At 40.5% G+C, this 72,089-nt stretch overlaps 2 protein-coding genes, 1 long non-coding RNA gene, 1 other non-coding gene and 1 pseudogene across 5 annotated transcripts; 2 read left to right on the top strand and 3 right to left on the bottom strand.

The window, feature by feature from the left end:
• Positions 1-6,899: 6,899 nt before the first annotated feature.
• On the top strand, positions 6,900-7,016 carry LOC141635486 (U2 spliceosomal RNA; annotated as a pseudogene).
• Positions 7,017-14,111: 7,095 nt separating this feature from the next.
• On the bottom strand, positions 14,112-14,441 carry LOC141630434 (putative mitochondrial protein AtMg00120). Its single transcript, XM_074443256.1, has one exon. The coding sequence runs from the start codon at positions 14,439-14,441 to the stop codon at positions 14,112-14,114; it is 330 nt and encodes a 109-aa protein (XP_074299357.1).
• A 17,704-nt stretch (positions 14,442-32,145) lies between these two features.
• On the bottom strand, positions 32,146-32,252 carry LOC141635835 (small nucleolar RNA R71). The gene has a single exon (XR_012540493.1). It is a non-coding gene; the product is annotated as a small nucleolar RNA R71 (small nucleolar RNA).
• Positions 32,253-33,288: 1,036 nt separating this feature from the next.
• On the top strand, positions 33,289-34,395 carry LOC141630433 (uncharacterized). Its single transcript, XM_074443255.1, has one exon. The coding sequence runs from the start codon at positions 33,289-33,291 to the stop codon at positions 34,393-34,395; it is 1,107 nt and encodes a 368-aa protein (XP_074299356.1).
• Positions 34,396-39,939: 5,544 nt separating this feature from the next.
• LOC141626359 (uncharacterized) lies at positions 39,940-42,029 on the bottom strand. Of its 2 annotated transcripts, none has more exons than XR_012535950.1 (6): positions 41,873-42,029; positions 41,557-41,625; positions 41,372-41,455; positions 41,138-41,212; positions 40,401-40,482; positions 39,940-40,210 (listed from the first exon to the last, which is right to left on the bottom strand). It is a non-coding gene; the product is annotated as an uncharacterized LOC141626359 (long non-coding RNA). The 2 variants fall into 2 exon arrangements; XR_012535949.1 differs by having other exon boundaries at positions 41,545-41,625; positions 41,873-42,028.
• Between the last annotated feature and the right edge of the window lie 30,060 nt (positions 42,030-72,089).

The raw sequence follows: 72,089 nt of genomic DNA, 5'->3' as shown, positions 1-72,089 counted from the left end.
TGAAAATTCAAAAGGTTGAAATCCCCAAAGAACTCATTGTAGATAGGATTCTACACTCCTTGTCCAAAGTCAAAGCGTATGTTCAATTCCGGGTGAATTTTAACATGCAAGACAAGGATGTGTCTCTTGAAGAGTTGCACAAGTTACTTGTGCAAGCCGAGAAGGACATGGGGTTAAATGTGAACCCTCCCAAGGATGTGCTTAACATAAGCACAAAGAGTAAGGGGAAGTTCAAGAAGAATGGGAGAAAGGGCAAGAAGCAAGCTCCCACATTCACCAAAGCTAAGACTTGTGAAGCTAGCACTTCAAAAATCAAGAAAGGTCCTCTTGATAAATGCCATTATTGTAATGGTATGGGACATTGGAAAAGAAATTGTTCCAAATACCTTGGTGATATTAAGGCTGGAAAGATTACTCCAGTAGGTAAATGACTATCCTTCTTTTATGTTTCTAATTCAACTATGGTATTATGATGAAAAGTTGTGATAATGTATCTCCCCTTTTATTGTAAATAGGGCCTCCACCAAGCAAAGACAAGGGAAAGGAAAAGCAAGCATGAGAAGCCACAGAGAAGCTATGGATAGCTTTTATGGAGCTTTGCTTTTAATTGTCTTATTTTAAATTATGTTTTGGATTTTTAGAACTTTAAGTTTCCGTGTTCGACATGGAAAGGTATTTTGGATAATGGTTTGTATTTTGGATAATGGTGACTTGGTTTGCAACCCAAGTCACCCGTTTTATCATTTATCCTTTTATGTTATAAAATTCATCTTTAAATGCTTGCACTTTGAAACATAAGATTATTCACTTAAAGTGATCTAATAGACAAATATAATGACGGGTTTCATTATATGTCCACATGCTTAAGGCTTGTGTATGATCATTTATAAAGCGATTTTGGGTCTATGAACTCTCTTAAAGGAATGTCAATCACCAAGTACACATATAAAATCAATAACTATTAGTCTAACTATGAGGTAGTTCTACTTATACTTCAACATCATTAATTTGTGTCTCATATGCTATCTTTAAATCTATAGTGTATTTATTCTAAAGATAGAGTGGAAGAAAAATGAGGACACAACACACAAGGCAAGATAAAATTGTGTACTTGTGTAAATGAAGATCTACGCAAGAGAGAATGATTTGAATGAAGGTATATCTATTTACATAGTATACCGAATAGATGAGATCTATGGTCTCAAGTAAGTTCTATATGACTAAAGAGACCAAGTGAAGTAATCGAAAAAAAATATATTCTTATGATAACTACACGAGGAGACCAAAAGAAAGTTTTGGAAGAAAAATGACTAATGTAAAGTCTTAACAAGTTTTTGACTAAGTTTATGGAAATTTTGACCAATAGTTTTGATGGGGCATATTCTGCACCGCTGACCAAGTCAACATATCGAGCAAGGTCAAAGATATCCACAGCAAGTCAACGACTTAGACAACCCTGGCCGATCTGACCCATCGGCTGTCTCTTGGTCTCGGCCAGGCAACCACCAGCCAGGGGACACATATCCGCGTACTCATATCCAAGGCCCCTCGGCCGGCCTGCCATGGTTCCATCGGCCGAGGGTATAACGGTCTTTCCACCTGCTAGCCACTTGGCCACTTGGCCACTACGTGACAAAAGGTGAAAGTCTATAAATACTCCTCAACCTTCATTGAGGAAAGGATCCACAATTTAACCTAAGAATCACTATTCACCTGGTATTATCTTCCTTATCTCTCTACAATATACATTTAGCCAAGTAACAACAACTTATCCCTTAAGTTTACTGACTTGAGCGTCGGAGTGAGTTCGCTCGGTCCAAAGCCGAGCCCTCAGTTTGTTCATCCTTTCAGGAGACCGAAAGGAGGATTCAAGCAAAGACATCATTCTACAAGCTACGAGTGGTAACAAATATCTGCTCTGGAATTACACCCGGAACAATTGGCGCCGTCTGTGGGAAAAGCGACACTAGAAGCTAGTCACATTCATTCCCAAACAAAAACCCACCCAAAAAGCTAAGAAGATGTCGAAACAACAAGAGGTACTCGTGACCGACGAACCCGCACTCTACCAAGATGATACCTTCAACAATTCTGGAGTCGTGCAGCCCTCCACCGGCGGAGTAATCCAACCGGAGTTCGGGATGCCGATAATACTGTACACACGCCGCCGCACAACCAGTCACCATCATGGGACATGTGGTTGATGCAGCAAAACTGAAGATGCTCCTGGACCTAATTAGTAGTACGCCTGCTCACACTATCACACCGACAAGAGCGGCGGAAACCGTCCAGGAGACCAGGGCCCAAAATGTGACTCCGAGAAACTTAAACGGAGCACTAGGAGAAGCTGACCCTGCGAAGACGCCGGGGGAGCCCAAAGTGGTCGTGGTAGACCTAAGTCCTTCCCGCACTCGTGGGAGGACAGCGTCGCCGCGGCACGAACGAGGCCTACCCCAAAGGAGCCAGAGGAGTCCGACTCAGCAGAGTCGAAGAAGAAGCCCGAGTGGGAGAAGGAGTCCTTCCCGCTACGAGGAGAGGAGCCGGACTAGGAATGCGAGGAGTCGATCGCCGCGTGTCATTCGACATGTGGTCAGACAACCCCTCAGCGCCTACGTCCTTGAAACCGCCGTGCCAACCAAGCTGAAGTTGCCGGCGTTCACATACAAAGGAGATAGTAATCCAACCGACCACGCCGAGGCTTTCGAGTCTTACATGTCGGTATGGGAGCAGCCCGATGAGGTCTGGTGCCGAGTTTTCCCAACAACATTGAATGGGATGGCTCAAAATTGGTACAAGGGGCTTCCCGACGGCTCGGTATACTATTACGCCGACCTAAGGGACGCCTTTATAGCCCAGTACTCTTGCAATAAGAGGAGGGCCGTGGAGACGTCAGACCTCCTAACTATCAACAAGAGGGGGGCGAGTCTCTACAAAGCTATGTGAAGAGGTTCGACGGCAAGGTCCAGCAGATTCGAGAAATTAATCCCGAACTGGCGGCCTTCGCGCTGATGAAAGGCCTCCCAAGGGGAGACTTAAAAAATGAGCTCATCAAGTGCGGAGGCCTGGGCTTGGACGCCGCTAGGAAGATGGCCGACCAGGCCATCAAGGTAGAGGACTATCACAAGACCTGGGTAGGCCCCAGCGAGGCCGGGCACTCAGAAAAGAAGAGCCGCCGGGAGGACAACCCGGATGAAAGACGCCGTGACAACAATGGGTCACGGTCCGATGAAAGACGCCGTGACAATAATAGGTCACGGTCTGATAAATCTGCCAGGAAACAGGACTCGACGGGCGCCGGGTGGGGTTCGGGAACGTACCACCAGAGGCGGTATAATGATAAAACCCCTCTCGTCGTATCAGCCGCCGAGGTCTTCGCCCTGTGCAAAAACGAGGGCCAGAAGTGGGAAAGGCCCCCCAAGCCGAAGGGAGACGGTGACACGAGCCAAGATTGTGAGTACCACGGCCACACCGGTCACCTTACTGACAACTGCCGGCATCTGAAGAATGCCATTGAAGAGCTGATCCGGAAGGGGAGCCTCGGCAAGTACGTTGCCAAAGGCCAAAAAACTGACGCCGGCAGTTCAGATAAGAAATCCGTCTTCGAACGGATAGGAGTGATCCATGTTGTCATCGGGGGCAACGAGAACGGAGGGTCCGCTCATGGGCACAAACGGCACCTGAACGAGCTATATCAGGCCATCAACTTTGTGCCCAACACAGCCACCCCCGCTTCCAACATCCCCGATATGACTATTGGAAGGAAGGACTACGAGGGAGTCATCGCTCCCCACAGCGACCCACTTGTAGTCAATTTGGACATATCCAACCACCTGGTCAAGAGGTGCCTGATTGACACAGGCGCCTACACGAACATCATGTTCAGGGAGTGCTTCCTCAGCCTCGGTCTGAAAGTCAAGGACTTAAGCCCCTGCACCAATCCACTGTACAGCTTCTCTGCGGCCGGCCTGGTACCACTAGGGTCAATCAGACTGCCGATGATGTTCGGCGAAGGGAATGCGGCTAAGAATGTCCTAGCTGAGTTCGTGGTCATTGACGGCTCGTCCGCCTACAACGTTCTCATCGGCCGAGTCACTCTGAGCGAGGCCGACGCGGTGATGTCCATCCGGGCCCTAACACTGATGTATGTCTCGGACCGGGGGGAAGCGCATAAGCTCGTCTCCAAGGACGAGAAGGACGAGGTGGTCAACGTCCAGATAGCTGCCAGAGGATGCAACATGCAATCCCTCAAAGTGGCAAAGAAATCAGAGAAAGGGAAAAGTCCATCCTTACAACAGGAGGGCGACCTCATGGATGCAACTAGCGGCTGACTGGGAAGGTGTGCCTTTGATGAGCCATTAGGATGCTGGTAATCTCGGGTGTAATTTTTGTAGCGGCGGAGGTGTCCAAAACAGCTGTGGGCACCCCGACGCATGTTTTTATCTAAATGAAAAATCGTCCAAGTATTCCATCAAAATGTTCATTTTCCCCACAGTCACTAGAAAGTAGCTGACGCCTGCTCACACTGTCATACCGACAAGAGCGGCAGTCTCCATCAAGAAGCAGGCGTCGTCGCAGTCACTCTAAGTGGTAGACGCCACGGCAGTCTCTATCAGCAAGCGGACGCCGGCTCACACTGTCATACCGACAAGAGCGGCAGTCTCCATCAAGGAGTAGGCACCGTCGCAGTCACCCCAAGTAGTAGACGCCACGGCAGTCACCCCAAGAGGTTTTGACGCCGTCGCAGTCACTCCAAGCGGTAGACGCCACGGCAGTCTCCATCAAGAAGCAGGCGCCGTCGCAGTCACCCCAAGTAGTAGACGCCACGGCAGTCACCCCTAGAGGTTTGACGCCGTCGCAGTCACTCCAAGTGGTAGACGCCACGGCAGTCTCTATCAGCAAGCGAACGCCGGCTCACACTGTCATACCGACAAGAGCGGCAGTCTCCATCAAGGAGTAGGCACCGTCGCATTCACCCCAAGTAGTAGACGCCACGGCAGTCACCCCAAGAGGTTTGACGCCGTCGCAGTCACTCCAAGCGGTAGACGCCACTAGCAGCCTCCATCAAGAAGCGCGCCGTCGCAGTCACCCCAAGTAGTAGACGCCACGACAGACACCCCAAGAGGTTTGACGCCATCGCAGTCACTCCAAGAGGTAGACGCCACGGCAGTCTCCATCAAGAAGCAGACGCCGGCTCACACTGTCACACCGACAAGAGCGGCAGTCACCCTCAGGAAGCAGACACTGCGACGGTCACGACCCGCGCAGTTGATACTCACTGAAATGATCAAAATGCCTTGGAAGCGTTAAACACAATTGAGGTACGCACTCTAGACTGCCTCGGCCAGGCCGAGGCGGGAGCAAAAGAGGCGCTCAATTAATAACGTAAGTCGGCAACTCAGACGAAGACGAGAAAAGAACTCGGCCAAGCCAGAGGCAAAGTAAAAACGCTAAATACAGTTGAGACGCTCAACTATTAGTGCAAGAAAAAGAAATAAGGTAAAGACCTCGGCCAAAGCCGGAGGCGGAAGAAACGAACTCTTATTAAAAGTAATAACGAGTTACAAGCGAGGAGAATGCGGGGCGACGGCCGTCCCCATAGGGATAAGCCAAAACACAACCTACCAAAGTTATACAAGTATCAGGGAAAAGAAAAGCAAAAAGTTACAAATGTCATTTGGAGCGCCAAAAGATGGCAGGGAGGAAGGGATTAATAATTGGCTCCCGAACAGCTGAAGCTATCCGAGACGCCGGGTGAGCCTGGTGACAACCGCCCGTCTCCCTATGCCTGTTGCTGCTTGCCATCAGCAGCGGTAGCAGCATCTTCTTCGATGGGCAACCCAGCAGTTTTCCTAGCAGCCTCAGCTTCAGCAGCCTCAGCTTTAACCTCGGCAGCCTCAGCTGCCCTCATTCTCTCGGCTTCCTCCTTGGCCGCCTTAGCTTCCTCATCATGGGCTGCTTTCTCCGCAGCCGCCTCTTTCTCTATCTTCACCCTCACCGCCTCCTTGGCCTTCTCCGCCACGGCCTTCTCCTTAGCTTCGAGCTTGTCGTCAAACAGCTCGTTAAATTTGCTCCACGGAAAGGAACCATCAAGAGGGAAGAGCTCCTCAATCACTTCCCTGGCAGCTTCTTCGGCCAGATCCCGGAATTCGGCGCACATGTTAGGGAGCATGACGGTTTGGAGCATCTCAATGTCCTCCTCCTTTTGCCTAATGATGGCCTCCTTGCTCCGAATCACCTTCCCCTGGATCTGATGCATGCCCCTGAATTCGTTCCTCTGCTGGAAATAAAGGTCGGCGTGCCTCTGGACAAGGGCACACTTCTCCAGCAGCTTCGCAGCTTCAGCCGTCGCAGCCTCGGCCTTGGCTCTTTCAGCAAGGACCTCCTTTTCAGCGTCCTCCCTGAGTTTCCTCTCAGCCAAAAGCGCCTTCTCAGCATCTCCCCTAAGCCTCTGCTCATTGAGGAGATCCAGCTTCGCCTTCACGGCCACCTTCTTAGCGGCATTAATCTCAAGAACAGATTGAGCCGCGGCTTTCTCCTGCTCTATAATATGAGCACCGGCCAGCTCGTTCCACCTCGTCAGCCTCTTGATCAACCTCGCGCTTTCCGCTACAAGCTGGGAGGGGGAAACCTTCTGGGATGAGGAGTCCGTGGTGACGTTTTGATCGCCAGCCTGTAGCTGGGAGGGAGAAGCCTTCTGGGATGAAGGCTCAATGGTGACGTTTTGATCACCAGCCTGCACGGGGTTCTCCCCCACTTGCTGCCCAATAAGAGCGGCGGCCGACAGCGGCTGATCTACAAAAGTTAATGAAAGCATCAGTGTCAACATGCATAGACATACCAAAAACCCTGTCATCAGGAGCATAATGAACCGGCTAAAATCTGAGCCACAGGATAGATCCATACCTTTCTCGGCCTTTTGGCTAAGATCAAGTGTAGCATCTGTTCTCCGCCGGCCACATAATCAACCAAGCTAGGTAGCACCGGTCGGGGGCAATCAAAAACAACCGGCACTCTATACCCTGGTCTCGGCCAGCGTCACCTTCTTTTCCACATCGGATGCCCTTTACACATCCATGTGGAGGGGGGATATGGTACGGCCTAAGCGGAATCGAGCCAAGGTAGAAGAAGCCGGAGCAATAGAAGAAGCCGATGCAGAAAAATTTTGCAAAATTACTTGCGCAGAATATACGCTCAAACATACATCGGAGCCCACACCACGGCATAGACTACGCTAGGGGCAAATTGATGGGGCATATTCTGCACCGCTGACCAAGTCAACATATCGAGCAAGGTCAAAGATATCCACAGCAAGTCAACGACTTAGACAGCCTAGCCGATGCAGCCCATCGGCCTGTCTCTTGGGTCTCGGCCAGGCAACCACCACCAGGGGACACATATCCGCGTACTCATATCCAAGGCCCCTCGGCCGGCCTGCCATGGTTCCATCGGCCGAGGGTATAACGGTCTTTCCACCTGCTAGCCACTTGGCCACTACGTGACAAAAGGTGAAAGTCTATAAATACTCCTCAACCTTCATTGAGGAAAGGATCCACAATTTAACCTAAGAATCACTATTCACCTGGTATTATCTTCCTTATCTCTCTACAATATACATTTAGCCAAGTAACAACAACTTATCCCTTAAGTTTACTGACTTGAGCGTCGGAGTGAGTTCGCTCGGTCCAAAGCCGAGCCCTCAGTTTGTTCATCCTTTCAGGAGACCGAAAGGAGGATTCAAGCAAAGACATCATTCTACAAGCTACGAGTGGTAACAAATATCTGCTCTGGAATTACACCCGGAACAAGTTTCAACCTTGAGATTTACTTAAGAGCCTAAATGAATCAAAGTTACATACTAGTTATGATCAAGTTGCAAAATTTGATATACCGATATCTTCAATGGCCAAAGTTTTAACCACGCAAATGTCATTGCTTAACCTCATTATGAAATGGTTAAACCTCCTTCCAAAAGGGTATTTGCGAAGGACGTATTCTAGATATTGTTTATATTTGAATAATGACATTGCTACACATCATTATGACATGAGTGTGTTGGAGATTTAAAATCTCTTTCCGTAAGGTTAAGATGGGACCACTTCAAAATAGGTATTTTGAAAGGATATGATGGGAACATATATGGTTTTATCCTAATAACTTGGCAATGCAATTTATATTTCAATTCTTGATAAATTTCGATTGAGAAGTCAATTTCGAAATGTGTAGAATTGAGTGGGAGTTAAGAAATTCTCATGTGAAGACATGGAATTTAGTGGGAACTATCATCCTTTGAATGTTTACAACTCATCACTCATTAAAAAATGACGAGCTAATACCTTCTTTCATAAAGAAGCTTTTGAGTTTTCAATTCTGGATGAAAAATGACTATGATGAATCCAATTACATCAAGGGATGTTGGATTAGTATTAAGAGATACACATCGTATCAACATTCACATAGGTTATTCATGTAGATGAAATCGGAATTGCCATTAGCAGTCATGGTCGTTCATTGAACCTATGAACGGTTGATCTCATGATTATTAGTAACTAATGTTTCCGCCATTAGAATAATCATGTACATGTCCAATTATGAATCATATGCATAAGAGCATGATGATTGATTGTTAAGCCATAATAGAAACGTCATGAATTCTCGAGTAGAATCCGATGAGCGATTTCAGTGTTTGACGGAATGCTCTATTGTGTGTCAAGAGGTTGCACATATTATAGAAAATCCGAACACATATAAGGATTTATGAGAATCCCAAATCTTTCAAGCCTAGAAAGAGAAATAAGAAGTTTTGAGAAAGATGCTTAGTTGAATAAGAGGTTATTCAAAAATCATCTTTCCTAGTTAAGCTAGGACTTGTGAGAAGTGCTAGGCTAATAATCTTGACAAATTGTTACAAGACTCTACAAAACATGTACCTAGTGCATCGTGTGTGGATGGAGTACTTGATCAGTACAAGTTATATCATTCATCAAAAATTCGTTCGTTATGTGATAATCGATAAGAAAGTTCTTTCAAGTTAAAGAACCAAAACCAAGGTCGGGAACCTTGATGTGTACTTGGTAAGATTCATGCTATGAAAGAGGACATGAATGTAAAAGAAAATGCAAGTGTAAGAAGTTTGAACATATGGACACATGGCATGTTAAACTTCTATTGCAATCAATAAGTGTTTACACTTACGATATAGATCACAAGGTTGTAATATGATATTGACTACCCGAGTGTGATGTCGACATTTGTCGTTTGAGTTATTATTAACTCACCTTGTACATTGTTATATCCAAACGGGTTGTGGAGACAATTGAACCCCGTTAAAGTGAACACGGATTAACATTGTATTTGCCCATAGTTACTTGTATGAGGTGACGTCTCGAAGTGACTAGAGTGTGATGCGATTGATGGCAAGTTCAAGTGCCATAGAGTCATGTGAGATGACTAGTCGATCACATAGGTAGACTGTTAGGAACTTTTTGTCGGGCCTAATGACCGCTTATAGAGTTCTGGCAAATTTGTATATCCTGGTCGTGGCGAGAGCTGCTATAGTATTCAAATGAGTCGATTCTTTTGACTAAAGGCTATTCGCCCAAGATGGCACAGTTTCAGATTAACTTTGATTTGTGTTACTACGACCTTCGTAAATGGGGTCAAATGGGCATATTTTGGGTTATGATGGCTGTGGCTAGTCGAAGGGAATGAGTGCGATAGGAATTGTCCACCCCTAGTAAGGGTTATAACAATATCTCAGGGCCACTCGAGGAGTAATGAACTGGAAATGCGTGGCCACGCTCGAAAAGTATCTATGATAGATAAGTCCGGTCAATCAGTTATTCTCCAGATCGAGGAAACCACTCTCGATATGATCACTTGCAAGTACGACCTGAAAGACACCTTGCATTGAGTGGGAGATAGTAATAGGACAAGAGAATTGGTGACGCACACTTGTCGAGGACAAGTGGGAGATTGTTGGAATATGTGTCCTCCGACAATAATGCGATCACGACTGTTGATCATGATGATCACATGTTTAAATATCATTATAAAGAATACAATTGGTAAGTAATTTTGTTACTGTCAACTGGTCAACATATATCGGTAATGATTGGCTGACTAGAGTTTGACATTACTGTCGTGCGACGGTGGTGATCAGTTGACCCCCTAGGTCATACCTATAGGGCAACACTCTTAATTGATTGTTTAATTAATCGTATAACGTTACGATTTAATTAAATTATTTGAAAATTGACGGACGGTTTTGGAAGTAAAATTTACGTATCATATTGAAATGTGATTAAATAAGATACGATCTGAGTAATTGAATCGTATCATTACTCGGATGAAATAATTGTTTAAGGTAACCATTAAATTTGAATGAATTATTATAAATACAATCTGTTGTGATTTATAAATGGTAAAATATTTTGGTACAAGTAATTATGATATTACTAAGTCGATTTTTGTATGTGACGTATTTTAATAATACGTTGATTTTTAATATGTTAAAAATACATAACAAATTTATGTGACATGTGACATATTGACAATTGACAAAAATAAAATGGATTACTTGTTATCCATGTGTGCCGAAAATTAGGGGAAGAAATAGGCAAATATTGTATTTGATTAAGTTAATGGAAACACAATGATTACCTACTATTTAGCCATGCAACCCTATTGTTTATTGTTAAGAGCAACAATTGCATGCATTGGCTCCCCTAAAAGCCCCCCCCCCCCCCCCCCCCCCCTTCCACCCGGTTTTGAGAACACAAAAACCATCATGGTTTTTCAAATTTTTACCTAATAATATACAAAATGTTGTGTATCACAAATTCATTCCAATACTCATCCAAAATTAGTATTCTAGAGAGAAAAATAATTCTCCTTTTCTTCTCTCTAAAAACCGAAATATTCAAGTGTTATATTATATTTTGGATCAATTTTCTACTAAAATTAATATTGTACTAGTTCCTATAATATTAATTTTTATTAAGAGAAAGCCTTGGGTATTAAGCTTAGGGAGAGATCCTATACTTGGATCTTGGTTCTTCCATTAAAGGATAGCACAAGAACAAGAGAGAAAGGTGATCTCTCTTGTGCCCATAATCCGAAACATCCAATGTAAGAACATGATTTCTCCTCTATTTTGCTCATTTGTTTGCATGCATAAAATCCATATTTAATTTTATGACAAATTAAATTAAAAACATATATGAATATGTAAGTATATAGATCTACTTTTTCCTTCATTTACCACCCTACTTACCCAAGGTAAAAAGAGAACACCCCGCTTGGGCGAGCGTGGCTCTAATGAACAAGGGATTCATAGGTGTTACTAATTGGCAAGGCTAATCTCAATTTTAGTTATGTGACAGATCTTGTCAATTTAGTCATATATTCCCTATAAGTGAACTAAGTCGGTGAATGTAAATGACGTGAATTGACAACCGCACAAATACAATGAATGTGAATGGCGATTTTGGCATGCGCGGAAAAATAAAAGCAAGCAAGCATATGAATAATCCTAGTATGGCCACCTATATAAAAATAACTAGACTATTACAAATCGGAAACCAACTCCTTGGTCCCTTGCCTCTTCATAGGAACATCTTCCAAAAGTGGCTCCTTCTTGTGGGATTTGGAACACCTTTCCAAAAATAGACTCCGTCTCGATGTAAATCCGTCTTTTGGAAACGCCGGTAAAAATAACTATTACAATTAAATTACATCGCTATTCCTATTATAAATTAATTAATAAATAAATAAAACTATTAATTAATTACAAACCGACAATACGAGATCGTATTTAAATTACAAACAAATCGCTATTTTCATTCATTTCGGGTAATAACGATTAAATAAACTAGGCCATACTAGGTACAACAAAATAAATACTTTAAAAAAATGACAATCATTCATTCAACATAAATAAATATTCTTAAAATGCTGTAAAATGATGCCAAAATCGCCCTATCTTACAATTGTTGGTATCTTGCTCGGTTTTGTGAATTTATTCGATTTTTAACTTGTAAAAATCAATAATCAACTCTTAAATTACATTTAAGTCCAAACTGTTTTGGACCTCAAAATTAGTCCTCACTAATTTGATGATGAATAATTAGTTTGATTTGGTGATATTTGCTAATTTAATCGGTAAAATCATAACTTTTAAGTAATAAATCCAAAATAATTGAAAATATCACCAAAAATTGAAACAAAAATTTTGAGTATTCTGGAACACTCCCAAGAATAGCAAAATGTCATAAAAATTTCCCAAAAATTTCGGATAAATTTTATGATGAAAAAGATCGATATTTATCGGTTTTTAACCACAAAAACCAATAAACATCAAAATAAGGTGAAATCACATTTTAAATTTCACTTTTAACTTTTAAATCATATTTTTAAATGTGCATAAATTTATCAAGAGCAGGAACAAATGTTTCAAATATATGATTAATTTAATTCACTTTTATCGACTTTATCTCATAAAATCAATAAACATGGAAAACATCAAACCAACCTTCGAAATTTTACATACAATCTGTAGAAAATATGCATGAAACAATATAAAAATTTCATGATCCGAATCAACTTTTAACTATTTTTAGTTAACTCTTAACCAAAATACGGCATTTTGACTCGGTTTTCTACAAAAAAAAACATTAAAAAATAGCAAAATAACTTCACAAATCCCAAATTTTACCACAAACCTTTTGAGATCAGTACGTATGCATGCCCAAAAATTTTTCTGCTAAAACCTCTTCTAACACAATTTTTGAGTTTTTCAAATTATCTCATAAGTTGTTTAATATGCTTAAAATCAACATGCAAATTAAAAGCCTAAGCTCTGATACCACTTGAAAGATCATATATCCTAATTAAACACTCTAATTAAATATCAAATTATCTCATAATTTGTGTTTATGTGATCTATGTAACATGCATGCAATATTAAAGCATATTAATATAAAAGATGAGGAAAATAATTTTCCTTACATTGAGAAATCACCATCTTGGTTGTTCTTGAGCTAAAAATAAATGGCAAGATCCTCCATCTTCAAGTGTCCAAGGTAGAACACCTCCTCTCTTAAGCACCCAAGAAATAACTGATACGTGCATTTTATATAGTCCTTTTTGGCCCTTTTATGCACGTATTTCTATGCTATTATCGTAGTTTTATGCTACGAAATGCTCCGAATATGGTACTTTGGTTTCTTTAGTTCTATTTGTTGGAATATGTGTCCTCCGAAAATAATGCGATCACAATTGTCGATCATGATGATCACATGTTTAAGTCTCATTTTAAGAATACATGTGGGAAGTAATATTTTACAGTCAACTGGTCCACACATATCGGTAATGATTGGCTGACTAGAGTTTGACATTACTGTCGTGCGACGGTGGTGATCAGTTGATCCCCTTAGGTCATACCTAAAGGGTAACACTCTTAATTGATTATTTAATTAATCGTATGACGATACGAGTTAATTAAATTACTTAAAATTGACGGACGATTTTGGAAGTAATATTTACGTATCTCATTGTAATTTGATTAAATAAGATACGGTCTAAGTAATCGAATTGTTTTATTACTTAGATGAAATTATTGTTTACGGAAACAATTAAAACTAAATGAATAATTTATTATAAATACAAGATGTTGTGATTTATAATTGGTAAACCGTTTTGGTACAAGTAATTGGGAATTACTAAGTCGATTTTGTACATGACGTATTTTTTATTAATACGTTGATTTTTTTTTTTTTTTTTTGGTAAATGTAAAAATATATTAAGAAAACAAGAACCAAATACATCAACATTTCAAGCTGACATGAAAATCAGCTAGCCATGAAACTAATTACATATTACATAAGCTTCTCAAGCCAACTACGATCTCTCCTTGACATTGTGCCCTTGCATTGCTGTTGAATTTTAGCTCGAACTTCAAACTGAATCAGTTTCAGACAACCTGCGGGAGCTTGGATTTGCAATTCATGTCTGCTGCCATTTCGTTGCCTCCAAATATGGTAAGTAACAGCATTCAGAATGCTATTAATGATTCCAACTTTCAGTCTGGACAATCTAGCATTCCCCCTCTAATCCTAGTCTCTAGTTTCAGGCAATGAGTAACCAGTCCATTCACGAGTCAAAGCCAACACTGCCTTACTGTACTGACATTTAAAAAACAGATGCTGCGTGGTTTCTTCCTCACTTCCACAGATGCAACAGAGATTATCACTAGCAATGTTGAGTCTAAAGAGCTTGTCCTTAGTGTTAAGACCCCGATGATGATACATCCAGGCTATAATTGAGTGTTTAGGGACAGTCCACTTATTCCAAACCTGATGATGCCACTCTATATCTGGAATAGAGTGATGTAGCCAAGCATACCCTTTAGCAATGGAATACTCTTTACCAGGGCGGAGCTCCATTCATTCTTACGACCGTAGCGTGTGCATCTCGATTTCGGTCTACAAACCTTCTTCCAAGTCCAACTTGCTGCATTAGGACACGATAATTATCCCGGTAGTCCCTCTCATGTATATGCTATGGACCCATTGAACCCAAAGTTTGTTAGGGTGAGCATGGATCCACCAAAGAAGCTTACCAATTGCGCTTTATTCCACATGACTTCATTCTTAAGTCCCAGACACTCCCCCGCCTTTTTCCATTACAAATTTTATCCCATGCCACTGTAGGGGTCTTAAAGTATTCAGAACTTCCACACCACAGGAAGTTCCTACATATGGCTTCAATCTTAGCAATGACACCTTTTGGCAAAATGAAAATAGAAGCCCAATAAGTGTGTAAGGACTTAAACACAGCTTTGACCAGGACTAACCTTCCTGCATATGATAGTTTTTTGGTCCCCAACATTCTGATTCTCTCTAACACCTTGTCTATTAGAGGCTGACAGTCTTTGATAGTTAACTTAGATGGTTTGATTGGAACCCCTAAATATTTGAAAGGGAGAGTCCCTTCAATGCAGCCTGAGACCTGGATAATATCTGCTCTAACTTCAGCTGGCACCCTATTGAAATACACATTTGATTTGCCTTTGCTCATCTGCAAGCCTGAAGCCTTGGAAAAAGTGGCAAAAGTTCTGAGTAGCACCATAATAGAAGCTATATCCCCTTTGCAGAACAGGAGAAGGTCATCAGCAAACATTAAACTACTCAGGTTCATTCTTTTACAAAGAGGGTGAAATTTAAAGTTCATAGTAGTAGTAGTGTAAGCAAGGAGCCTGGTAAGATATTCCATACAGATGGTAAACAATAAAGGAGAGAGAGGATCTCCTTGTCTCAAACCTCGTTGCCCTTTGAACCACCCAAAAGAATCACCATTCAGAGACAAAGTGTAGGTGGCAATAGTCACACACTCCTTGATAAGATTGATAAATGGCATTGGCATATTAAGCTCAATCATCATTTGAAACAAAAACTCCCATTCTACAGAATCATAGGCCTTCTGCAAATCAATCTTAAAACGTTGATTTTTAATAAGTTAAAAATGCATGACAATTTTACATGACTTGTGACATGTGACAAATTGATAAATTGACAAAGATAAAATGGAACACATTTTATCTTAAATGGACCGAAATGAAGGGTGTATTAGGCTAAATATTGTGTTGATTATTTTAAGTGGAAAGCATAATCATTAACCTAATAGATAGCCATGCAAATCTAGTTGTTTTTGTAAAGAGCATCTTGATCATGCATTGGCTAATACCAACCCCCCCCCCTTTACCTGGTTTTCCTAGTGCAAGGCCAAGGGTCTTTTGCTCTATAATTTACCTAATATACACTACATGTAAAACTAGTGTATTATTCATTCTAACACATCTAAAAATATAGAGTTTTAGAGAGAATATTACTCCTTCTTCTCCCTTATCTTAACCTAAAAAAACAAGAGACAAAATTCAATATTTTGGGTCAATTTTATTAAGATTAATATTGTTCTAGTATTAATAATATTAATCTTTTGAGAGGTTATCTTGGGTATAATTCCTTGGAAGGGATTCTAAGCTTGAATCTTTTGTTCATCCAATATTAGGAAGCTCAATAACAAGTGAGTAGGAGAACTCATTTGTGTCCATATATCCGAAATCTTACTGTAAGGAAAACGATTTCTTCTTTATCTTTATTTATGTTTGCATGCATAAGATCTAAATTAATTTTATGACTAAATTAATTGAAACATATATATGAATATATTTTATATTGAGATATATATTTCTAACAAGCGGTATCAAGAGCCTTAGGTTGTTTGCATGCAAATCGGTTATAGTTTTTCCGAGTTATACGATTAACAAATAAAACTTATAAATTTGTGTTTATTATGATATATCACTAAATCAATTATGAATGTTAAAGTTTCTGGTCCTAAAATGTATTTAGGATATTTTGGTTAATTTATGGATTTTTATTGTTCATTTTATATAATAATGGCATTAAAATGTGATTTTATGATAAAAATGTCATTGTTTGGACTAAAATTAGCTAAACTATGATTTTTACAGTGGTTTTTGGATATGTTTTCACATATATTATATTTTGATGCCTTGTAAATTTTCATAATTTTATGAGTTCTTATGCTCGAAATATGGATTTTTCAAGATAAAAATCGAATTTAAATGAAAAATAGGTTAATATGAGTTATATTTCGAATCTGGTCATAGAATTTATTATGTTGTCACATGAAATTTTACAAGATGTTTGTAAAATAATTGGCTATAATGAAGTCTTTATGCATGATTTATGAATTTTTGATTAAAAATAACATAAATAGTGACTTTAATTAGTATAAATTGCTAAAACATACTTCATGACTAAGGAAAAACGTCACATGTTGCATTTTATCTCATATTTAAGATCTAAAATTTAAAAGTTGATAATAATTATTTTTCCCATATTTTTATGCTTATAATTGATAAATCCGATAAACCGCAACATTGTTTTTCTCGATAAATATTGAAATTTTTTTTAACCTAAGTTTTTGAACATTATGAGTGTCATGGTATTTTTCCAGAATGTTCATGAGTTTAAAATTTTGAATTTTGAATTTATTTGAAATTTTTATGATTTATTTAAAGTTTATGGCATTATATTGTAATTTTAAGTCCTTTTATGAACAATATTAAGAAATATAAGTTAATTATTGTCAATATGTTAGTGGAGACTAATTTTGAGTCATAAGATTGTTAGGGTAATTAACTAGTACATAAATATGATTTTATGTAATTATTGTGATTTTAAAAGGTTAAATCACGCAAATCCGTAAAAACCGATTAATATATGATATTGGCTCCTTAAAGGCGATTTAGCATAAAATTGGGCATGTTCATACATATTATAATGCTGCATTTTATTTATGATTGTCATAATTTTATTTTATGTAATTTTTGAATTATGTAATTTTACTTAGTATGGCCTTAGTTTTAATTGATATTACCCGAAATGTATGGGAATATCGATTCGGTTGTAATTTATTGTGATCTCGTATCACCGTTTTGTAATTTAATATATTTATTTTATTTTAATTACAAATGTATAATAGGAAATTATGTAATTTGTTATGTAATTTATTTATTCCGGAGATCCTTGAAGACGGTGCCACTCGAGAAGGCGATCCATTAAAGACGGTGTTACCTCGAGAAGTGTGCCAAGACCGAAGTTCAAGGGACCAAAGGAGTTGGTTTCCGAATTTGTAATAGTTTATTAGATTTACTATTCTAGGAAGCCCATACTAGGATTTAATTTATGCTTTGCATTTTTATTTATATGTTGCATGCATCGCTAAATCACCATAACTAAAACATGCATTATCATATTATCGAGTTTATCAACCGTGTCAATTACAATTATCGTAGTTCACCGCTTTAGTTCACTTAAAACATGATAGATAATAAATTGACATGACCTCTCGCTAAAAATAAACAATTGAGACATAGCCTTACCAAAAAGTAGAAACCATGAAAACCTATTTCGTGAGGGAGTGCACTCGGCCACACCGGGGTACAAACCTTGTTACGTAGGGGAAGTGGGTGATAAATGTCTATCCACCGAATTCATGTTGATGAGGGTTTCATCGGCCACACCGTGCCCAAGTTAATGTGGGTTTGGATCATGGACACATTTATTCGAAATTTGGATTGAGCTCAACGGAAGTATTCGTGACCGTAGTCGCATGTGTTCCGGGCTATAGATACATATTAAAGAAATTTTATCGACCAAGAGTTCTAAAAGTAGAATCGATTAAAGCATTAATCCACCGAGTTATATTAATAAGGGATTCATCGGCCACACCGTGCCCAAATTAATATGAATTTGGGTCTTGGAATCTTTTATGAAGTTCGGTAGAGGTCACTAGATAAATGCAATAAAACTTGTTTAAATTTAAATTAAATTTTTACGAGTGTTATTATTATTTTGAAAACGACATATGTTTTATTCCTTCTATTTTTCGTTTTGTAGACCACTTTTATTTTCTCATAACAAATGGCCGCACCAAACACCAACGCCACAACTCTCACTAATGCTTCATGGCTCTGATCCTTCATGGATCGTTGTAAACTTGAAAAGAATGGGTCAAATTTCTTCGATTGGGATGCCCAACTCAAATTAGCCGCCCAAGGTGACGATAAGCTTCGTTACCTTACCGAGGCCTCTCCACCCGAACCTAATGCTAGGTCGAGTGCCGCCACTAGGGAAGCATATGAGGCTTACCACAAGGACTCCGCCACAATGAAAAATGTGTTGATTTTTGCGATGGAGGTGGATCTCCAAAGGAGAGCATTTAAAATGGGCACCGCTAATGAAATCTATTCCAAGCTTGTGACAATGTTTTCACAAACTCCGAGGATCGTCCAATATGAGGCGTCCGTGGCATTCTTTGATCTTAACTTTCAGGAGGGCCAAAAGGTTAGCCCTCACATGCTCAAATTGATGGAGCTAGTCGAGACTTTGAAGATTCAAAAAGTTGAAATCCCCAAAGAGCTCATTGTAGATAGGATTCTACACTCCTTATCCAAAGTCAAAGCGTATGTTCAATTCCGGGTGAATTTTAACATGCAAGACAAGGACGTGTCTCTTGAATAGTTGCACAAGTTACTTGTGCAAGCCGAAAGAGACATGGGGTTAAATGTTAACCTAACTAAGGAAGTGCTTAACATAAGTACCAAGAGCAAGGGGAAGTTCAAGAAGAATGGGAAGAAGGGTAAGAAGCAAGCTCCCATTTTCACCAAGGCTAAGACTTTTGAAGCTAGCACTTCCAAGACCAAGAAGGGTCCTCTTGATAAATGCCATTATTGTAATGGTGTTGCACATTGGAAAAGGAATTGTTCCAAGTATCTTGGTGACATCAAAGCTGGAATGATCACTGCAGTAGGTAAATGACTATCCTTTCTTTTATGTTTCTAATTCAACTATGGTATTGTGATACAAAGTTGTGATAATGTATCCCCTTTTTATTGTAAAAAGGGCCTCCTTCAAGCAAAGACAAGGGAAAGGAAAAGCAAGCTTAAGAAATCATCAAGGAGCTAGGAGTAGCTTCCAATGAAGCTTGGCTTTTTATTATTGTCTTATTTTAAATTATGTTTCGGATTTTTAGAACTATTTTTGATTTCCATGTTCGACATGGAAATGGTTGATCCTTTCTAAACAATGGTTGTATATTGGATTATGGTGGCTTGGTTTGCAACCCAAGTCACCCCTTTTTATCTTATTTCCTTGTTCTAAAAATTCGTCTTTATATGATTGCACATAGAAACATATGATCATCTACTTAAAGTGATCCAATAGACAACTATAATGATGGGATTCATTATATGTCCACAAGTTTAAGGCTTGTGTATGATCAATTATAAAGTGATGTTGAGTTGATGAACTCTCTTAAAGGAATGTCAATCACCAAGTACACTTATCAAATCTAAAACAATTAGTCAATCTATGAGATAGTCCTCCTTATGCTTCAAAATCATTATTTGTGTCTCATAATCTATCTTTGAATCTCTAGTGTATTTATTCTATAGATAGAGTGGGAGAAAAATGAAGACACAAAGAACACAAAGCAAATTTTTATACTTGAGTAAATGAGATCTACGCAAGAAAGAATGATTTGTATATCTATATAGATAGTGTACACGAATAGATGAGATCTATGGTTTCGAATAGATGAAATCTACATGACATAAGCGACCAAGTGAAGTAATCAAAAGAATATGTTCTCAAGATTACTACACGAGGAGACCAAAGAAAGTTCTGGAAGAAAATGACTAATGAAAAGACTTATCAAGAGATTTGGCTTGTTTATGAACAACATTTGACCAAGACTTTCAATATTGATATTTACTTAAGAGCCTAAATGAAACAAAGTTGCATCCTTGAAAGTAAATGAGATTTATGACTAAAATTTGCAAAGAAAGATATGCCGATATCTACGAAAGCTAAGTTAATTGTTAACCAAAAGGGAGCCATTACTTAACCTCATTATGAAAATGAAATTGTTAAACCTCCTTCCAAAAAAGGGTATTTTGAGAAGGACGTATATTAAATGAAATTCACATTTAAGTAATGACATTGCTACGCATCATTATAAAATGAATGAGTTAGAGATTAAAATCTCTTTCCATAAGTTTAAGATTGAAACCTTTTCAAAATAGGTATTTTGAAAGGATATGTTGGGAACATATATGGTTTGAATCTTAATAACTTGGCAAAGCAAATTTTATTTCAATTCTTGAAATGTTTCGATTGAGTAGTCAATTGCGAAACATGTGGAATTAAGTGGGAGTTTGAAATTACCATGTGAAGACATGGAATTTAGTGGGAGCAATCATCTTGTAAAATTATAACTCATTACTCATTGAGAATGACGAGCTAATACTATCTTTCACAAAGAAGTATTTGAGTTTTCAAATCAGGATGAAAATGGACTATGATGAATCCAATCACATCATGAGATTTTGGATAGGTATTGAGATATACACATCGAATCAACGAGAAACGTAGGTTATTCATGTCAATGAAAATGGAATTGTCATTAGCAGTCATGGTCATTCATTGAACCTAAGAATGGTTGATCACATGATTATAAATTACTAATGTTTCCGCCATTAGAATAATCATGCACATGTCCAATAATGAATCATATGCATAAGAGCATGATGAATCATTGGAAAGCCATAGAAGAATCGTCATGAATTCTCGAGGAGAACTAATGAGCGATTCCAGTGTTGGACAGAACACTCTGTTATGTGACAAGAGGTTGCACATATTGAAGTTCGAACACACGTAAGGATTTATGAAAATCCTAAGCTATTCAAGCTAAAAGGAGAAATAAGAAGTTTGGAAAGATACTTAGTTAAAGTAAGAAGTTACTCAAAACTAATATTTTCTAATATGCTAGGACTTATGAGAAGTGCTAGGCTAATCATCTTGACAATTGTTGCAAGACCCTACAAAACGTATACTTAGTGCATTGTGAGTTGGTAAGAACACTTGACCAGTGCAAGTTATATCATCCACCACAAATTCGTTGGTTATGTGATAAACAACAAGAAAGTTCTTTCAAGATAAACACTACTACAAAAACAGACAAAGAGGATGGTTCAATACCGTCCTTAAATCTTAAAACAACCGTCCTAAAATCACCCGTCCTCGTTGCCTAAGAGGACGGTTGGAGTGAAGTCAAACCGTCATGTTTTGTTTTTAAAAAGAGGACGGTTGGGAATTTGAACCGTCTTCTTTTCATTTACAAAGAGGACGGTTGCGCCTCTCAACCGTCTTGTTTTAAATTCATGGCGCGCGTAATTTTTATGCCAACTTGAGCACGCTTTCTCTTAGAACCGTCTTCTACACAGTTTTTTTGAAACAAAATTAGCGCGAATTTATGAATTTTTCCCACACATTTGTGGCGCGCATCCATGCTCTGAGACAATTAAATGTTTGAAATGAAACTGTTTCATTCACACTCTATACGACTATAGTCGTATAGCTTAAGTATTATATAAGGCTACATTTCAGCAATTCTTACATTTATACTCTAAATCCAACCAAACAAAACGGAATAAGGTTTGAACCTCAAAAATACAAACTATCGAGAATTGATTTTTAAACACAGGCACTAACATTAGTTGAGCCTAAATACTTTAAGACGTTGATATCAAATATTTGCGCCTTAAACTCCAATGCATATTTAGCCCAAATTTCCCGCACCTCATCAATTTACTCAAACGAGTATGTCTTCGGGGCTTTAATCATGAACTACATACAAAGTAACCAAAAAACATAATTACAATTATTTACATACCAACACGTGTAATTTATATAAAATGAACTAAATATTGAAACAAAAGAATTAAATGAAAGGACGTACATTTGGAATAATATTAATATATCGTTCCCTGATGATCTCGACAAACTTATATCCACATAAGACGGTCCCAAAGGGCTGCGGGGGACACTAAAATCGAAATCATGTCAACTACAACGTATATACAATAAGCCCACAACAATAAAATATAGACTATTATAATTTAGGAGATAAAAGTATTATTAGTTGAATGGTACCTTTATTATTTTCCATTCAAGCTGTTTTTGCCGGTGACACCCGAAAAGTGGATCCATAGAGTTTGTCTTCGTAATTGCCCTGTGTTAAATATATGTTATAGACTTGGCTTAATTATATTTATTTTACTAAAACAAATGTAAATCTATGAAATAATTGCAATTTCTTAAATCGTATACATGCTGAACTTACATATTAATTGTATCCTTCAAAAATTTCCGAGGCTCTAGAGTTCCAGCTAGATCACACCTATATACTACACAATCCTTTGGATTAATGGCAGCCAACATCCACTGATTACTACCATTTACAAAATAAAACAATCATCATTGTGTATTAATAAGTAGGATCGAATAATATAATTAATAGTAGTACGGAAAAAGGTACATACCCTTCAAAATATGGAGCAAAAACCAGCTTTCTACCCCTTTCACAACCCATACATGTCATAGCCTTTAACAATATAGTCTGACCGATTATCTTCATTTTCCATATGAACTTGTACATTGCAAACTCTTTACCACTTCAGTCGGATACCTACCATTAAAAAAATGAAAAAACAAAATTCACAGTTGGCAGACTCAACATTCTCGGTCATGTGTAAAGAAGCTTAGTTAAAAGGAGTTGGTTGGCTTTTAAAAATTCAAATTGTGAATACTCAACATTCACAAGAATCCATATAAATTAATCACCACAATTATAAGCAAGGTTTTTTCAAAACTAGCATACTCAACATTCACAAGAATCCATATGAACTGTGAATTTTTAAACCTAGCGATGTGTCATAAAAGCAAGAAAATAAAGTAAACTCTTTCACATTGACCATATCCATAAATCCATATAACCAAGAGATAATTTGATTTTTAAATACAAGTGCAAAATTTGAATGAAAATGAGGAAGGATGTTTGCAAAAGAAGCTAAAGGGTAGGGTCGTTGAATTTCATGCTAATATGAATGGCCTTGAGACAATCCAAACATTCTCCACAATTGGAATGCAACATTGGACATTAACCTTCAGTTTACAGGGCTGCATTTAAAACTTTATATATCAAGTTCTATTCATTCAAGTCCTATGATTATTATTCCGTTAGAAAGCTTGAAGTGTTAGCTAAGTGTGGGTCTTGGAATCAGGTTCATATCACCTCTGTATCTTGAGTTATAGCCAAACAATCAGACAGTACACGGGGAATGCTCTGAAATTCAGAATTGACCTGTCAGTACAAAAATGCTTATATCTCCCATACAAAGCAACACCTTAGGGTAATACTTTTTGGAGGTGGTATATAACTCACCTAGCTTTCATTTGATATATCTTGGGCATTTTTATTTGAGTTGAGCTAAGAGATATGAAGTCTGAAAGTTCCTGCTACTACAGAGAGGAATGCTGAACTTTCTGAAATGACCCGAACTCGCTTATAGCCTCGTATCTCCCAAACCAGACAAGATTTTCGAGTTATTCCAATTAGATAATACAGCTAACTCATCTAGCTTCGATTTGGTATATGGGTCACCTCCTGGTTCATCTTGAGGCAGAAGTTATAAGGTCTGAAAAATATCCCTAAATGCTGAAAGGTTACAACAGAGTTCATACATGACCTGATATCACTCAAGCATGAATATCAGGAGTTACAGGCCACATCTTAAAGTGATTCTTGATGGAGGTGAAAGCCAACTCATTTAGCTTTCATTTGGTACCTATGGGGAATTCGAATTCATCATAAGGTGCGAGATATGGTGCCTGAAAGATAGGTCTGATTGTAAGCTGTTAAATTCAACAACAGGCCTGGGCCGCACCCAAACGGAGGAGAAAGAGTCCACAACGTAGGCCCAAGAGGGTTCTACTCTAAAACCAATTGGCAATAGAGGGAGTAGCCCATTGCCTTATAAAGTGGTAATTCTTAACCTCTTTTATCAATGTGGGACAATCTTCACATGTGGGACTTTGGGTTTAATCACATAAGCATGCTACTATGATCGTCTATTCGTAGTGCATGTTGTCAGGGGGGTATTCCTAGGCTTTCAACTGGTATATATCACATGTACAATGCTGATACCAGACCCTAAATTAAGATTAAGGGATGGGAATGTAAGAGAGTTCAAGAAATCATTATGAAATTGATAGTGTGTGATATGTGATTAGTTTACGCCATTTCACTTCCCGTTTCTCATGCATTTCGCCCTCTTTAGCACATTTTTAGCTTGCTCTCGCTCATGTTTTGCCCTTTTATTCCATGTGCCTCGATATTATGACTTCCCGTACTCTTTTGTAGGGGATTAGCCTTGAAAAAGGGAAGACGGAATGAAAGCCGAGTGAAGGAGCTAGCCCGTGTTAGTTTGAGAAGAAAAAGGGTTGAAAAAGACTGAGAAGCATGTTCTCACGGCCCCCCCCCCCCAGACAATGCCAAGAGAAGACGGAAGGAAGCTGAAGGTTGTGATCTGCTGGCAGGCCGGCAGCCGGTCCACCGGCAGAGCACAACAGCACGAGTTAAATTGGAATTAGAAGAGAATTTAACCTTTGGCCTCGCTACTGGTAGACACACCGGCAGCCGACCTACCGGTAGAGCGCACCACAAGGAAGAATTTGAAGAAGTTGAAGACCATGTTCTGCCGGCAGGCCGGCAGCCGTTCCACCGGCGGAACACACTTGCCAGCTATTTCCCAAAATTTCCAACTTCAAATGAATTGACCTCGCTACCGGTAGCCGGTCCACCGGTAGGACGCAACAGACTGATGGATTTGGGCTTTTCTTCTCTTCTTTTCTAAATCCAATGAAAGACTATAAATACCCCATCCCTTAACCATTTGTACACACAACCCTAGATCTAATTTATTTTCCATTTCCAAGTTTCAAACTTTACTAATTACTTTGTTAATCATTCCTTAATTAGAGCAAGTTATTCAATAGTTAGACTATAATTAGTGTTAGAAATTGGGTTGTAAGAAGATTGAAGGCTTCTCCTTTCTTATTTTCAATCCAAGTTCTTCTCTTTGCTATTGAGTTGGTATAATTTCTCTTCCCAATTTTATTTGTTTACATTTGCTTTTCTTTCAAGTTTTGTTTAATATGTTAGAAATTCAATCTTTTTTTTTTTGGTAAAATGTGAGAGTATATTATATATAAAAATATGGAGTCAATTACATACTAGAAAGGCTAAGCATTCAACACTTCAAGTAAATTTTAAACTTCCTAACCAATCTAGCTCATGTGTAGTCATCCTACTCTTGTCCCTTTCCCTTATTCTCTTCCTCATGTCCTCACTGATCAGTTGAGCCAGGCACATAGGCCTCATCAGAACTTGCTCAACTCTACATTTGTTCCTTTGCTGCCATACTTGATACAGAATGCTCATAACCAAAGCAACCTTCACCCCTCGCTGAACTTTCAAACCAGGATTATGGATACACCAATGCAAAATGTCAACCTCAGGGAGCTTTAGACCAGTACAGTCCATCACAGCCTGTAGAACTCTCCTACTGTAGGCACACGCAAAGAATAAATGCTGCTGCATCTCTTCTGCTAACCCACATAGGACACACTGTCCATCAACATCCATCCCAAATCTCATAAGTCTGATATTTGTATGCAACGAGTTTTGAGCAATGAGACATCCCAGGAACCTGTGCTTAGGCAAGCTCCAGTTATCCCAAATAGCTTTAGACCACTCCACCTTGGGTTGTATCCCTCTGAGCCACTCATAACAGCCAGCAGGAGTGTACCCAGACGGTTGCACCTGCCATATCCCCTGCAAATACCCAGCTGCTAGCCTCTGCTTCACTCTACAGATCCTCCTCCACACCCAACTGGAGTTACTTGTTGGAGAATATTCCTGCCATTCCCTCCCCTTCAGATAGTTAGCATTCACCCATTTCACCCACAAGGACTCCTTGTTTGTAGCTACCCAATTCACAAGTCTTCCAACCATAGCTATATTCCATAGTTCCTGATTTTTTAGCCCCAATCCCCCTTCTTGCTTTGGTCTGCAAATTGTATCCCAAGCAACTAAAGGAGAGCGCCTATAATCTGCACTGCCATCCCATAAGAAGTTCCTGCAAATGGCTTCTATTCTCAGAATGACTCCCTTAGGAAGAACAAAAACAGAAGCCCAATATGAAGGCAACGTGTTCAGAACATGTTTAACCAGGGTTAGGCTTCCTGCATACGAGAACTTCCTTGCACCATAACTGTGTATTCTATTGCAAATCTTGTCCACCAAGCATTCACAATCCTTCTTCTTAAGCCTAGTAGTCTGAATGGGCATCCCTAGATACATGAAAGGCAGCTTGTCCTCCTTAAAGCCAGACACACTCAGGAATTCATTCTTAAGCTCTTCAAACACTCCATTAAAGTAGACATTGGACTTACTTGGGCTCACTTTAAGCCCTGAAGCTTTTGAGAAAGAGGAGAAAGATTTCAGCATAAGCATCATTGATTCAGCATCCCCATTACTAAACATCAACACATAATCAGCAAACATTAAATTGGTAACTCTCAGCTGCTTGCATAGAGGATGGAACTTGAACTGGTATTTGGCTGCAGCATAATTAAGCATTCTTGTCAAGTAGTCCATGCACAAGGTGAAAATTAAAGGAGATAAAGGGTCTCCTTGTCTCAACCCTCTCTTAGCAGGGAAATACCCAAAGTTTTCTCCATTAAGAGCCAAAGAAATAGAGGGAGTTGTAATACATTGCATGATTTTACTCTTAAAACTCTCAGGAAACTCCAACAAGTCCATCAACTGATCTACAAAGCTCCATTCTACAGTGTCATACGCCTTCTGCAAATCAATTTTTAGCATGCATCTAGGGGTCACAGATGGTCTCTCATACAGTCTGATTAAATCCTGGCAGATTAAAATGTTTTCCTGGATGCTCCTTTCCTGTATGAATGCACCCTGATTAGTGTGAACAATATCAGGCAGAACAGAAGCTAGTCTAGAGCACAGCAGCTTGGAGATGACTTTGTAAACAACATTGCAACAAGCAATAGGACGGAATTGTGTTACATCTTTAGGCCTTTCACATTTAGGAATGAGCGTCAGAGTAGTAGCATTAAACTGTCTCAGTAGCTTCCCTTTCATAAAGAAACCTCTTACAGCAGCCACCACCTCTTTGCCAATTTCTCCCCATGCATCTTTGAAGAAGCCACTAGTATAGCCATCAGGGCCAGGGGCCTTGATGTCAGGAATGCTAAACATAGCTTCTTTTATTTCTTCTCCTGTAACAGGTCTAAGCAGTTGGGTATGATGATCACTGGTGCATTTCTTACCCTGATTTATGATTCTCATATGAACTGGTTTAGTAGCCTGACTTGTCCCCAACAACTGCTCATAGAATTCCAGGAATGCTGACTGTACCTGATCACTCGTATCACAAGTCTTCCCATTCATATCCTCAATCACAAAGATCTTATTCCTATTCCTCCTCTTCTTAATAATGCTATGGAAATAAGATGTATTTGCATCACCATCCTTAATCCATTCACCTTTGGCTTTCTGGTACAATAAGCTATCCCTGGCACACTGCAGCTCCTTAAGTTTTTTACTAGCCTCACACTCCTGATTTATCAAGCTCACATCAGACGGATCAACACCCAACTGGACTTGCATCTCCTCAACCTGCTTCTCCAGGATACCAGTTGCCTTCTCAATGTCACTGAATCCCTCCCTATTCAGTCTCTTTAAACCTGGCTTAAGATTCTTAAGATTCTTGGCCAGTTTAAAAAGAGGAGTCCCATCAATATTGTGATCCCACAACTCATTCACTAGGGGAAGGAACTCCTTGGATTTGCCCCACATGTTGAAGTATTTAAAGGTCCTGTTGCCCTGCACTACCTTATTACTCTTCACTATACAAGGTGTATGATCCATCAACCCCTCAGGCAAAAAGTGAGCATACATATCAGGAAAACTATCACACCAAGCCTTGTTAACCAAAAACCTATCCAATCTGCTGTAAATCCTCTCCTTAGGCTGTTGCTTATTATTCCAAGTGAACACAGACCCTACAGCAGTAATGTCAATAACTTCACATTCAGCAACACACTTTCTGAAAGGCTCCATCTCAGCCAAAGAAGTGGCCCCTCCAAACCTCTCATTAGAAGCAAGCATACAATTGAAGTCTCCAGCAATGGCCCAAAGGCCTGCTACCTGCTGTGCAATCTTTCTCAAATGATCCCACAAAGGAGCCCTCTCATTTATCCCATTGAAGGCATATACCATAGTCAAGAAGAAAACACTCCTAGACACCAAGGCATCCACCTTCATATGTATATATTGAGCATTGTATTCAAGAATATGCACCCTAAACATCCCAGGCTTCCAAAGAATCCAAATTCGTCCGCCACTATGATAACCATTATTAGTAGTAATGCTCCAACCATTATTAAACCTATTTACTGCTTTATTGAAAGCTTTATTCTTAATTTTGGTCTCCAATAAACCAAATAATCCTATATCTTTATTCTGTAGAAAATGACTAATATGCTTCTGTTTACCTACTCTATTCATGCCCCTCACATTCCAAAAACCTAAACTATCCATTGGAAACAATATGTGAGGGGGCAGTACCTTGAGCTAACATAATCTTCTTAGATGGGGAAACCAGTGTCTCCTTATAAGAAAAAGCTCCAAAATTTTCTGTACTATAACCACCACCACTCCTCTCCCGTCATCGTGCATCTTGACCGATCTCTTGGAAGGCGTAAGGAACCCTCCTGCTTCCCTAGCAGCTGGTTTAGGTGACTGCACTGTCTGAACAACAGTCTTTATGACAGCTGCCTCCACAGCTGGCTTTGGCATCACAGGTTTCCAGACTCTCTTAATATGTTGAACCCCTTGCTTCTTTTGTTCACCTCGTTTACAATGATCTTGTTCATGTCCCATTCCCTTACATTTGATACACCTAATCGGTTTCCATTCATACTCTATTTCCACCCCAATCACAATTCCCTTCTCATCTTTGAATTCAACTTTCCCAGGCAAGTTTTGATCCACCTCCATTTCCACCATCACCCTGGCATAACCCAACCTCGTTCTCTCCTCTGTAGCACCATCACTCTTGACATACTTGCCTACCAGACTGGCAATTTTAGGTAAACCCTTCCCCCAGAATTTCAGAGGAAGGCTATGTAGTCTGATCCAGGCAGGTACTGTTTTCACATCATCTTTTTTCATCTCCAAATCTTTCACCCACTCCTTAACAATCAATGGCTTATTGTCAAACATGTAATATCCTGATTGTAAAACCTTATGCTTCATTTCCATTGTCTTGAACCTTACTAAAAAGATCCCATTATGCATAAATGAGATCTTATCAATATTGAACTTCGTCCATATTCGCCTAATAAAACCCTCTATGATCTCCCATGGAGGATTAGCACCAAGAATAAAGCATACCATGGCTTGACTCCAGTACTCAACCTCCTCCACTACATTCTCTTCCTCTAACTATAACATTTCAATCTCCTCTATCCGTGGACTCTGCTCAACATCCAGTCTCTCCTCTGTTTCCAAACTCACATCATCCTCAATTCTCTTCTGTGTCTCAGACACTACAGTTTCCTCACCATCATCCTCTTCTCTTTCAGAATCGTCTTCATCCTCAGTTTCAATAACTAGTTCAGGGATACCAATCAGTTCATTCATAGGTTTGGTCTTCTCCCCCTCAACACCATCAACAGACGGTCCATGACAATTTTCATTAGGGTTTTGGTTCATTTCCAACTCTACTCCATTCGTGTTATTCCCTTCCATCTCTTGAACGTGCAAATCTGAGGACGTATCAATCTGTGATGCAGGGATGCTCTGTCCTCTTAAAGTCATCTCCCTTTGTCGTTGTAGATTTGACTTCCTTGCCATGAGCATGGGAGTCAAACTCAAAAACTTACGTAGCTTCTTCGCTCGTCGCTCATCGCAAATCTCTCTTCTTGGATTAAGGTTAGGTTGAATAAACTAGCAAACCCTTAGAAATTCAATCTTAGTTGTTTGATTGTTGTTATTCTCTCTCTTGTTCATCTTTTCGTTGTTCATCATTGTTGTTTATACCCAAAGATTGAGTCTTTGATTTTCCTATGTTAAAGATTGAATCTTTGAGTTACTTGTATTAAAGGTTGTGTCTTTTAGTTTAATCCTCATCATTTCTTAGATTAAAATTGTCCTTCTTCATAATTGTGTTGGATTATTGCATGATTAGTAGTAGAGTTTATTATTCCACCATGTTTATGCTTAAAGACTCCATCTTTGTTGTTTCTCTTGCCTTTAGAAACATGATTAGTGAGTAGTCTTCTACTAGGACTCGGTTTGACCCGACATGAGTAAAATCACTAATTGATTCTCATAAAGGCTAATTGTTTGGGAAAATTGGTGAGGGTAGTTTAGAGAAATGACATGGTTTATGGATTAATTTTGGGTAGTGTCGACTTGTAACCCTTGTCCACCAACGAGAGTTGGTTAGGTTATAAATTGGATACCCAGAAATTGATCTTATCACTAACCAAGGTTGAGACCGAAAGGGGGAACCAAGGGAGGGTACCTTTAGACTAGCGTTTGAAATCGACCTCCGAGAGGAGGAGTGGGATAACCCGGAATACGATTGGGGCTTAATGACCTTGACCAAATTCTTGACCACCTTGGAAAAATGCATGTTTTTGGGGTTGTTGGGTGTTGAGTTAGGGATTCCGACCTTCGAACCCGAGAGGGGGGTTGGTGGGTAGTGCTAGATTATTGTTCTTCTTTTTGCTAGTTTAGTTATTAGATTATTGCCATCACCCTATTATCGTTTAACTTAGATAAACAAGGGAATTAGAACGATTAGTAGTCTACCAACTCTTTATGGGATCGACCCTCAAGAGTGTACAACAACAAATCGTGCACTTGCGAGGTATTATTTGATAACCATCAAGTTTTTGGCGCCGTTGCCGGGGAGTACGGCTAGATATTAATTGTTTTAATTCTAGTTTAGACTAGGTCCTTTGTTACTAATCCTTTATTTCGAGTGCTTAGGTCTTTTGCATGAGTAAGCGACAAAGAAGAGGTCAACCAACATATCCTATCGACCTTGAAATTGAAGCTACGGAAAGAAGACTTAATTATCTTAGAAGATGGGATTTTCTAGACACACCACCGGTAGAATAAAGTGATCAAGAAGTGACTTTTGAAGTGTTAAAGAATCCTTTTGGAGTAGTTGAAGAATCTAACATCATGGCCGCGGTTCCTATGCGGGATAATTTGGCTCTGAAAAAGGTGGTGAACCCAAGTATTGTCAAGCCACCTATTTAAGCCAACAACTTTGATGTGAAGGCTACCTTGTTAAAACTAGTCCAAAGAAATCAATTCGGAGGGGGAGCCACCGAAAACGCCAACGAACATCTCAATGAATTCTTGGATAGTTGTGACATGTTTAAAGCAAATGGAGTGTCGGAGGATGCCATCCGCCTTAGGCTCTTCCCTTACTCCTTAAGGGGGAGTGCCAAGGAATGGCTAAAGAGTTGTGAGCCCGATTCTCTTCGGACTTGGGATGATGTCTCCAAGGCTTTCCTAAACAAATACTTCCCACCACAAAGAACCGCAAGGATAAAGAGTGAGCTTCAAGGCTTCACTCAACAAGATGATGAAACCCTTTACGAGGTATGGGAGAGGTACAAGGGACTCCAAAGGTTGTGTCCTCATCACGGGATTGGAGATTATGAGTTGATCAACAACTTTTATGAGGGTTTGAGCAATGAAATGAAGATGAACCTTGATTCCGGCTCGGGAAAGGGGGCATTAGACAAAATTGACCACAAGACGACCAAGGAGCTTATTGAGGAAATGGCCTCTCGTACTTTTCATTGGAACAATGATAGGCACAAAAGGAAGGGAAAGTCAACCGTTGAGTCGGCCAACAATGTTGAGGTTAAAAGGTTAATAGAAGATCTCAAGCAACAAGTTGACTTGATGAGTTCAAACAACACATCTAGCAACTCTTCTTCTATGAGGAACCAAGTTTATAGTTGTGAAATTTGTGGAGATCAAGGACATCCACCAAATGAGTGTCCTTTGATGGTAGGAGAGGGCAATTGCTTGGAGCAAGTGAATGGAGTGTGGGAGTCTAGTCCGGCAAAGCAAGCATTTAACAACAACCAATACCACCCCAGAATGAGAGCCCACCCGAATTTTTCCTATGGCTCACAAAATGTCCAAAACCCCACCTTCCAACAAAAATCACAACAACCAAACTTCCAAGCTCAAAAACCAAATACAACATTCAACCAAGGTCCACCGGGTTTCCAAGGAAGATCCTTCCAACCAAGACAACAATTTCAACCACTCAATCCACCAAACAACCCGCCTTTCCAACAAAATTCCCAACCTTTTCAACAATCCACCCAACCAAAGTCAAACATGGAGCTCATGATGGAGCGATTGATGAACACTCAAACACAATTCATCAACCATTCCACTCAAAAACAAGAGGAGACAACTTCCTCTATCAACCAATTGAGAACTCAAGTGCAATCCTCTCAACGAATGACGGACAATCAAATCTCCCAATTGGCTTCTCAAGTGATCCAATTATAAGCCTCAAGTGGGAAATTTCCGGGTAAAACCGAGGAAAATCCAAAAACTATAAATGCTATTCATTTGAGGAGCGGGAGAGAGTTGGAGGACCGAGTATTCATCAAGAAAAGAAAGAGTAGCAAACTAGATGATGTGGTTGAACCACCAAAGGTGATGGGAGGAAAAGAGGTTGATGATTATATTGTGGAGATTGTTGTGGAGACTCCAAAGGTAGATGATGAACCCACAAAAATTGTTGAAGAGCCCAAACAACAAGTTGTGAGAACTTATGTGCCACCAATTCCTTTTCCACAAAGGTTGGCAAGGGCAAAGCTTGAACAAAAATATGGGAAGTTCATGGACATGATGAAGGTAATCAACATTACCATGCCCTTCATTGATGCCATCAAGGAGATACCAAGCTATGGAAAATTCTTGAAGGAGCTAATTTCAAACAAAAATTCCTTGAGCCCAACAACAACGGTGAATTTATCCAAGGAGTGTAGCGCCATTCTAATGAATGAGGTTCCTCAAAAGCTTGAAGATCCGGGGAGCTTTTCCATATCTTGCAAAATTGGGACCATGCATATTGAGAGAGCCTTGTGTGATTTGGGGGCAAGCATTAGTCTTATGCCTCTCAAGATTTTAATGAAATTGAAGGATTATGAGCTTTCCCCAACAAGGGTTTCTCTTCAACTTGCGGATAGGTCGGTAAGATACCCAATTGGTCTTGTGGAGGATATCCCACTCAAGGTGGGGAAGCTTGAATTTCCTTGTGACTTCTATGTAATGGATATCCCCCAAGACTCAAATATTCCCATCATATTGAGGCGCCCTTGCCTTTCCACGGGGGGTGCCATGATCCATGTGAAAAATGGGAAGCTTTCTCTTCAAGTTGGTGAAGAAAAGGTAGAATTCTCCTTGAACAAGGCCATGAAGGAGCCTTCGGAAGAAAAGTCTTGTTACATGATTGACATGGTAGAGGAATGGGTTGACATGAAGAAATTTAATGAAGACAAGGGTTTGCAAGGATTCCTTGAGGGCAAGGTAAAAGATTTCAAGGAGCATCGGGAATATGCTTTGGCCATGGAAGCAACAATTGAAGAAGACCCGGACAAGGAATTTGAGAGCTTGAGAAGGGATGGTAAAAAAGAGGAGAGATCTACGCCTCCTCAAGTGGAGTTGAAACCTCTTCCCTCTACTCATAAACATGCTTTCCTTGGCCCTAATGACACTTACCCAATTATTGTCAATAGTGCACTCAATGACACCGAACTTTAAAAGTTACTTGATGTTGTGAAAAAATTTAAGGATGTCATTGGGTACTCAATTGATGATATCAAGGGAATTAGCCCTTCTTTTTGCACTCACCGCATTCACTTGGAGGATGAGGGTGCATCTTATATTGAGCCTCAACGCCGCCTTAACCCCGCAATGAAAGAAGTGGTAAGGAAGGAGATGTTGAATCTCTATGATGCAAGTATCATTTACCCTATATCCGATAGTGCATGGGTGAGCCCGGTACATGTTGTACCAAAGAAGGGCGGGGTCACGGTAGTCACCAATGACAAGAATGAGCTAATTCCAACAAGAATCACAATTGGGTGGAGAATGTGTATAGACTATAGACGCCTCAACAAGGCGACTAGGAAAAACCATTTCCCCCTCCCTTTCCTTGACCAAATGTTGGAAAGACTTGCCCAACACTCTCACTTTTGCTACCTTGATGGGTTTTCCGGGTTTTTCCAAATCCCGATTCACCCAAATGATCAAGAAAATACCACTTTCACTTGCCCATTTGGCACCTTTGCTTATAGGCACATGCCCTTTGGGCTATGCAATGCGCCGGCCACATTTCAAAGATGTATGCTAGCTATATTTTCCGAATATGTTGAGGATATAATGGAGATGTTTATTGACGATTTTTTTGTTGTAAGCATCTCATTTGATGGATGTCTAGCTAATTTGAGTAAGGTCTTGAAAAGGTGTCAAGAAACCGGTCTAGTCTTAAATTGGGAGAAATGTCACTTTATGGTAACATCCGGGGTTGTTTTGGGTCATGTTGTGTCAAGTAAAGGCTTAGAAGTTGATCAAGCCAAGATTGAAGTGATTAAAACTTTACCCCCTCCCACAAATGTCAAAGAAGTTCGAAGTTTTCTAGGGCATGCCGGTTTTTACCGGAGATTTATCAAGGATTTTTCTTTGATTGCCCGACCCTTGACATTGTTACTTGGCAAGGATGTGCTCTTTGAGTTTACTAATGAATGTTTGATTGCTTTTAATAGGTTGAAAGAAGCTCTCATCACCGCTCCAATTATACAACCTCCCACTTGAGGAGAACCTTTTGAGTTGATGTGTGATGCTAGTGATGTAGCGGTGGGAGCGGTGCTTGGACAAAGGAAGAATGGCAAGCTTCATGCCATATACTATGCAAGCAAAACCTTGGATGAAGCTCAAGCAAACTACACAACCACTGAAAAGGAGCTTTTGGTGGTTATCTATGTTATGAACAAGTTCCGTTCTTACTTGGTAGTGTAATACTACGGATTTTATAGGCTGATACTCGACCGAGTATGGCCTACTCGGTCGAGTAAAGTGTGTCGTGTAGCCTGTTTGGCTAATGCCCAGGAACACTCGGCCGAGTATGCTGAATACTCGATCGAGTAGAGGGTACTCGGCCGAGTATACTCTATACTCGACCGAGTATCTGGTCTGACGGGTAATATTTTCCGCGGTTGATTTAGAAAGGATTAGAGTTATTTATAAACGCAAAACAGTTTCCAATTACATTTCATAAAACCTAATCACTCAAACAACGCTCAAATCCTCTCCAAATCTCCCCTTGTGGGTGTGTGTGATCATAACAAGTGCATTCATCCTTTGTTTCATCGTCGGTAATTCCTTATTTCTATGATTCATTGGTTTATATTTAGGGTTTGTCTTTAATTATGAATTTGGGACAATGGGGTTTCGCAAATAGTGATTGTTGTTATGTGATTATTGATTAGGCGGAGACTTTGTAGAGGAGCCGTTCTAGATCGATGGCTTGTCTTTCTTGCAGTTGCGAAAAGGTAGGGTTTTCCCTACTCAGTTACTATTGATTGATTAAGACTGTTTTTGTTTTGTAATTGTTGTTATCTGCTGATCATCGGAGTATGGGTGTTGTGGTGATGGTGGTGATGTGGTTGTGTTGTGACGGTTGTGGTGTTGTGACAGCTGTGATGCTGTGGTGTGTGTGATTGCGGTGGAGTCACTTGCGGGAGTGGCTTCACACCCTAGTTCGTCCTCCGTGAAACCCGTCACGGGAGGGGATGTGCACATTAAGGGACAGGGATTGTTAGCCGCTCGTTGATGAGCTGGACTTGGTGGGGATGGGCTGCGGTCCACCACCGACGGAGTGGATTACCTGTTGCGATGGGTAATCTGGCAGGGCTACACACTTCGGTGTGTAGTCAGTTACTGTGGAGGATGATCAGCCAGTTATATTGTTTGTTTGTCTTATCTTGATTGAGCGGTACTGACCCCGTGTTGTTGTTTTGTAAAACCTGCGGTGATCCATTTGGGGATGGTGAGCAGATTATGACAGGTAATGCAGATGTATAGCTTTGGGACAGTCATGGGGAGTCATCACTTCGAGTCTAGCTTCCGCTGTTACGAGTTTAGCTGTCTTTGATTTTAGTTGTATTGAGCCTTTACACTTTTACTTTGGTTGGTGTTGGAAACATGTAATCGCTAACTCTTTATACTTTAATAAAGGTTGTTTGGAATTGGTAACTTTGATATACTAACCTCGGGAAACCGAGATGGTAACATCCTTTCATACTAGGGTAGTCCTTGATAAGGTACCTTGGTATGAGGGGGTGTTACAAAGTGGTATCAGAGCCGAAGATTCTGCCACCTAAAACTACTGAACCCAATGAACTTAGGGAGTCTAAATAAAATGAACCCGGGGAGAGTTGTTTGGAGCTACCGCAAAGACTTGGGAGACGTCCCGGAGTCGCACTAAGGCCCTTACGATCTCAAGCCGGTCACATGGGGGGGAACTGTTGTAAGTTTGAGTCATGTGTGTTTGATACCTATAGTTTGAATCTTGTGCATGGTTGGATGAAATGATGAAAGAAGTGGAATGTGATAGTTGTTGAAAGATGTATCGAGGATTTGTTGATGTTAAACTTTGAGCATGGAATATGTTGGCATGTTAAGTGTTGAAACATGGTAAAATATGAAGGGTGAATTGTAAATTCGTATCTGATTGATATTGAGCATGAAGAATGTGATCATGGTACCTGTTTAATACAATGTTGAGCATGAAGTATGGTAGTGGTACATGTGCATATGAACATGATGATTTTAATGCTTGATTGTTGGTAGAAGCATGTGATTAAGGTCATGCGTCTATATATATGAATGTCGTGTTTAATTTTAATGTGAGTATGATAAATGTTCAACTACGTACTGGTTTTTAGAGGTATTGAATTGTTATTGTTGCCTTATGTATGTTCAAATTGTTTTGGCTTAGGAAACTTGATTTGTATAAAGAACGATTACGGAAGGGTTGTTTTATAACTGTCATAAGTCGATTTCCAGAAATGATATTGCTGTAATTCCAAGTTGAGGTGATAGCTTGTCTTCTTACGATTCTAAAGATAGGTCACACGCCCAAAATGACCAAGTAATGAGTGAGATATGACTGTTTTACAAAAACTGGACGATGCTGAGAACTGTGCCGATACTCGACCGAGTAGTCCCTACTCGGCCGAGTATCTTTCATACTCGACCGAGTATTTCATATTCGGCCGAGTAATCTCTCTGTGATAATCCTGTTTAGCTTCTGGAGTCGTGAACTCGACCGAGTAGTCTCATACTCGACCGAGTACTCTGTACTCGGCCTAGTATGCCACGTACTCGACCGAGTACCTCAGTGGGTGGCCATTTTGAGTCGGTGGCTATGTTTTTACCTTATTTTTGAGTCAGTGGCTATGTTCTTACCTTCAGTTTGAGTCGGTGGTTATGTTCTTATATTTGTTTTGAGTCGTAGGGTATGTACACATATGTTTTGAGTCTTAACGCATTCTTTTATATATGTGACGGTCTTGATACGTAAGTTACCGGATGTTATGACAAGGAGCATTCCGGCTTGTGAAGGACATGTGTTGGGTAAGGAATACATGTGTTAATATGGTTCTGAGGGATAGTGGAAAAAGGAAAGGGAGGAATGATGAGCTAATCAAGGTAAGGAACATGTTGGTGAGATATGGTGAGTGATATAGTCGTGTGTTGAGTAATATAAAAGTCAGTGTTTATGGGCAAGAGTGATATAAGTGTAAAGAAATGTGAGGATGAAAGATCGAGATGAGGGATGCGAATAGTGGCAAATTGGGATGTGTAAGGATTTATGGAGGGAGACGGTTAGGATTGTGTTGCTTAGGGATATATGTAACGAAAGGTTGCTTTAGAGGGATGAAGTAGAGGGGTATATAGTGAACTTAGATGGAGTTATGTCGCGACATGGATTTGTAGATAGTAACTGAGTTTGGGAATTTGGAATATCAAGGGGTGAGCCTAGTGTGTAATTCTTTGGGAATTAACGGTATAAGGTAAACTTTTGGTTTTTTTTTAGAGATACAAAAGGGAGATACAACTAATTGAAGAGTAACTATTAGTGCGTGGACTTGATGGTGACAAGGATGAGTGAGAAACAAGATGAGAAATGATAAATGATAAGAAGAATGATAAGATATTGATATGAATTAATGGAATTAGAGTTGTGGAGCTATGGGAAAATAAACAAATTACTAAAGAGATAGGTAGAAAGAGAAAGGAGATGATTTATTAACTGGTATTATTGCGTAAAAAGGGGGAAAGAGGGATGGAAGTAAGTTGAAAGAACGTTGACCGAAGCTAATGAGCATGAAGGTAGGAAATTATGTAAATGTACGATATCCTCACTAGAGGGTGTGAGTTAATGGTTATATAGGAGAGCAGGACGACATGTTAGCCGTGAGTTTCGAGGTATTAAAGGACTTGTAGAGGATGTGCACGATCTGAGATTCTGGTGGAGAGTTAGGTAACGATATGATAAAGGATATAATTGGGAATGATGTTGAGGTATGTTTTGTTGATGGATTGGATGTTCGTTATTTGGGATTATAACCAAAAGAGGAAACGGATTGTTATATTAAGAAGTGATAGTAAGAGAGTAGTTGCATGGGAGATGGTGGTGTCATAATATTGTCTAGTGGTTAAGGGTGAGGTTAAATAGGAAAGTTAGTCGTTCTAAAAAGGTTGTTTTTGGGGAAACCTGATTAGTATATATGGGTGTGACAGAGTATAAGACGTTGATATATGAGGTGTTTGCTCGTAGTTGGGTATTGATGACATGTTACGTTCGTCGGGTGGTGATAATTGTGTGTATAAGAGGATATGTTATGAAGGGCACCTGAGTTAAGTTCGGATGAGAGGTATTCACTACTAGGAGAAAAGGCTATAGCGACGCTCTTTTTTTGCCTTTGGCGGCGCTATTTAGTGCCGCAAAGGGTTTTACCGACGCTATAAAAAGCGTCGGCTTTGCCTGTGCCGCTAACACTTTTAGTGGCGCGCTTATTAAGTGCGTCGGTAAAAAAAACGATAAAAGCGCCGCCTAATTTGACGCGCTATTTATAGTGAATCCGAGGCGTTTTTTAGCGCCGTTAGATGCTAGCAACAATTTTAGTTATGCTGAGACGTCTTATGATATGAAATATACTTCAGGCCTCACATGAGATATTTGAGCATTAACGAAACTTCATATAAAACAACTTTGATATTATCAAGATACCAATTTTGTGCTAAAATACACACATTTTCATAATTTCCTCTCGATATAAAAATATACATATATAGTGTCAAATACATATACCAATCTAGCTATACAGTATAAAAATTAGAGTATATGTTTGGAGCACAAACACAAAGAACAATAGCATATGAACTAAGAAGTTCTATACATTAAATCCCTCAAGATAACTCTAAATAAAGTGGTTAGTTGAATAACATGTTTCCTTCAATAACATCTTTGTCAATTTTGATATTGTCTTGCAAACTTTAATCTGCAAATCTACATTACCAAGTAAAGAAAAAATTAGGACATTGAAACTTCACAAATCCGTTTTTTTATTTTTTCAAAAATACACAAAACATCAAAATCCGAGAAGTCGACAACATTTCTATTGTTCTCGTAACAAACTAAGACACTTCAAATTTGGTAAGGGTTCTTATATGAAACTTAATAAGAAGAGAAGTAACACCTGTTAAAATGGCTTTATCAATGAAGGACTGAAATTTGAAGCAAATATCTCAAGATCATGATGTATGTTCCTGTTTGATCAGCTGCAATAGGAAAACCCCAACTTAGTTACTACTTGTCCTTTGCTAACCAAACTAACTAACAACATTTGCAAGCATGTCACCTCGCAAAAAGACGATGGCTTAATTTCTCATTCAATGATACAAATTAACAATGGCTAGTAATCAGATGTTTACCAAACTTGATCAATGCAAACAAACCATTACAACATTTACGTATAATACTATAAGAGATACCATGCCAATACATCTTAATCCAATGGTATAATGTTCAACAAATCAAGACCTTACACATTACTTTATAAGCCATTAAAGCTGTCATGACTTTTATCTATTAGAAAAAGAGGAATGGCAGAACAAATATCAACTACATCAAGTACACCCTCTGTCCTGGTCATTTGTTGTCATTTTCCATTTTGAGATGTCTCAGTCAATTGTTGTCATTTTTATATTAGGATTATATTTGATAAGCAATTTGATCTATCACACTCAATTTGTTCCACTTATCATCTTATAATTGGCCTCTTACTCTTTCCTTGGTCTTTGTGCCAAAACCAAATGACAACAATTGATCGGGACGGAGGGAGTAATATTATACATAAAATATGTGATTCAAACAAGTTAAGAAGGAGCTAATTCATACAGAGTAAGAATAAATACAAAAGAGTAATAGTTTTACCAGTCAATTGGAGCACAAATAAAAAACTCTCTGTAAGTTTTTGTTCCATTAACTTTGTTCCAAATGTAAGGGGACCTAAATCAAAACGAGGAAGGTTAAGGTTAACACAAACTTTACTCAAAATAGTTTCCTACATCAACCGTTGAAGAAATAAAACAAAGCAATTACCAAAGAGACAAAGAATTTAATTAAAGATAGAGAAATCATATGTACCAACTAGCAGACAAATCTTACATAGAAAATGAAGTAATCCTACACAAGCTTTGGATTCAATAATCAGATCTCTTTAGGATTTGCACATCTAGGTTGCTATATGCCCTGAACCATAACTCCTTAATAAGAAAAATTAGCATCACTTAAGATTATTAGACAAGAGTATAATTTAGAATCAAAATCAAACTTGTCACCTGACAACATACAGTATTCTTTTAATTGAAATGAAGGTCGTCCAAATTTCCCTGCAAATAGAAAGTCGTCACAATTTCCCCCTGCATGTTTAATTGTTCTTTACAAAAATTAGTGTCTATTTGAGATGCACAAATACATAAAAATTTATTTTTTTCAACCCCAATTACATTATGAACTTCAATCTAAGAAAATAAATGCACTTTGTCAAAAATCATCAAAAATAAAGAAACCCCTAAGTTTAATTGAAATAATGATAATTAAGAAACAGAAATACTTGTTAAACTTCAAGTTAATTGATATAAAAAGAGAAAAGAAAACGAATCATACCTTGCCTGGATATGGTTTTCGTATTAGGGTTGTCTTCAATTGTTGTTTTCTCTCTCTAATTAATGGAGAGGAAGGGAGGCTTTGGTTTTTATTATTTTAAGGGTTGTTTACTAGTGGAGTATTTTGGCGGTGAATAAAAGGAAGCGCCAGAGTTTTGGGTTCAATTTTTTCAATCCCGCGTTATATTCTCAAATGTGAAGCGCTATTTTGGAACGCTTCGCCTCATTTTTAAGCGCTAATAGTCCAAACACAGTAGTTTTTATAAGAGCGCCACAACTTAAGCGTCGCTAGAGGTCGTTTTTGTAGTAGTGATTCATTGTCAAGTGGTAACTTACGTGATTAGGATTGGTTACTTAAATTCGATTATGGGTCCATGTGGTGTGTAAAACTTTGTGTGAGGTCCTGGCCTCACGAGTAATGGTGTGGCGTGATAGTTACGAGTCGTTATATGTGTGTTCCGCGTCATATGTAATACTTATATGTGTATGTATGATGTCTGTAAGTGATGCTGTGAGGTTCCGGCCACAAGAATCATGGTATGGATAATATTCATAGGGTTGGTATTTATGATCCCGTCTAATATGCTACGTCGTGATCTGGTAGAGCAGTTTTAAGAAAGTCTTGTGGTCATGGAAGTTGTGCTGAGTTAGTGTTATGAAATTGTAAAAGTTGCGATGGCTATCGATGTGGTTTTGTGCACTGTGCACTGTGCACTGTAATTCGTGTGGTGATACGAGTATGTTCATGTTGTCATAGATCGTTGTTTGTTTACTGCTATTTCTTGTCTGTGTCGGTCGGGGTATATAGGCCGTTGTGTTGATTCCCGATGTTTCTTTCCAGTGTCGGTATGGTTATGTTCCTATTGGTTTGTATAGAGGATGGTATGAAAGAGAGTTGGGTATGGTTCTGTTGTTGTCATGGTAAAGTAATATTCTGTTAATGGGACACAGTTGTGAGAGGTGGTTGGAGTACTTTTGATCTTGTTTTAGATGAGGCATTGGTGGACATAGTTGTGGCAAGAGAATTATGGAACATGTGTGGTATGATCTAGAAACTACAAGTGGTTTAACACCTTTTCTTGGGACAGTGAATACGGAGTTTTGGGACTTTGTATCATGTTAAGTTAAGGGTGAGTTTAGTGATAATAAAAGAGATGAACTTGAGAAGCTTAAGTGGGTATGTGTAACAATTGTGGATTGTGAGCTAAAATCGTGGAGATGAGTGTATAAGTATATAAAATTATGTCGTGTGGTGATAATGAAGAAGAGATGGAGTAGTGGTTATACTGAGGATTTTACGATATATGTTATGTGAGTACAGAATAATTGGAGACACGAGAACTGTTAAAGAAAGAGAGTCCTGGTTATAGGAATGGTTGTAGGTGTTGAGGTTATAGTGGGTTATCGTTGTCATGCGGTAGTAATGAGGATTATGGGAGGTATAGCAAGGGACCTAGTATTAGTGAGTTACAAGAACGTAACATTTATCTTAAGAGGGGTAGGATGCGACTAGAGAGTTTGATGGTCATACAAGTTGCAATTGAAAGTTTGAGTGTTGGTATAGAATAAGGATGGATTTGTGTGATGGTCGATTTTGTTACAGGTAATGGCAGTGCTCGTAGTAGTATGCTGTTTAGGAGTGTGAGTAACGGATTGTGTAAGGATGTTTATGTGTCTGAGTAAATTTCGAGGACGAAGTTCGTTTTAAGGATGGTAGAATGTAACATTCCGTTTTGATGGTTGATATTATTTTGTGGATTGTCTTAGTATTGAGTTGCTAGTGAGTGTTATGGAAGTGAGACAAGGTTGGCGACATTATATTGTGGTTATTCGATAATATTATGGAGTCAACATCGAGAGGATATGTTATATAGTAAGCGTGGTTGGTGGAGTTAGTGTTAGGTGTCCAGGTTTTATAGGTTGGGTTGGAACTTCGGGGACGAAGTTCATTTTTAAGGGGGGAAAGACTGTAATACTACGGATTTTATAGGCTGGTACTCGACCGAGTATGGCCTACTCGGTCGAGTAGAATGTGTCGTGTAGCCTGTTTGGCTACTGCCAGGAACACTCGGTCGAGTATGCTGAATACTCGACCGAGTATACTCTATACTCGACCGAGTATCCGGTATGACGGGTAATATTTTCCGCGATTGATTTAGAAAGGATTAGAGTTATTTATAAACGCAAAACAGTTTCCAATTACATTTCATAAAACCTAATCACTCAAACGACGCTCAAATCCTCTCCAAATCTCCCCTTGTGTGTGTGTGATCATAACAAGTGCATTCATCCTTTGTTTCATCGTCGGTAAGTCCTTATTTCTATGATTCATTGGTTTATATTTAGGGTTTGTCTTTAATTATGAATTTGGGAGTTTTGCATATAGTGATTGTTGTTATGTGATTATATATTAGGCGGAGACTTCATAGAGGAGCCGTTCTAGATCGATTGCTTGTCTTTATTGCAGTTGCGAAAAGGTAGGGTTTTCCCTACTCAGTTACTGTTGATTGATTAAGACTGTTTTTGTTTTGTAATTGTTGTTATCTGCTGATCATTGGAGTATGGGTGTTGTGGTGACGGTGGTGATGTGGTTGTGTTGTGACGGTTGGGGTGTTGTGACAGCTGTGATGCTGTGGTGTGTGTGATTGCGGTGGAGTCACTTGCGGGAGTGGCTTCACACCCTAGTTTTCCCTCCGTGGAACCCGTCACGGGAGGGGATGTGCACATTAAGGGACATGGATTTTTAGTCGCTCGTTGATGAGCTGGACTTGGTGGGGATGGGCTGCGGTCCCCAACCGGCGGAGTGGATTACCTGTTGCGATGGGTAATCCGGTAGGGCTACACACTTCGGTGTGTAGTCAGTTACTGTGGAGGATGATCAGCCGGTTACATTGTTTGTTTGTCTTATCTTGATTGAGCGGTACTGACCCCGTGTTGTTGTTTTGTAAAACCTGCGGTGATCCATTCGGGGATGGTTAGCAGATTATAAGAGGTAATGCAGATGTATAGCTTTGGGACAGTCATGGGGAGTCATCACTTCGAGTCTAACTTCCGCTGTTACGAGTTTAGCTGTCTTTGATTTCAGTTGTATTGAGCCTTTACACTTTTACTTTGGTTGGTGTTGGAAACATGTAATCGCTAACTCTTTATATTTTAATAAAGGTTGTTTGGAATTGGTAACTTTGATATACTAACCTCGGAAAACCGAGATGGTAACAGCCTTTCATACTAGGGTAGTCCTTGGTAGGGTAGTCCTTGGTAGGGTAGTCCTTGGTAAGGTACCTTAGTATGAGGGGGTGTTTCAGGTAGGCTCTAAAGTAATAGTACATACCGATCATACGACGTTGAGGCACTTGCTAATCAAGGAAGAATCAAAACCGCGCTTGATCCGGTAGATACTTTTGCTTCAAGAGTTTGATATTGAAATTAGAGATAAGAAAGGTGTGGAGAACGTAGTAGCCGACCATCTATCTCGGCTATTCTATGAAAATGTAAACGATGGGCTACCAATTGATGATTCCTTGCCGGATGATCAATTGTTCGCTCTTGCTCTAATGGATGTCCCTTGGTACGCGGATTATGTCAACTACTTGGTATTCGGGGTCATCCGACACGACTATGACTCCCATAAGAGGAAGAAATTTTTTCATGATCTTAAGCAATATTTTTGGGAGGAGCCATGCCTTTACAAATCTTGTGCGGATGGGATAATTAGAAGGTGCATTCCAAGTGAAGAGGTGAAGCCGATAATCTCTCATTGCCATGAAATGCCAAGTAGAGGGCATGGAAGTTCACGAAAAACCGCCACAAGGGTGCTCCAATGTGGTTTCTATTGGCCTACCCTATTTCATGATGTGGAAACCTACGTCAAGGGGTGTGACAAGTGCCAACGAAGCGGTAATATCTCAAGGAGGCATGAGATGCCAATTAACTACATCCTAGAGGTTGAATTGTTTGATGTATGGGGGATTGCTTATCAAGGCCCATATCCCTCCTCCTATGGATACGAGTACATACTTGTGGCGGTAGACTATGTGAGTAAGTGGGTAGAGGCTATTCATACCAAGACATGTGATGCCAAGTCGGTTGGCAAGTTCTTGAAGAATACTATTTTTCCAAGATTTGGAGTACCAAGGGTGCTCATAAGTGATAGAGGTTTGCACTTTCATGAGAAGACCTTTGAAGCTTTGCTCAAGAAACATGGGGTTCAACATAGAAGAAGTCTTGCTTATCACCCCCAAGCCAATGGGCAAGCCGAAGTCTCCAATCGGGAAATTAAGCCTATTCTTGAGAAAACCGTAGCAAAGTCGCGAAAAGATTGGTCAATGAAGCTAGATGATGCTCTATGGGCGTACCGTACCGCCTACAAGACTCCTATTGGCACTTAGCCTTTTAGGTTGGTTTACGGTAAGCCTTGTTATCTCCCCGTTGAATTGGAGCACCGCGCCTTTTGGGCGGTAAAATTCTTGAATTTTGACTTGAAGAAAGCGGGAGAGAAAAGGCTTCTTGACATGAATGAATTGGAGGAATTTCGCCTCGATGCATAGGAGAGTTCAAGGATATACAAGGAGAAGACAAAGAAGTTCCATGACAAGGCTATTTTAAGAAGGGAAGTCAAGGTGGGAGACTTGGTTCTCCTCTTTAACTCAAGGTTTAATCTATTTTCGGGGAAGCTAAAGTCAAAATGGTCGAGACCTTTCACTGTGGTACGAGTTTTTCCCCATGGGTCGATTGAAATATCCGATGGAGACCAAGTTTTCAAAGTAAATGGACAAAGGCTTAAGCATTACATTGCCGGAGCTCCCATCATGAAGAATATAAGCTCCTTCGATACCTACCTTCTCCATACTTGATTGTAATTCATGACTTCGTCGAGCCTACGACATAAAACAAGGGCGCTACATGGGAGGCAACCCATGCAATTTGTATATAGCATGCATTTTAGGTAGACAATGAGAGCTTTGAAACCATATTTTGTCAACTTTGGATTGGTGACGGAGGTCACCTATGAGGAAAACAAGCCTCATTTCGTTTGACCCGAAATCCCGACATGATGCGTCGGCTTAATTGTGGAAAACACGAGTCCCAAGGTCAAACGAAAAGTCTCGAATTTCTAGTTTGTGAAAATTGAACAAGTTGAATGAAAATTGCTGAAAATGAGCTGAAGAGTGGGTTCTGCCGGTAGGCCGGCAGCCGGTGCCCCTACCGGTACCGAGCCCAAATTAATTTGAAGAAAATTGAAGATGGGATGTGTTCTGCCGGTAGGCCGGCAGCCGGCTCACCGGCAAGGAGCACATGGTTATTGCTGAACACGTGAAAAACCTGAAGAAAGCTGATTGGAGAGTGTGTTCTGCCGGCAGGCCGGCAGCCGGCCCACTTGTTGGACACACATCAAGATGTTGAGAAAGCTGAGTAAAATGAGAGGAGGAGTGTTCTGCCGGCAGCCGGCTCACTGGCAGGACACATCTGTCAAAATTAAAATTGAAATTGGGGACTGTTCTACCGGTGGACCGGTAGCCGGTTGGTCCACCGGTAGCGAGAACAATCTTATTTGGAGGAAAAGTCAAAAAAATTGAAAAGGGGGAGTGTGCTCAGCCGGCAGACTGGCTGCCGGTCTGCTAACCGGCACAACACAACACCAGGTCTCAATTAAAACACGCGAAACCAATTCTTTTTCTCCCATTTCGACTCATTTCTTCATCTTTCTCCCTCATTTCTCCTTCATTTTTCCTCCCAATTCCCTCTAACTCCCTCAAAACTCAACTTATCTTCAATCAAGCTTCACCAAATCCCCTCTAATCTTCAATATGGCGGGAAGGAGAATAAGAGCTGATGTTGCACGGGCTCAAGCGGAGCTAATCGAGCGCACCGCCAACGACACCAACCCCGACCCAGATTTTCCATCGGTGGAATTTGCCACCCAAACTCAAAAGGGTAAGTTTATTCTCTTTAAAAATCGTCCCCTAAGCCCTACAATGTTTTTACATCATCCGTCTTTATCGGCCCTCGGGTTAGCTAGGGAGACGGAGGCTCTTTTCACCGGGGTAGGAATGTGGGGAATGTACCACATGCATGAATATACTTACCCTCGACTTACATGAGAATTTTTGAGTAGCTTAAGAATTAGTAAGCACCGTCAGACAAATTTGGTGGCTACCCTTAGTTTTCGTCTAATGAACCGGGACCACACAATTTCTTTGAGCCGGTTGGCTAACATTTTTTGGTTAGAAAATGCCGCATCACATAACCCTCCCGCTACATTTCATTATTCCCGAGTTTGGAAGGCCATTTCCGGTCTAGAGGATGCCGTTGGGGTAAAAAGGGCCGCAATTAGTTGCCACAACCCCGTCATTCAGGTTTGGCACAGATTTATGGGATGCATTGTTCTTGCGGTGGATGAGCCGTGGGTATTTAGGACTAATGAATTGGAAATTTTAGGGTCTTATTTGTTTACAAAACCCACCGCCTTCAAAATTAATGTGGCTCACCACCTTGCTATTCATTTGTCAAAAATTGCCAATTCTCCGGGGCAAAAAGTCCCAATCCATGTGGGTGGCATCATCACCCGAATTGCTCGATCATTGGACCGTCCAGTGGTCCTTTCCACCATGAATTGGATACCCGGGGACACCTATTTGACTAAGAATTACTTGGCCACCAAGCTTGAGTGGCTTAAGGTGAACCCCCTTGACAACCGTGAGTATTGGCAAATCAATTACAAGAATTCAATCCCACTCCCCAATGTCACGGCAATCAAAATTGAACAAGACAAAGATGACTACCTCCTCCAAATTGAAGAGGAACTACCCACCGATCAACCTCCCCCTAACCCTCCACGTGTTTATTCGAGGGATAATCGAACGGTCACTCATTCCTCGCTCCGATATACTATGCCGCAAACCCACAAACCCCCACTATGGCAATTCCAACCCGGTGAGGGGTCCTCCTCGGGTCAACCTTCCTACCCTCGTTTACCACCTTCCCTTACCGAGTGGATGGAGAGGATGGACATTGCTACGGCTAAGGCCGCGAGTGAGAGAGATGTGTTGGGGAGGAAGTTGGACCGCATCTACTATGACCAATCCACCGGTTCCTACCCGATCTACGACGACTTTTGTAGACGGGATTACGTCCCCTTTGATGCCCCACACCCTTCCTAATTTACTTGGCCCGACGGGAACTACTCTAGTAAGGACGGGAAGATGATTCACGGGGGTCTTAACCTCCAACCGGACTACTTCTCCGCCCCCATTTTTTCCCCCTAGGCCCGAGTATCAACCGGAGGGGCATGACGCCCACTGGGTGGGGGGCACCCGCCCTTACTTTGCTAGTGACGTGGGTGCTTCTGGGTTCGGTGGCATTTTTATGGGGGATCCTTCAACGGGAGGTGGAGGTGGCGTGATGATGATGAGTGGAGACTTCACGGGAGGTCTCATGGGTACCGGCGGTAGTGGAGGTGACCACACCTTCAACCCCAGTGACTTGATTCAAGGCTACGAGTTTGGAACCAGAGAAAATGATGATGATGATATGGACTCCGAGTCTTGAGGGCCGAGTTGGTGGCCCACCTTCCTCCTGATTCAATCCAAAAACACAAGTATGATCTCTCCCTTAATCCAAATTCTCTCATTCATATTTAAATTCCGCATGCATTTAGTGCCCCTGTATCATATGTAGACTAGTCATATTAGATGCATTCATATACTTTGCATTAGATTTCATTTCTTGTACAAATTGTCACATGTAGCTTGCATTCATGTACTTTAGTTGCATTGCTATTCGTTTCATGCATTTAGATTAGAGCATGCATTGCATCTTAATATATATATATATATATATATATATATATATATATATATATATATATATATATATATATATATAACAAAAACACGTACTCTAATTTCCGAATCTCCTCCACACATTATGCACATAGATAAGTGTGGGGAGGGGATTCCAAAAACAGCAAATCACAAAAACATGTTCTTTTTATTTCCCAACTTGCCCTCCCATGTTTATAAATAAGTGTGGGGAGAGCCTAAAAAAAACTTTCCAAAAAAACATGCAATTTACTTTTATTTTCCTCCACACATTTATTTCCATTTGGAAGTAATGTAAATAAATAAGTGTGTGTAATACTACGGTTTTATGAGTCTCTGGGTACTCTATCGAGTGGCCCTTACTCTGTCGAGTAAGGGTGTTTTGCAGTTTGAAATAGTTTCTGACCTGTAGGGTACTCGATCGAGTAGGCGGCACTCGATCGGGTAGGCGGCACTCGATCGAGTAGGCGGCACTCGATCGAGTAGCCCGGTTTACGGGTAATGTTTTGTCGGGTTTTGTTAATAATGCGAATTAGTATTTAAACCTTTCCGTCACTTTCATAATACACTTTTTACAAACTTAATTACTTTGAAAAGAGATTGCAACCTACGTACTTCGCATCCTTCGCATTATTGACAAATCTCGGAGCTAGAGAGGTCGGATCATCTTGTTCCTTGCATCATAGTGTTCCTTGCGTCAAGGGTAAGATCTACATACCAATTTTATAGTATTTAGTTGACTTTGTTTAAACCCTAATTTTGGGAATTAGGGTTTTTTATGATTTGTTAATGTTAGATTGTGATTATGTGATTATGTGATAGGAAGAGGATTCGTAGAGGAGAGGTTTTGAGACAGCTGTTGAGATCGTCTGCTTGTGTTTGCATTCCAGGTAGCGTTTCCCTACTCAGTATTAGTCACATAATGTGTTGGTTGTGATTGGTGATTGTTGAATATTATCATACTCGTATTGTGACGGTTGTTGGTTTTGATTGTTGATAGCAGTTGTGGTTGACTGTATCTGTCTATGTTCTTCAGGGTGCGTCCCTGGCTGAGTGGAGTCACTTGCGGGAGTGACTTCACGCCCATTATTCGCCTTCTGTGGAACCCGCCACAGAAGGGATGTGCACATTAATGGATTTGGGTTTATCGCTCGACGGAGATGAGCGGGGATTAGGTGGGAACGGCTGCGGTCCCCCACTAGCGGCGTGGAGTGACCTGTTGCGATGGGCACTCTGGTAGGTCTAGACACTTTAGTGTGTAGTCAGTATTGTGGAGTTGGTGATGGAGTTCGGAGTATATCTGTGACGACTGAGCTGTGTTGTTTGTTGTGTTGTTGGATTATATAAATTGTGTGATTAGTACTGACCCCGTTTAAATGTTTTAAAAACTGTGGTGATCCATTCGGGGGTGGTGAGCAGTTGTTTGACAGGTATATCTTGGATACGCGAGGGATCTAGCTAGGGATGGAGTCATCACATATCAGAGTCTTTAGTATTCCGCTGTGTTTGTAAAGAGAGTTTCTTTCAGTTGGTTTATAGTTTGAGAACAGTTGTATTTTACTTTACAGTTGGTTTTGTTATGTAAACACTTAAACTTATTTAATAAAGTATGTTTCGTTATTGTCTATTTTATTATTATTGCCTCGGGTAACCGAGATGGTAGCACTTCCATGCCTTAAGTGGTCCTGGTAAGGCACTTGGAGTATGGGGGTGTTACAAAATGGCATCAGAGCGACGATCCTGAAACCTGTAACCAATGAATCTAATGAACCTAGGGAGTCTAATTAAAATGAACCCGGGGTAGAAGTTGTAGGAGCTAATGCAAAGACTTGGGAGACGTCCTAAAGTCGCGAACTTGCCCTACAATTTTGAACCGGTCACCATGGGATATGAGTCGGGATCGCTATGTGTTTATCTTGTGAATTGTGTACCTATATGGTGATGTGTGGCATGAATCAGTGGATATATGTATGTGGATAATGGGGAATGTGTAGAAAAGATGGTGATGATGTGATTTCGTAAGTTATTGATTGAAAGCATGATAGTTGTTTTAAGATATGGCATTATAGAAATGCGGAAAGAAAATTTGTTTGATTTGAGTTATACATAGAGTTATGTATACATATATGTTGTTGGTAGTGTTGTACGAGTTTATATAGCTGAAAGTTTGAGTAAAAGCATGAATAATTGGTGGAAAAAGATAATAATTGTTGCATGATAATATGATTTTTTATAAAGCATGTTGTATGATGGAAGAGATTTTATTATGTTGTTATGCTTGTACAATGTGAATAGGAGACTTGATGTTATATATTTGTGATTTTGTTTACGTAAAGTTATAGAATAAAAACATGTAGGTAATACATGCTTGGTAAGTTGAATGGTTTATGTGCATAATGGATGTTGTTGCTTAGCTTTTGAAGATAGTAATATGTGGTTAGGGATACTGGTTTTATGAGCGTCGAGTTGTTTTGTTTACCTTGTTGTCATTTAAGTTGTTTGGAAGTAAAATCAAGTAGTTGTGTTTTCGATTATAGAGAGGTTGTATTTAAACTATTATAACTTGAGATGCATAAATGATTTTAATGTGATTCCAATTGGAGGTGATAGCTTGTTCTTTTAAGATTTTAACGATAGGTCACACGTCCAAAACGACCAAGAAATGAGTGAGTTATGACCGTTTTACGAAAACTGGACAGTGCTGAGAAATGTGTAGGGTACTCGATCGAGTGGCCCTTACTCGATCGAGTGCATATTGGTACTCGATCGAGTATCCCTGGTAATTTTTTATGTACGTGTCTCTGACTTTCACCTACTCGATCGAGTAAGTCATTTACTCGATCGAGTGGCCTGTACTCGATCTAGTGACCCCTGTTTTAGGTCATATGCTTATCCTTTGACTTCGTTGCATATTATGTTTAATTCAAAGGTGTTATTTTGCTTCTTTATGTATTGTTTTACATGTATGTTGGTCTTGATACGTAAGTTACCCAATCGTATGGTGTAGTAAGTGGCACCCGTGGTGAGTGTGAGTTCGGCGGGAGGACATGAGTTATATGTGTTGTGATAGATAGTGGAAAAAGAAAAGGAAGATTGGTATGGTATATTGAGGCATGAAGCATATTTTGTGAGATGAGATGAGTGATGTGATTGTGTGTTGAGTAATGTAAAAGTAAGTGAATGTGGGCAAAGGGTGATGTAAGCTTATGGAACGTGGGAATGAAAGATTGGAAATGAGAGACGCACTTGGTGGTAAATTTGGATGTTTAAGGATTATGAAGGGAGGTAGCTATCACTCAGTTGGTTAAGAATATGTGTAATGGAAAGGTCGTTATAGGTAAAAGGAAAGAAATGGGGTATAAAGAGCTTAGATTGAGTTATGCAGCAATGTGGGTTTGCAGATAGCGAGTGAATTTGGGAATTTGGTTTATCAAGAGGTGGAACCAATGTGTGATTTTCTTGGGCATTTAACAATATGAAATGAGTTTGGGATTAAAAAAAAAAAACGAGGTGGAGTGGACAGACCGTGTAGATTGATTGGTGATAAGTGAGAGTGATAGCATGATAAGAGAAGATCCATGGTAAGGAAGAGTGAGATATTATCGATAAGAAATAATGGGATTTGAGTTTTGGAGCAATGAGAAGATAATCGGAACACTAAAGAGTTAGGAAGAAGTAATAAGGAGTTTTATGGTTAATTGATTTTGTCGAGTGTCAAAGAAAAGAATGAGAGGAGTAAAACTCGGAAAATGTTGATCGGAGTTATGTGATATAGAGATAAGGAGTCGTCGAGATGTGTTATACCAATCACGAGGATGTTAGTTGATGGTTATATAGGAGTTTCGGGACAACGTGATTAGTCTTGAGTTTTGAGGAATTAAGGAAGGTAAAAAGTTGGTAGAAAATCTGCATGATATGAGATTTTGGTGGAGAGTTAGATGACGATACAATTAAGAATAGTATTGGGAAGATTGTTGAGGTAATTTTGTTGATGGATTTGATGTTCGTTATTTGGGATGTTCACCAAAGATAGGAGAGAAATCGTGATGTTTAAGTAAGAGGTTTGATGTCCGGACAGTGGTAGTGTTATGGTTTGTGACTAGTGGTTAAGGGTGATGGTATATTAGAAAGGTTGCAATTCTAAAGAGGTTGATTTTGTAGAGACCAGATTGATATGTATGGTTGTGAGAGGGTATAAGATGTAGTTATAGGAGGTAGTTGTTAGTAGTTGAGTATAAATAGTATGGTTACATTTGGCAAGAGGTGATGGATATGCGAATGGGAGAACATGTTATGAGGGGCATACGAGTTAAGCTCGAGTGAGAGGTAACTTTTATTAGGTGGTAACTTACGTGATCAGGATTGACAGGTTGGATGTGATTATGGGTCTATGTTATATATAAATGTTTGTGTGAGGTTCTGACCTCACAAGAAGTGGTATGGTGTGATAATTATAAAGTTGTTATCTGAATGCTCTGTAATACATGTTGGGTACGGTAACTTAAAGGAATGATGATCAAAAGTGATAGTTTGGGTGGTCTGACATGACTGGTTATACTTGCATGTGTATTCATGATATATGTTTATTCCGTGAAAAGGTATGGATGGTATACATGAGATTCTTGTCTGTTTATTCCGTATGATATATGGTGTTGTGATCTAGTAAAGTAGTCTTGAGTAAGTTTTTCTTGTCCGAGATGTTATATTGAGTCAGTGTTTATGGGATTATAAAGTTGTGATGTCTATCGATGTGGTTGTTGTGCCTCGGGTGGTGATCCGGGCACGGTACTTAGTGTTGTGATGCGGGTATTTTCGCACTGCGGTGTGGCTGTGGGTGGCGGTGTTGCGATGCCGTTACCGGTTGTGGTGGAGTAGGCGGGATGATTATGATTCGAGTTTCGAAAGTATATACCAGTTATACATAGATTGTTGTTTTGTTTGTTGTTGTTTCCTGTGAGTTTCAGTTTGAACATGTAGACTGTTGTTTGTTTGTTAATGTTTCTTACCAAGTTTCAGTTTGGGAATGAGGGTAGAGTATGATATGAAAGAGAGTTGTATATGTTTTCGTAGTGGTCATGGTATAGTAATATTCTGTTGATAGGACACAGTTGTCAGAAGTTATTACAGTACAGTTAATCTTGTAGTAGATGAGGCACCGGTGCACATAGTCATGGCAAGTGATTCGTAGAACATGTGTGGTAATGATCTGAAAGCTGCAGGCGATTCATAATCTTTCGTTGAGACAGTGAGTATAGGGCGTTGGGAATTGGTGTCATGTTGAGTTATGAATGAGTTTTGCGGTAATGAAAGAAAGGAACTTGAGGATCTAGTGTCAGTGTACGTAACAAGTGTGGATTGTGAGTTATGCTTTTGGTGATAGGAGTTTTATATAGTTTATATAGAGAGGTGTGTCATGTTGCGGTAATGTGGAAGAGTTGAAGTTTTGGGTTAAGCTAAAGATTTTGAGGTATAGGTTAGGTGGTGTGACGAGTGAATTAAAGTATGAGAATTGTTTAAGTAAGAGAGCCTTGGCAATAAAAATGGTTATAGGTGTGAGTGTATAGGCGGTTATCTTTGACATGTGGTGGTGATGAGGATAATGAGAAGATATAGCTAGGATTTGGTATTAGTGAGTTACGAGGACGTAACATTTATCTTAAGAGCAAAAGGATGCGGCAAAGAGAGTTTGATGGTTGTAGATGTTGTAGTATATTTGGAAGTTTGAGTCTTAATGGAGAAAAAAAGATGGTTTTCTGTGGTGGTTGATTTTGTTTAAATTCATGACCGTGCTTGTAGTAGTGTGATGTTTAGGAGTGCGAGAATATTTCAATAGTATTGACAGTTGAAAGATGATGTTTATGCGTTCGATAGTTTTAACAGTTGGAAGATGATGTTATGAGTGTTAGTAAACTTCGAGGACGAAGTTCCTTTTAAGGGTGGTAGAATGTAACATTCCGTTTGATGTCAATGAGTGTCTTGATATTGGATTTGGTAGTGGATGATATATTACGGAGCTAGCAGCGTTTGTGGACGGTAGTTGGTAGTATATGGAGTTAGTGTTGAGAGAGATATAATGGAGTTGATACGATATCATGAGCCATGTTATGGAAGTAGAAATAGTTAGTGAAGTTGGTGTTACGAGTTCATGTTTGGTTGGAGTTTTGTTTTGAGTTCTTAGTTACGTTGTTGTGTCTTGATCGAGTTAGCATGTTTATTTTTGAGTATGGGTTGAACTTCGGGGACGAAGTTCTTTTTAAGGAGGGAAGACTGTAATACTACGGTTTTATGAGTCTCTGGGTACTCTATCGAGTGGGCCTTACTCTGTCGAGTAAGGGTGTTTTGCAGTTTGAAATAGTTTCTGACCTGTAGGGTACTCGATCGAGTAGCCTTGGTACTCGATCGAGTAGGCGGCACTCGATCGAGTACGTCTGTTACTCGATCGAGTAGCCCTGTTTACGGGTAATATTTTATCGGGTTTTGTTAATAATGCGAATTAGTATTTAAACCTTTCCGTCACTTTCATAATAAACTTTTTACATACTTAATTACTTTGAAAAGAGATTGCAACCTACGTACTTCGCATCCTTCGCAGGGTAAGATCTACATACCAATTTTATAGTATTTAGTTGACTTTGTTTAAACCCTAATTTTGGGAATTGGGGGTTTTTATGATTTGTTAATGTTAGATTGTGATTATGTGATTATGTGATAGGAAGAGGATTCGTAGAGGAGAGGTTTTGAGACAGCTGTTGAGATCGTCTGCTTGTGTTTGCATTCTAGGTAGCGTTTCCCTACTCAGTATTAGTCACATAATGTGTTGGTTGTGATTGGTGATTGTTGAATATTATCATACTCGTATTGTGACGGTTATTGGTTTTGATTGTTGATAGCAGTTGTGGTTGAATGTATCTGTCTATGTTCTTCAAGGTGCATCCCTGGCTGAGTGGAGTCACTTGCGGGAGTGACTTCACGCCCATTATTCGCCTTCTGTGGAACCCACCACAGAAGGGATGTGCACATTAATGGATTTGGGTTTATCGCTCGACGGAGATGAGCGGGGATTAGGTGGGAACGGCTGCGGTCCCCCATCGGCGCGTGGAGTGACTGTTGCGATGGGCACTGCGCGGGGCTACACACTTTAGTGTGTAGTTAGTATTGTGGAGTTGATGATGGAGTTCGGAGTATATCTGTGACGACTGAGCTGTGTTGTTTGTTGTGTTGTTGGATTATATAAATTGTGTGATTAGTACTGACCCCGTTTAAATGTTTTAAAAACTGTGCTTGCACCAATCCTGTTTTGTCCTACTCCCTAGCCTCGTTACAACCCTTGTTTCACATTGTGTGTATTTTACCATTGTTTGCATTTCATTGGACATAGGACGGTCTTACACATTAGATTGCAGGCACGCTTTCGCTAGTCGAGTTAGGAGAGTGATTTTGGTTACTATTTGTCACAAAAATCACCTTGTTCTTTCATTGAGTGACGAGTGAAAACCGTGAGGATGTCGTTGCCTAGGTCCCCTTAGTCATGGGTCTTTTGGTTGAATCTCGTGTCGGTTTTGCAACTCTCAGCGGACTTGCCTACTTCCCCTTACCCCGCTCTTAAATGTGTTTCTTGAATATTGGTCACACTAGGGTTGCTTGAGCCATGCTTAGGGGGTTGGCACCTCCGTTGGAACTTCTGATATGGTACTCCCGACCAAGACCATGTTTTATTGTTTGAAAATCCGGCCACTTATATGAGGAAAGTGGACCATTTTGTTAGATGCATTCTATTGCTTGATTATGTGCTTTCATGATAGATGCATCGCAATTTTGTAGCAAGACCCAACTTGCCTTGCAATAAGGCACTCTTCCCTCATGGGTGTCAAATTGTGAGTTGAAGGGGCATTGAGTGCGCTAATACTCATTCGGCTATTAATTAGAATAATTGAGTGATGCTTATATTGTCCACGCACTCTCGATGGTTATTATAGTAGTCTCTTGTGCATTGGTTTTGGACTTACTCGAGGACGAGTAAGGTTTTAGTGTGGAGAGATTTGATATGTGATTAGTTTACGCCATTTCACTTCCCGTTTCTCATGCATTTCGCCCACTTTAGCACGTTTTTAGCTCGCTCTCGCTCATGTTTTGCCCTTTTATTCCATGTGCCTCGATATTATGACTCCCCGTACTCTTTTGTAAGGGATTAGCCTTGAAAAAGGGAAGACGGAATGAAAGCCAAGTGAAGGAGCTAGCCTGTGTTAGCTTGAGAAGAAAAAGGGTTGAAAAAGGCTGAGAAGCGTATTCTGCCGGCAGACCGGCAGCCGGTCTGGCCACTGGCATAACCCCCCCAGACAATGCCAAGAGAATAAGGAAGGAAGCTGAAGGCTGTGTTCTGCGGCAGGCCGGCAGCCGGTCCACCGGCAGAGCATAGCAGCACGAGTTAAATTGGAATTAGAAGAGAATTTAACATTTGGCCTCGCTACCGGTAGACACACCGGCAGCCGACCTACCGGTAGAGCGCACCACAAGGAAGAAGTTGAAGACCATGTTCTGTCGGCAGGCCGGCAGCCGGTCCACCGGCAGAACACACTTGCCAGCTATTTCCCAAAATTTCCAACTTCAAATGAATTGACCTCGCTACCGGTAGGCGGACCGGTAGCCGGTCCACCGGTAGGACGCAGCAGACTGACGGATTTGGGCTTTTCTTCTCTTCTTTTCTAAATTCAATGAAAGACTATAAATACCCCCTCCCTTAACCATTTGTACACACAACCCTAGATCTAATTTATTTCTCATTTCCAAGTTTCAAACTTTACTAATTACTTTGTTAATCTTTCCTTAATTAGAGCAATTTCTTCAATAATTAGACTATAATTAGTATTAGAAATTGGGTTGTAAGAAGATTGAAGGCATCTCCTTTCTTATTTTCAATCCAAGTTCTTCTCTTTGCTATTGAGTTGGTATAATTTCTCTTCCCAATTTTATTTCTTTACATTTGCTTTTCTTTCAAGTTTTGTTTAATTGTTTATGTTAGAAATTCAATCTTAGTTGTTTGATTTTTGTTATTCTCTCTCTTGTTCATCTTTTCTTTGTTCACCATTGTTGTTTACACCCAAAGATTGAGTCTTTGATTTTCCTATGTTAAAGATTGAATCTTTGAGTTACTTGTGTTAAAGGTTGTGTCTTTTAGTTTAATCCTCATCATTTCTTAGATTAAAATTGTCCTTCTTCATAATTGTGTTGGATTATTGCATGATTAGTAGTAGAATTTATTATTCCACCATGTTTATGCTTAAAGACTCCATCTTTGTTGTTTCTCTTACCTTTAGAAACATGATTAGTGAGTAGTCTTCTACTAGGACTCGGTTTGACCCGACATGAGTAATTTCACTAATTGATTCTCATAAAGGCTAATTATTTGGGAAAATTGGTGAGGGTATTTTAGAAGAATGACATGGTTTATGGATTAATTTTGGGTAGTGTCGACTTGTAACCCTTGTCCACCAACGATAGTTGGTTAGGTTATGAATTGGATACCCGAAAATTGATCTTATCACTAACCAAGGTTGAGACCTAAAGGGAGAACCAAGAGAGGGTATCTTTAGACTAGCGTTTGAAATCGACCTCCGAGAGGAGGAGTGGGATGACCCGGAATACGATGGGAGCTTAATGACCTTGACCAAATTCTTGACCACCTTGGAAAAATGCATGTTTTTGGGGTTGTTGGGTGTTGAGTTAGGGATTCCGACCTTCGAACCCGAGAGGGGAGTTGGTGGGTAGTGCTAGTGTCCTACTTCGAACCCGAGAGGGGGGTCTTAGGCGAATTAGAGACATCTCCTCCTTGCCCGTCTACCCGAATAATTAGCCTAGGGAATTGATTGTGTGAAATTACAAATTGTTGTGGGAGAACCGAGTTCTAGGCCTTCCCATCATTTGAATAATACTAAATACCATTTGCTTGTTTTTACTTTTCTTGTTTAATTGTTCTTCTTTTTGCTTGTTTAGTTGTTAGATTATTGCCATCACCCTATTATCGTTTGACTTAGCTAAACAAGGGAATTAGAATGATTAGTAGTCTACCAACTCCTTGTGGGATTGTAGATACCTCATTTCTGCACCTCTCGCAAACCACCCAGTGATGATTGGGCCGCATGTTTGGTACGCGGAACGATTTGTGACAGTTCGTAAGATTATCGTCAAGTGATTGCTCAAATATTAATATCTACCTCTTAGTTGTCATCTACATCCCGATACGGTCGTTTTGACAGTAATTAGAGTACATTCGGAGTCCGGGCCTAAAACCGTCTCCATTTTCTGATAACCGTTAAATCCCGAGTCAGAATGTTCTGGAATGTTCCGAATATTTCTATTCCATATTTCATAAATTTTATCTTTTGGTAAACAATTTCCCGTAATATTCACATAAGATATTAAGGAAAACCGAATTATTTCTGTCCTACCATAACTCAAACACGGAAATCTTTCTTCCGAGGAAACCCCCTTGGGAACAGGAGCGCGGCCCAGTCTTTGCGCCTCTTCCAAGAGACGCGATGGGCTTGCGCCTCTTCCCAAGTCCTTTTCTGCGTATTTTTCGTATCTTTTTTATATCTTTCTGAGATTCACTTCCAAAGAGTCTCCGAAACCCTAATTCCTCCACGTGATTAGTATAAATAGGAGCCTTCGTTCCTCATATTTCTCACGCGAGTGTCCGCCCTTCTCTTCTCCCTTTGCATTCTAGACTTTGTTCTTACTTTTTGGCGTCTACGTGCTTGAACATTCGACCACGTAAGCTCGGATCCTTCTGAGTACCAGCCTCCCCATTTGCATGACCGACCAATTTGACCAACTCCACATCAATCAACTTAATTAACTTAATCGTTTTCATCTTACGAGGGCACTTTCTTTGCATTCGCGTCGAGCATCACTAATCGATATCTTAGTCCTTCTCGTTTCGTCAACATGTAAGTCTGAGGGCGTAATCCTTATTTATTTATTGTATTTTATTTATTGTATAATCGATTGTAAGGTTTACGTCGAAAATACCATTAAAACCGATTTCTAAAACCATGCTTTAAAACCTCTTTTTACGGATTTCCGGAGATAACAAGTCGAGAAAGGACGCAAAGAATCTATGCTGCGCCTCTTGAAGGGAGCGCGATTCTGCTGCGCCTCTTCGTGAGGCTGCCGCAGTTCCTGCTTCCTTTCTTCTTCGTTCGTCCTCTAATATTCGTCAAGTTTCTTTCTTTTGTTTCGTTTGTTTGTTAATTCTTCACCATGATAGCATATAATTCACATGTATATTATAATCATCATCATTAGCATGTTTTAATCGTCACAAATCCGACTTAAATCCCTTATAATCCAATATTTGCGGGTTTTCGTCATTAAATTCAATTAGGGTTATAGAGATTCGGTTCATCAATATTGGGTTTTAAGGAATTCGTCTTTGATATAGTTTTCATCTGTTATTTGTCATATCTATCACATATTCGTCATTAATCCATCGTATCTAACCTAATTAATTGATTTAATTTGTTTAGTTCGTTAATATTTTTTCACTCCTGTAATTAATCCATCTCATGTTAATTCGTTTAATTCTGTATTATTCATGTTTTACTGTTTTCATGACCCGTTCATATGTTACATAACATGCTAATCACTTTCATCTGAGTAAATATCATCAATCGATCATTAAATTCACCAATTAACATTAACGGCTTGCAATTACGGCTTCACAGCCAGAACTGAGCCGAGGAACAGACGCAGTGTCTGCTGCACCTATTCCATGGGACGCAGCTCTACTGCGCCTGTTCCTGGCCGAGTTCTGTCCCTGAACTCCGTTTCTGCCTTGACGTAGTGTAATTAGTTTACATATTAACTAACTATTATCCGTAGTATCACGCTAATTTCTGTTCGTTAATTTGTTCTTTTACTCTTTTTCTCAAATTATCCGTTTTAGAGGTATTTTCGACATAAATCGCCTATTCCAATGTAATTATTGTAATTTTCATTATTGTAATTTATAATTATTGTATTTATTTTATTGTTTGTATGTTTTCACATGTAAATGAGCATTAAATCCCACTTCGACCCAATTGTATGCTAATTACGTGTCAACCGACTTAGTCTAATTCTCACATGCTAGGATTAAAACTTGGATGTTGTATTGCATGCATATAATCGACGATATATCAAGTATAAACAACTTCCCTAATCATTAGTAGAGGCCGCTATCGAGGCGGGCGGGATTAGGTGTTCGATCAAAAGAGCTTCCTAATACGTACCCTCACCCCTTACTCCAGATATCTGTGAACACCCGTGTTCATTGGCATCCACGAGAGTCATTCTAGACATAGAATGCTAAGGGTAACGATTGCTTAGTGTTCATGTCTCTACTTTGTGTCTTGACATGACACGAGGTATTCGAACGGTTCCAATTTCCCATAAAAATTGGTGGCGACTCTATACAAAAATGCAAACGCTTGTTTCTCTTTTCCTCCCAAGCGCCCCCGTGGGCCCCCGCTGTCCACAGTTTGGCGACTCCGCTGGGGATAATACACTTACGTGTAGCAAGGGTGAAACTTGAACAAGGTTAGGGAATAGTTTGTACAAGACAATTGTCGATTTTCATGACTCGGTCTTCCTAGACCGTTTTATTCGGCCTTCCTAGGCCCAACCCAACCCATTCGACCAATCGTCCCGTCTAAACAGTCCTAATTCTTATTTGGGCCTAAGGATGGATAGCGATTGACGTCATCCATACCATGATGCTTACTCTGATTTGTATCAAGGGCCTTCACTACTTGAGGAAATGGACTAGGAATCGGCCTTACTCTTGTTTGGTACGAGGCTCTCCACAGACTTCGGGTTTGATGGTTCGGTATGGCAACCCACCCTTTAAACCAAAACCCTTTTAAATGCACTCCGCATCCCGTTATAATGCTTGTATAAATGTTTGTACCTTACGTGATCACCACTTCTAAACAGAACCATGACGATTTTTCAAAAATCAAAACCCGTTTTCAAACAAAAATTTCGAAACAGGCTTTCAATTAGCGCAAAATCCGGTCAAAACTCTGTCCGTTTGTCGTGTCAAAAGTCGGGCCACAAGCCCATTTCAAAACCTCACTTCGAGTCCACTCCTAAAACTACACTACAGTTGACTAGGACACACATTTTCAAAAAACCTTTGTCTTTCTTCAAAGATCACTCAACACAAGTGGCACACACCCACTTCACGAGTCAAAACATTTCTTCTTTTAGCAAGTGCATTAGAATGGTCGATCGTGTTTTGATTCATCGCCGATCTCTTATCCAGTTTTCAAGATGCCCGGATCAAGTGATGAAACAAACCTCCACCAACTTCAAGATGGTAATGATCGAATCCTAGCCGCGCTAGCCCAAATGTAAGTCACCCAAGACCAAGTCTATGACCGCCTTGAGCTCATTGAGGGCCGTATCTATGTCGTAGAGGGAAGGTTGCCTCCTCATGAAAGTGAAGTACTACGTGACTCTGACAATGAATCCAAGGATGAAAATCCTCTCATGGGGATGACTGTAGCTGAGAAAAGACTCCAATACTTAGAGGGGCAATTGATGTACCTTAAGGGGGATGACATTTATAGGGAGAACAATCGCAAGTATGAGGCCGTCAATTCCAAATTGCCAACTAACTTCAATATGACGGATATCCCTAAGTTCAAGGGACACGAGAACCCTTTGAACCACATCCGTGCCTTCAAGGATTACATGTCTATCAAAGGCATCAAACCCGAGATGTTCTTAAGGATCTTTCCTTCATCTCTTGACACTATCCCAAAGCAATGGTTCTACTCCTTAGATCACAAGAAGGTCGCTACTTGGGAAGACGCCGCAATCGAGTTCTCTAAACAATATGCGGATGATGCCGAGATCCAAGTCAACATGCGTACTCTAGAGGTTCTTACCCAAAATGACAAAGAAGGATTCACCGACTTCCTAAGTAGGTGGAGGAAGACTAGCACCCAACTAGTTGAACGCCCGGATGAGGCTACCCTTGTGGAAAAGTTTGTGGACAATCTCAAACCCATCTATGCCAATCATTTGAGATACCAAAACATCAAAACTTTCAAGGACTTAACCGTACTAGGGACAAGGATTGAAGATGACATCCGTAAAGGACTCTTGTCCAAAACGGTAGGTCGAGGATATCAAGGGTCCACAAGTCGTTCATACAGCTCTACTAGCAAGACCGATGAAGTTAACCTTCTCGAGCCATCCAAGAAAAGTACCCCACCAAGGAAATTCACAAATCTTGGGGACACTTACTCCAACGCTCTAAAAAGGTTAATGAAGCAAGGTAAACTCCAACCCATCGGACCTACTCCCGAACCCGAAAGAAAGTCCAAATTCTGGGACGAAAACTCGTACTGTGAATACCATAGGGGCAAGGGACACGACACAGAAAAATGCTACAAGTTGAAAAACGTGCTTCAAGACATGATTGAGGACGGTCGACTACCAATACCACCGGGAGGAAGGCCCAACAACACTCAGAATCCTCTTGGAGTTCTAGTGATCACAAGTGATGAATCTACCTTAGATTGCTCACACCTCATTTCTCAATTCGAAAATGAAATTCATACAATCGAGAATGAAGGGCTCTACTCCACTATCTCCCTACCATTTCCGACTTCACCACATGGGCAAGGAGTGTGGATAGACAAGTTTGGGAATTAGAAAATGCGGTGACAACCTTACGCGATCCCAACGCGACACCCGAAGAACATGTGCCACTAACCTTCTCTCAAAATGCTACTATGCAAGAAGTAATCACCGTGGTTGATAAACTAGTTGATCAAATCATACGACTAGAAAGTGATATCATGAGAATGAGGGAACTAACTGCAATCAATGGAGTTTGGGCCGACGATGAGGAGGACGAGTATCTCATTGAAAACTCCCTAGTCAAAGAAATAGTCCAAAATGGTGAAGACCAAGATGTGGACCACCTAACTCGTTCGGGTCGTCCATATTAAAGCACTACTCAAAATGGTCCAACCAACGTCATCACACCAAGTGACAACGAATAGGACTCCACTGATCATTTGCTCAAGCAATTACAGAAGACAAAGGCTGATCTTTCAGTCTGGCAATTAATAGCAAGCTCATTCCCACATCGCCAAGCTTTACTGCAAGCTTTGGCCAAACTAAATGTAGCACATAACTCCACTCCTGAAGATGTAGTCAACTTGGTCTTCCAAGAATCACCAAAGCTAAGTAATCCTATTACTTTCTCGGACGAAGATTTGCCACCTTTTGGCGCTGGTCACAACCTTGCTCTATACATCACTGTCATTTGTCTAAAGAAGAATGTGCCAATGACCTTGGTAGATGATGGCTCTGCAGTCAACGTCATACCCCTCAAAACGGCATACAAGCTAGGCATGAAAGAGTCGGATTGGACCCCTACCAATCAAGGTGTGCGTGCATATGACGGTACACGACAAAAGGTGGTAGGACTTGCTAACTTAACCATAGCCACAGGGCCAATCGAACGAAAGGTTAACTTCCAAATAGTGGACATCGAAGCTTCCTTCAACATACTTCTGGGAAGGCCATGGATTCACGCTTCCAAAGCGGTAACATCCACCCTTCATCAAAAGATCAAGATCCCACTAAATGGCAAAGTAGTGACGATCACTTCGTCACCCATCAAGGCAATAATCGAAAAACAGTCAAACAATCAAGTCCTTGCGGATCCCGTGTACGAACTTGGGGGCTTCCAAAGTGTAAGTGTCATAGAAAGCGAGTTGGCACCCTTATACTATAATCCTTACTCCAACTTGGTGGTCAACCACATACTCAAAACCCAGGGATACTTCCCTGGAATGCCTTTAAACCCTACTCGAAGAAACACCTTCGCACCATACAAGGAAGGCAACTCAACGAGGATACCACTTGGACTAAGGCACAAACCCACAAAAGAAGGGGTTCTCGAAATGCTTGCCCAAGTCCAAAACCGTAAGCACGTGGGAGTCCAAATGCGGCCCTATCTCCCTACTTTAAACGGGTACTTTGTTCAAGAAGGAAGTCTAGAACTCTTCCACGGATTTCCCGAACCTTGGCATTATCTCGAGAGGAAGCTAGCCGGAATCGAGATCTTTCACGATTGCTACTTTATCCCTCCAGAAACGGTTCCTACCGTCAAAACCCATCAAGCACCTTGCTTAGACGAACAAGCTGTTAGCCTATTGTTTGGAGAAGATCGATTCGTTAGGGCCGCGTAGGATGAGATCATTACCATGATACTTCAAGACGATCGCTTCAACCCCACCGCGTTAATCACAGAAACCAACGCAAGACAACAGAAAGGATGGAGAAAATCAATCAAGTGGACCAACAATCAAGGAAGACTCTTCAAGCTCACCACTGAAGAAGGAGAGATGTTCAAAGGAGAACCAGAAGACGATGAGTTCGAGTCGGAGTCGGAGTCTAGAGAAGTCATTAGAGAGTCTACTCCTGTCGTCATCCCCACTCCCTTTGTTTCTCCTAGCTTAGCCTCGAGTAGTCACAGTAGTTCGGGAAATGCCCCAACCAATGTCCCTTTGCCGCCACTGACCATGGATCAGTTGGCTTCTTTGTTTCAACTTTACTCAAATTTTGATATGAATAAATCAGGTTCTACTTACTCTTTGTGTTATCTTGAGTGCAATTCTGTTTACGATGATACTGAGGATGACCAAGACCCAGACTCGATCGAAATACCTCCCTACGTAGCCAAAGAAATACTACAGGAAGGGAAAAGGGGACCAGTAATAGAGGACAGCGAACCCATCAATGTAGGAGCCGAACTAGAACCCCAAGAACTTAGGATAGGGACTACCTTGAGCTCTACCGAAAGGGCCGATTTCATAGACCTCCTAAATGAATTCAAAGACATTTTTGCTTGGTCCTACAAAGACATGCCAGGGATTGATAGGGATATCGCCGAACATAGAATTCCGATTAAGCCAGGTTTCAAACCTGTAAAACAGAAGCTTCGACGAATGAGAACAGAATGGGCTCTAAATATTAAGGAAGAAGTTGACAAACAATTCAAAGCCGGGTTCATCAAAGTTTCCGAGTATTCTGACTGGGTAGCTAACATAGTACCCGTACCCAAAAAGGATGGGAGAATCCGTGTTTGTGTTGACTTTAGGGACTTAAACAAAGCAAGTCCAAAAGATGACTTCCCTCTACCTCACATCGACATATTGGTGGATAATACTGCAGACCACGCATTACTATCCTTCATGGATGGATATGCGGGTTATAATCAAATCAAGATGGCCATGGAAGATATGCACAAGACCGCCTTTGTCACCCAATGGGGAACCTATTGTTACACGGTAATGCCGTTCGGACTGATCAACGCCGGAGCTACATATCAACGCACCGCAACTACACTCCTACATGACATGATGCACAAAGAAGTTGAGGTATACGTAGATGACATGATTGTCAAATCCAAGGAAAGAGAGGGACATATTGCGAACCTTCGCAAGTTCTTCGCAAGGCTACGAAAGTACAACATGAGACTCAATCCTCAGAAGTGGACGTTCGGGGTAACATCTGGCAAACTCTTGGGATACGTTGTCAGCCAACGAGGTATAGAAATAGATCCTTCCAAAATCAAAGCTCTGATCGAAATGCCACAACCTCAAACAGAAAAAGAAGTCAGAGGATTCTGGAAAAGTGCGATACATAAGTCGATTCATATCGAAACTTACGATGATTTGTGAGCCTATCTTCAAGAAACTCAAGAAAACAGACCACACCATGTGGGATGATGATTGTCAAAAGGCATTCGACCGAATCAAGGAGATATTGGCTAAACCACCAGTGCTCATGCCACCACAACGAGATCAACCTCTTGGTTTATATCTCACAGTAACCGAAACGGCCATGGGTGCCATGATGGCTCAAACTGTAGGAAGTGAAGAAAGAGCTATCTACTATCTTAGTAAGAAGTTCTTGGAGTACGAGTGCAAATACTCACAACTCGAAAAGACATGCCTCGCTCTTGTGTGGGCAACGAAGAAGCTACGCCATTACATGCTTAGCTACTCCGTCAAAATATACTCAAAAATGGATCCAGTCAAATACCTCTTCGAGAAAACCGTCCTCAACGGACGTCTAGCAAGATGGACCCTGATGCTCTCAGAATTCGACCTCAAATACGTACCATTGAAAGTTATAAAAGGTCGCGCCGTCGCCGAATTTTTCGCAGAAAATCCTATCAATGACGCACAAATAATAGATACTTGGTCATTTCCAGACGAGGATATACTCCAAACTGATGTAGACTCCTGGGACCTGTACTTTGATGGAGCATCGAACTTAAGAGGATTCGGAATAGGAGTGTTGCTCATTTCTCCTGAAGGCGAGCATACACCAATTGCTGTCAAACTCGACTTCGAGGTGACAAACAATGCTGCAGAATACGAAGCTTGTCTCATTGGGCTACAAGCGGCAGTGAGTTTAGGCATTAAAAACCTCCGAGTACATGGGGATTCATCACTGATCATCAACCAAGTTACGGGATCTTGGAAAATCCAAAGCGAAAGCCTCGCACCTTATCAGGCTAGAATAGACCAAGTCGCTCAATTCTTTGATCACGTAACCTACCTACACCTACCTCGGGAAGAAAATCAATTTGCAGACGCTCTTGCGAAACTTGCATCTCTGATTAATATGCCAGATCACATGGTAGAAATGCCTTTGTGCATCGAACGACAGTCAGAGCCGGCTTATGTCCACCAAATCACCGATGAAGAAGAAATCGCGCAGGAACCCTGGTTCCAAGAAATCCTGAATTTTAAGCTTAATGGTACCTATCCACCGGATATGGACAAGAGGGGACAACGTGCTATACGCCTACTAGCTTCCCAATACGTTCTCATGCAAGAAGAATTGTACAAAAGAACACCTCTTGGTGTAGTCCTACGTTGCCTTGATCATTCACAGGCACGAAAGGTGATGGAAGAAGTCCACGACGGAGAATGCGGTCCTCACATGAGCGGGCCCATGATGGCAAAGAAAATCACACGTCTGGGGTATTATTGGACCACAATGGAATCCGATTGCATCAAATATGTAAGATATTGCCACAATTGCCAAATCTTCGGGAATGTACAACATGTCCCTCCTTCATTACTCTATACAATGACATCCCCTTGGCCATTTTCTGCATGGGGAATTGACATAATCGGGAAGATAACCCCAGTAGGAATAGGAGGTCACTTGTTTCATTCTAGTAGCAATCGACTATTTCACCAAATGGGTAGAAGCGGCTTCCTACACTAGTCTTACAGCTAAAAATGTGGCAAATTTCATACAAAACAACATCATCTGTCGATATGGTTGCCCACATGAAATCATTAATTAGTGATAACGGATCACATTTCCAAGCTGAGACCGAGCAATTGCTAGCCAAATACAAGATTAAGCATCACCACTCTTCGCCCTATAGACCACAGACTAACGGCGCGGTAGAGGGGGCAAACAAGAATGTTGTCACAATTCTCAAGAAAATGATTGACAACTATAGAGATTGGCCAAGCAAGATACCCTTTGCTTTGTGGGGCTATCGTACATCTATTAGGACGCCCACTGGGGCTACTCCTTTCTATTTGACCTACGGCATGGAAGCTGTACAATCAGTTGAGCTAGAAATACCATCCTTGCGTATTTCACTAGAAGGTTAAATCCCGGAAGCCGATTGGAAGAGGGATAGATATGAAGAACTCATCCTCCTGGATGAACGTAGGCTACGCGCCTTACATAATATCCAAACATATCAAGCACGTATCAAACGAGCTTTCAACAAAAGGGTTAGGCCAAGAAACATCAAAGAAGGAGACTTAGTGCTCAAATCGGTTAGAGCTCTTTTACCTGTCGACCCACGGGGAAAATTCAAACCTAATTGGGCCGGACCATTTCTAGTCAAATCCATACTCCCAGGGGGTGCGGTTAGAATCACAGACCTAGACGGGAATGAGTTTTCAAACCCAACAAACTTTGACCAACTAAAACGGTACTATGCCTAGAATAGGAACGAAAACGCGCCTCGCGTAACCCCACGTGTCGCTCTTGTGGCACTAAATAAACGGCCCCTGGCCAAGCTGAAATAAGCTAATGTCACTATGCTCTTGCATTTTGACAAATTTGTCATCCTCGTATCACCAAACAAACTAAATTCGCACCTTCAGAGTAAGCAAAAGCTCATGCTTATTTTCTACGTTCATTACAAGCTCTTGCTTAGAACAATTATTCTTTTACATTTACTCGAACTACGCGCAAGGGTTTCATTTCGCTTTTTTAAGTGAATACGTAGGCAATCCTTCACAGGATTCAACCCGTTATATCTAAAATGTAAATAGAAGGACATTTGCATCGCATTTGAAATTCGACAAGAATAATAGATAGAAAATCACATAGGTTTCATAACTATTTAACCTTTTTATTTCATTCATTTTCTGATAATAATAGTACGCTACATAATAAAAATAGAATAGGCTAGGATTCTAAAAACCCCACCTTTTTTATTACAACAACAAAATAATAATAATAATCAAATAATAAATAAAGACTCGGGCTATTCCTCCATCTTCCCCTTGCCCTTGTCATTCCTATCATATTTCTTGTCACGACCTCGAGCCGGACGCTCTTGCGCCACTTTAGACCTAATCACCAACGGTCTTTCTCGAGGCCTAGTCTTTCCATTCTTGCCAATCACCATTTCCGCGACAGGAGTAGTCTTTGGTTTCTTCGAAGGATGAACAACTTGAAATCCGGCTTCTTCTTCTCCCTCTGTCAGATGCTTCTCTTTCTCTCTCTCTCCCTCGCGCACCTTGTAGTCAATGCAGCTCGCGCTTCCTCGCCTCTCTCGCTCTTCCGAAGTAGTAGCCTTTCTCCATCTCAGATAAGAATCCGACACCCACAAGGCATTGGCAGAGAAATTCAAGAACCACATGTTTCTTTGGGCCCATTTAACAGCCCACTCTCTTCGGCTCTCTGTAGTAAGCGCCATAGCAGTCTGCGGGACGGTATCAAGCCTCGAGATCGTCTGTTTCAGCCCAACTTGCCTCATCAGTATTTCCGGGAAGATACACACCATAAACTCCAATCCAGGAATGCGCACGGACCTAGTGGGATCCAAAGAAGACACTCCAGTGACAGATTTGAGGTGCCACCACGGTACAACCCACCTAATCAACGGGCCATCGTCGCTCTTCAGCTTGTTCTTCCAATAATCACAGACCCGAGTAAAGTCCACCATGTACAACCTCGTCCTCATCGCAATCGAGCGGGCATGATATTAAAGCACATGAACTGGGGGCTCGATCAATCGGAGCCGTTCCATAAGCCAAACCTACCAAAAAGCAGGTATTCGACAAAAAAAAAAAAGAAGAAAAACGAAAAAAAAAAAAAAAAAAAAAAAAAACGTCTTTTACCTGCAGAAGGACGGGACTTCCCAAATACGGTAGATCGCGGTTGGATTTCCTACTATCCAAACCCAGAATAATCTCCCCTAAGCATAAGCAAGCTGGGCTCTGCGCGGCTCAATCGCTCAACAAGGCCCAAAAGACGGGGATCACCTCTCAAGTCTTCATCAACATGCCCTTGGAAGACATACACATGCAACAAGCAAAAGCCAAATGCCCTCCGCCTAGCAACATGGGAAACGGTGGGGTCGGCTACGTGATGAATCGATCTATGAAGTCCAACATTCTCACGCCTTTCGAGGTAACTAGACGGTCCACCTCAAGTCTAGTCAATCCAAGCAAGTCTCTAAATTTGCTCTTGTACCCTTGCGAAGTAGAAGGAATGGCAGGCAAGTGTTCAGGATCCCACACGCCAATAGCAGCAATTTCTTCAGGAAATGGACAAATATCACCTCCAGGGAACGCAAAAACATGATAATTCGGGTCCCAGTAGTCAAGGCAAGCATCCAAGAAAGGTTTAACAACCTTGATGAGTTTTAAACTCAACAAAGACCCAAAATTATAAGCACCCATATCATGCTTCTCCATATTCGAAAATTCGTTGGTCCATTCCTTCAAGCGGATCTCCAAAGTATTCATGATGAAAAATTTCTTTTGAGAATTTTATGTAAATAGACGAAGAAGAGACGGAAGAATTATGTGAATAAAAGCTCCATCCGCGCTTCTATTTATACTAATTTCTGTTTCCAAAAATCCGTCAGAACAGGACAGCTTGGGAACAGGCGCAGCACCTGCTGCGCCTCTTCAAAGGGACGCAGCTCCTGCTGCGCCTCTTCCCCAGCTTCACTTCTGTGATTTTCCGCGTTGGATCTTTCCTAATTCCATGGCGAATAATTTCCTATTCCTACGGGTTATTATTTTGGTAAATACGAGAAGATTACCATGT

This window comes from Silene latifolia, chromosome Y (assembly GCF_048544455.1).
Source record: "Silene latifolia isolate original U9 population chromosome Y, ASM4854445v1, whole genome shotgun sequence".
Classification (NCBI taxonomy): Eukaryota; Viridiplantae; Streptophyta; class Magnoliopsida; order Caryophyllales; family Caryophyllaceae; genus Silene; species Silene latifolia.
This window is presented reverse-complemented; position numbering and strand designations above follow the sequence as displayed.

Coding starts and splice junctions, on each gene's coding strand:
- LOC141630434 (XM_074443256.1), bottom strand. CDS start 14,441: ATGGAGCTCCGCCCTGGTAAAGAGTATTCCATTGCTAAAGGGTATGCT.
- LOC141630433 (XM_074443255.1), top strand. CDS start 33,289: ATGGGAGGAAAAGAGGTTGATGATTATATTGTGGAGATTGTTGTGGAG.